This window comes from Calonectris borealis, chromosome 2 (genome assembly GCF_964195595.1).
Source record: "Calonectris borealis chromosome 2, bCalBor7.hap1.2, whole genome shotgun sequence".
NCBI lineage: Eukaryota > Metazoa > Chordata > Aves > Procellariiformes > Procellariidae > Calonectris > Calonectris borealis.
Window position 1 is genome coordinate 7,885,603 of NC_134313.1, and position 72,089 is coordinate 7,957,691.

A 72,089-nucleotide genomic window follows, 5' to 3' on the forward strand; every position below is an offset into this window, starting at 1 on the left:
GTAGTAGGAAGAAAAGTCCTTTTATCAAAGCTGCCTAAAATGCTTTGGATGAACTCCTTGTCAGCTCAACACAGAAGTAATTTAACATTTATTACTACAGAATAATTGAGTATTTCTTTTTAGACTTTCCCCAAAACTAGTTCTGGAGTCAGACTGGAGGTCAGCAGAAATGGAAGACCATGGAGAATTTGTCTCCCTGATTTGTTAATTCTAGGGAGCAAGAAAGAAGGGAATTGACTTGCTAAAAGGGACTATTCATTTTTCTTTAAATGGCCAAACAAAACCCCCAGACCAAAAACCCCAAGCAAAAGCAAACAAACTGAACTTACAGATGATGCTTATGTTAGTTTTAATCCCTGGAGTGCCATTTTCTGCCACTTAATTGTCAGTTATAGCAACTACCATGCAAGCATGCAAAGCATAATTCATGTTATCCTGATTTTAATTGATGCCTACAAGAAATTATTACTTTAACTAATTGTAGTTGCTCTCTGCTGGGAAGAAAGGATTGGGGGAGAAGGAGGGAAAAGGATGGAGGGTGGAATGACAAGGTACTTCTAAAAATGAATGCTTCATAGATTATTAATTTCTTCTAAAAATACTCTGAAATCTTTAGTTGCTGCAAAAGGCTTTCGTTAGAGCAGGAATAAATCAGTACGAAACTTACAGGGCAAGTTTGCATTAAAACACTGTCTAAAGTTGGGCTGGTTAGGACATGTTATACTGTTTTTTTTTTTATTTTTCACTAAAATACTTTTTCCTAGATAATAAAACACTTCATGGAGATCTATTTATAGAATCACCGAATCGTTGAGGTTGGAAGGTACCTCTGGAGGTCATCTGGTCCAACCTCCTTGCTCAAGGAGGACCATCTAGAGCCAGTTGTCCAGTATTATCTTCTAAAAACTATTAAAGGGAAGAGTTCTGAAGTCTATCACAAGATTTTCCATCATTTCCGGAGATATAAAAATAAATATATTCTTTTAAAAAGAGCTGTTTTATCGACTGTTCTCACATAATTATATTCTGCCTTAACATTCAGAAGTTTTTTTTCCACTCCAGTGTAAAATATTAGAAGGAATGGACAAGTGGAAAGGAACAAACAATCAGTGAAAAAAAAAGTTGAGATGAATTACATTTATCCTTCATCGTTTATCCTCTGGGATGATGAAGTAAAAAATGCCTACCTGAGGTTCTGATGAGCAACAGAGAATTTATTAATTTTAAACAAAAATTGTTCTACATTTATCATTCTTTGGGAATAAGATCTTTCATCTGGTAAAATACAACAGAATAGGGAAAGAACTCTTCATAATCTTAGTAACGATAATATTTGTCATAACACCTGTGGGCAGGCTGTTTTGAAAAGGCCAGAACATCCTAATCTCTGCACAAGCATTGAAACTGTTACATATATGTAAGACATTTCATGTCGTGCTCATAACATGTCACCGAAATAAAATTACCGCATCTCTCAATCTCTCTTTAAGAATTAATTTCTGTTTAAAATCTGCCATTTTCCCTAACAATGCCATTTTATGGCTGCAAGCTCTACACTCCTAATTTTTCTTTGATCATCTTTTCTTGTCTCTGGTGGGAATCAGTTTTACATTCCCTTTAAATGTCTCTTAGGCACAAGTTACATAGCAGTAAAAAAAGGCAAAGCAATCTGAGGCTGTACATGCAACAGCTTCAATCTTAGCAGAGTCAGCGTTCTTTGCCTGTATCATTGCATTTTACTCTGCAGAAGGACACCGATACTTTAAGAAACCTGTAGGCTCTGGGCTCTGCCTTTTAATGAATTTTAAGAAATTTCTGATGGAATTAGTTAAATTTGCCTTTTCTGCCTTTAGGACAATATAACTGCACGCACAGCTGCTAGTGCTTTCAGAGGAAACTACCAATACATCTAATGGAAGATCTTTCCCCGCTTCATGTCATTTGTACTCAAAAACCTGTACCGAATTATTCAGCAGAGATGTCTTATTTCATGGCTTTTCCACCACATCATACAAATATGGCTCTAAATTTTTGACAAGGAAATCAGAAATTGTGGCGTGAGTGATGTACACAGGAGAGGAGCGGAAAACAGAGGTGTTCACTTAGGGATGCATCTCCGCTTCCCCAAGGAGCCCTGCAACCTCTTGCTGTGCACCTGTGACCACCGCCAAAGCCTATCGTCATCTCCCCGCTGCATGCAGCAGCATTCGTCTAGAGGTCTCCCAGGCTGGTCTTCTGCCCAAGGAGCAGTGATGCTCTTGCAAATGAAGGGTGCTCCTGGACGATTCCCCTCCCAGAGACAGCCATGTAAACCCAAGCCTCCAGTTCAGTACAGACCTGCTGAGCTTTGCTGTGATCTGATGGGGACCCCATCAGTTGCAGTCAGAGATGAGGACCAGAGCTGGACTGCTGTGGGAAGGGAGTGGCTGGGGAGGAGCAGGGGAAGTGAAGGAGATGAGGTCAACTTAAATAAGGAATCTACTTGGACATGCATTACCTATGCAGTTTTTATGTAGTAGTTCAATAACAAGTTCGATGCACTCTTGCACAGATTGCCAATCACATATCATAATAAGGGAGGTGCAGTTCCTGCCTTTTGATTTTCCTCGGTCTACCAAAAAGGCTTAGGAATTAGTGGAACCCAGATCTTCAAAGCTATCACAACATGATGGTATGCAATCACTTTCTCATATACAGCCAAAAACTATCAATTTGCTTTCTGAGAGAAGTGAACGTAACAGAACTGCATGACTCAGTATAACCTCCTATTAACTGCTGACCTATAGACACATTTTCTCTGTGAGGTTTAGCTCTTCCTTCTGACTGACAGATTCAGACACACCTTCTCAAACTGATCACTGGCTGCTCATTCCTTGCATTATTCACCAAACTGTGATTAACAGCTGCATTTTACTGCCATGCTTTATTTCCTCCTTGCAACCATCAGGCCAGAAGAATAACAAAGGGAATTGAATTTCACTTAGTAAATTAAAAGAATGGGGGAAAAAAGGATACACAAGGCACAATGCAAACCTTCTTGTCACCACTATTGAAATCCCAAGTCCTAAGAGTTGAAGATGAGAAGATTGTCTTCTGACATATACTTCTATAGTGACATACATAAAGGTTACTTCATGACTTTGCAGCACTTTGTTGCTTTTCTATTGACCCACTCCACCTATCTGCCAATTGAAAATGAGAGGCATCATCTACATTTCCCGAGCAGCAGAGATAATTTTTTCTTTCCATTTGGCCACTTCTGATTTTTGTCCTCCCCTATGCTCTGAAGAAAAGGGAGTCCCGCATGTGGTCTGAAGACAACTTGCACTTTCATTCTGTTCTTCTGGTGTCGTTTGGGGTGAAATGTAAGATCAAATTGCAGTATGGGACAATCACCATAACTAGAATGCTTAGCTAAAGATTACACCCGCAGGTGCCTTCTTGACCAAGCAAATCATCCTTTCATAAAGAACACGCAGGGAGAGGAAACTTTTTTTAGCATTTGAGTAGCACAAACAGCTCTTGACAAGCTGAGCAAAAATGTGGATATACAAATCATAAATGTCCAATCTTTTTTCCCAGATCAAAGTATTTAGAAATGCACAACAATATTAATTACAATTTGGAAGAAAGTATACACTAGATACAGAGGAAGAGAAATGTTCAGTAAGAATAATTCACATATCTATTTTCTGGTTTTTTGTTGTTGTTGTTTTGGGGGACAAAAAACCACCACAGCTTCCTGAATAATTTTTTACCTACATGTTCAATGATTTTTTTTTTTTTTTTATTTCATGGTATCACAAAATAATGTCATCTATCATTGCTGGCATACTACAATACAGCATAAAATATTTGAAGTTTTTGAGTTTAGCTTGGTAAAATATTTAAGGGTATCGTTAGTAGTGACTGAAACAGCTTATCTGATAATCCACTTCTTTCCTGTTTCCTGTAGTGAAATGCTTGAACATCTAGATTAAAGAGTCTTCTACTTGTGGTATAATTAAAGAATCTGTATTAAAATGTTGAATATTTTGATAAAAAACCTCACATATGAGGACACTGATTCATCAAAGGAAATAAGATATTTCAATCTTTACTAATAGCTGTTGCCCTTTATGATTTGGAAAATAGGTAATATAGTTATTTCAACAAGCACGTAGTCACTTCCAGAAGTCAGCTACATTAAGTCAGCTACATTAATATATAGAACAGCATTAGATCACTTACCATGAAAAGATGTGAATGTGATTGAAATACACAAACTAAAAATCAATCCATCAAGATGTTTTAGAATTTCAAAAATAGTTTCCCCACTTTATTATTCATGAAACTTAAAAGATATTTGGCTTCACTCTAACGTAGAATGAAAATAAAGGATAAAATGTCAAAAATTCCTAGACATTCAGAACTTTTGGCTTGGAACTTTTCTGTTCTTTCCTTGGATCCTTTCGTACTGGCTTCTGTTTAAATACAAGGGAGAAGTTTTCTGCCAAGTTAAGCAAACTGATGGACTCTCGTTTTCTTCTTGGAATTGACCTTGTTAATTGTGGCAGGACCTCTGTTGTCACTCTTGGTCTTGGTCCTGGCACTGCTTCCTTTCTCCTGCAGCAATAATTTTTGATTATTTTGTTTTCCCTGACTGCCTGGTTTTGACTCAACACTCACCATCCCATCATCTAAACAGAAAGAGATTCTGATAGGGACTTCACACTGCTGTCTTTCATGGGAGACCACACAAACAGAAAAGCAGCTGGCACATGTACATAACTCTGTTGGCCTCATCAACAAACAGCACTTGAAAATCCAGCCCAGAAGGTTCTGCACTCTCCCCTTTGGCTATTTGATTCCTCTCTGACAGAAAATGATCAAGCGAAATTGTGTATATTTTCTTTGTCTTCCTGGGAGCGGAGTCAAGTCCAGAGGGAAATTATAGTCTTATGATTGTGAACAGGAAAAGTGGTTAACATATGGCCCTTACGTTATGGGGTCACCAGAGGGTACTTTGTTGCAAGCTCCTCTCAGAGTATGATAAGCTGAAGGAACCATAGCACTTTTTCATGGCTGCTGACATGAAAATATAGATTTCTTCATGTACCGATATGGGTGAGAGAAACATCACCTTTGTAAGACGATAACCAATTGCAGAAAAAGCACATTGGTATGTATTAGTTGATACGTATCGTATATTCCCTGAAGTAGCCTATGCTGGAAGCAATCTTTTAAGCCATCCAGCTTTGCTCTGTGCAGAAACAGAAACGTTAATTCATACCTTTGTGTAGTCTAACGTTAGATGATGCAAACAAAATGAGGGGCTGTAAATAATCTTCTTTCACTGCTGGGGAACTTCTCCTTGCACTCAGCCTCCGTATGCTGAATTTAATGTTGTAGTTATTTGGATCGCTTTTAAAACAGACAAACAAAAATTCTGCTCAAAAAGCATAGTCTTTTCAAGACACACTATTAGATCACTTTAGGAATTTTGGCTGCAAGACAGATGGGAAGTAACAAGGAAAGTTTGGGGCTTTTTTCTTTGTTTTCTTTTTGGTGGGTTTTGGTGGGGGTTTTTTGACTATTCAAAGTTCAACCAGATTGGATTTCAAAGAAAATTCCCACACAGTTTCTTAACATTTTTCTCACATTTTCCTTTTTTCTCCACTCACCCAAAGAAAAGCTCATAAGCCCAAACAGAGAAACAAACAGAGTGCAGTGTTGGAAAGTTTTATCAAAAACATGGAATAAGAATCCTAAGAATAGGAATAGGATACGGTAGGATTATTATGTTAAAAAACTGGAGAGGCTCCAGCAGAGGATTACCAGGATACTCGGGAGCCCAGGGCTCAGTACCTGCAGGGTGAGGTTCAGGGAGCTCAGTCTATGAATCTCATGAAAAGATGGTTAAGGGACAATGTAAGCTCTGCTTTCAGCTACATGAAGAAAAACTAGAGGTGATGGAGCCAAACTGCCCTCCACAGTGGCATGAGATGTAACAAGAGGCAACAGCCTGGCATGGGAGATTCAGACTGGACACTAAGATAAACCACATCACTAGGAGGGCAGTTCAACACAAGAACAGATGATAGCAGAGCTGTAGACCCTCCATCTATGGAGGTTTTCACATCTTGACATGTCAAGCCCAGCTGGCGTGATCCTGATGTTGACAATAGTCCTGCTCCAAGCAGACAGCTGGACTACATGGATCCAGAGGTTCCTTCCAACCAACATTGCTATGATTCCACTGTAACATACCATGAAAAATACCATAGAAAAGGAAGATTTCATAAATTACATGGGGATTTCTTTCATATCTGATGAAAAAAAAATACATCAATTTTTGAACCACAGACACACACACACACACACACACACAAAATGTCTTCATCCTATTTTCCAGTGATTTATGATGAAAATTTGATAAACAACATTATACAGCGGAAGATGCAAAAAGCAAAATGCAATGATTCAGACTACAATTCTCAAACAACAGTATTATTATTTCCTTTAAAAACAACCATCTTTTCATAAGGCTCCTCACCCTCTAAGAAATACTTGCCACATGAGTGATATTGTTGCATTGGATACAAATGCAACCATCTGGAGAAAATGTCTCAGGGAACCAGCTATTGAACCAGCAAGAAGGCTTTCTTTGGGCTACTCTGTTCTGGCTGAGAAAATAGTAAGTCCCTTTAATAGGAACTCTACTAAATGGAATTTGGATTCCCATCTTGCTGTTGTATACAAGATAAAAAGGTACTCTCCATCTTTCCACACCCCCAGGACACTCTTTCACTTGGTATAATAATTGTTACGATGCATCTGTAACGACTACAGCTGGGCAACATTTTCCTAACAAACCAGAAATAATTTGCAAAGCTTTCAGCAATCTTGGGCCAACTTCTGGCTGTTTTTCAGTCAACCTGAGTCCATATTCTGGGCACATTCGTATGCCAGATCTTGGCTGAAACTTGTCCAGGAATGCTTATGCCAGGAAGGGTTTTTCAATGTCACCAAAGTCACACCAGCCAGTTAACTTTGATGGTTACAAAGACTTAGCAAAGCGAAATTTAGTAGTTTCAGATGAGATGTATTTTTGAGCCGTTTCAGAACGGAGCTAAGATCCAAGACTCTTGAGTATGAACCTGCAGAATATAAACTAAAAATAATAATAAAATGTCCTTCAAACCCTCTGGCACAGAAATCCTCTGTTTCACATTGCCTCAGCTGGATTTTCTTTGCTCGTATTTAATTAGGTCTATATTTTTCAAAGGACTGTTAGAGGTAACTTTTTGCTTTTGCTTTCCTTTTCATAGTAAATAAGTTTAAGCCCACAAATTCAAGACTGTCACCTGAGACAAGTGCAGTTAGCTATGAAATGGAGGAGAAAACTCCAAGTGTAACAGAATGGTCCCTTTGCCTGACATGTCTCCTTCGATTTTCATAAGTGCTTTACTTAGCTATCTGTACACAGCTGTCTAGGAAGCAAGACTGTAAACAAGCCTCAGAGAGCCCAGCAACTGTAATACAATTTCAGCCCTTCTTTCTTCAAAATCTGTATTTTTTATATATATATGTGTGTGTGTGTAAATATATATATATACCTGTGTGTGTTCAAATATATATATCCATATGTATATATATGGAGAGAGAAAGGGAGAGGCAGAAGAGAGGAAAGACATGTATTATGAAGACTTAAGTCTATCTTTGACAATAAAATAGACTATGGACTTGGAATAAAAGCAAACAAAAACAAACGTAAGGAAAAATTCCAAATTTTGAATAAAGTTGTATCAGCTGTTCAGATGATATGCATTCAGAGATTTCAGTTGAATTAGCTAATAAATGCACAGAACCACTGACAGCTATTTGAAAATGTTATGAAGAAGTTCCAGAGATTTAGACATGGTATCAATCTTCCAGCATTTGGCCCTGGTAATTACTGCTTTGTAAAAGTCTAATTTCCAACCCTTCTACACAACAGAATGAGTTTCAAGAAAAAAAAAAAAAAACAGACAAGCAAAAATAAAACCCCAACCATGTAGAGGGTATCAGATCTATGAGTAATAAGCTCTGTGAGTTTATAGAAAAACAAATCATAGCAGCCAAACTTGATTGCTTTTCTTGAGAAATCAGTGAATGAAATTAAAACCCAACAATAACAGAACAGAGAACATACCTGGATTACAGTAAAACACTGGTTACGGCATCACAGATATTAAAGTCATTTTGAATATAAAAATTGTCAGATAGAGCAGAAACAGGCTATGGGGCCACAGAAGATAATGATAGTGGAGCAGAAAGTTTGTGGGATGCATCTAAAACCGCACAGGAATCAGCAGCAGGCTGAGTCTTATCAGCCTCCCCAGTGGTGACTTGACGAAAGGAGGTGAGCAGCATGTAGGAGATATTTGTGGCAAGGGATGCTACAAGCACATGTGGGGTAAAAATTCTAGCAGAAAGGTATACTCAGCAGCTATATAGGCTGACAGCAAATAATTAACCTATGTCCATGTTACAAAAATACAAGGCAATATGCTGCTGTGGCATGAGCAAACACGGCATCACACTGGGAGTGATAACACCTGAGCATTAATCTTAGCTCTGCTGCAGATTTTAGGTATGATGCTGGGCCAGGCCTCTTAATTTTTTTGAGTCGCTCCTTTTTCTCCAGCTGTTGGCTGTTTAATAATGCAAGCTCTAAATTCTTCATAACAGGAAACATTCCCATTCAGCATTTGTACAGCACCTAGCACATCGGGACAAGATCTAGACCACAGCCTCTGTCAACTCTTGTCTATGCAAAAGCATGGCACCAATGCAAACAGCCAAAATTTACTTACAGCTGGTCTAGCAAGAGGATGAATTATTGTATGACTGAACACGCCACCATATGTTCCATGAATGAATATCCACAGTTTCCCTCCACCTTCTCCATGTAGTATTAATCATTTGTGAAGCAGCATTTATTCATCATTCATTTAAATAAGGAACAGAAAATGGATTTTGCCTACTAGAGGAAAATGCATTTCCTTCTTTCCCATGTATTTGCAAGTATTTGCCAAGAAACAGATAAAATTCCAAGGGGGATGGGATATTTATGCAAAAAAAAAATTATATTATCCAGTGTTAGAATGCTAATGCTAACAGGAAAATGTGGAGAGGATATTAAACTTCATGCATCAAGGATTGTTGCATTCTCTTTCACTGAAAGCTGAATTAGTTTACATTTCACACAGGGTAAGAGCTCAGTTTCCTGAGAGCAGGTAATTCATTGAAATTTCAAGGTGTATATTACCGTGTGGTAGCATGCTCATCTTGCCTTACCTCTCCACCAGAGGATCAGCTTACCCTGCCTCCTGCATAGTCTTTCTCCCTAGACCATCTTGGTATCAACCACAGTCATCAACAGGATTCAAGACTCAGAGGGTCTCTGAGTTCAGTCTTTGTACTCCAAACAGACTCTTATCCAATAATCTCCATGAGATCATAAAACAGCAGAGACACTTGGAAATACATGCAAAAGTAAACAGCAAGATACCATTTAAAGAAATAAGTTTTACAGACTAACATGAACTCCTTGAGCCCAAAGCAGAATAAATACAGACAGTACCTCTATTAGCTGCAAATGAATAAACAGTATTTATAAAATGGGTAATTTAGATCTGATTAATGTTTATAAATGTGTTTACATAAGAATTGGATATTAACCTATAGCTTTAAAGGGTTTAATTAGCCTTGGAATATTGTCTCAGTGTACAATGAAAAATAACTAATTCACAAAGGAAAATGCAAAGAAAATCTGCAAGCACAAATTAGGTCAATTAATTAAGCAATTTACATAAATTTGAATGGTTATTTTCAGGGCATTTTTGACATTTCGCACTTCCTATTCCCATCACACCAGCAAAAATACTTTTCTGTCACCCTATTTATATGATACATCAATCATCTCATGGGATCACAGAATACCAGCACACACTGCAGTATAACAGCTTCTACACACAAGCTTTCTGAACCGTGCAGAATCTAGCATCCCATTTCCAGCTGTACTATCTTATCACCAGCAGATGCATTTACAGGCTGTTATAGCTTCATTCTTACCTCCAAATGGAGAAAAGAATATGAAATATGGCTTCATCTCCATTACGTTTTTACATCCCGAATACCAAACAGATGGTAACAATTACAGATGGGAGTACATTTCTCACACAAGACACCAAATGCTGCATAGCTCACCAACTGAAATCTGGAACGAGTCACTTAATGCATTTAATTTATCCAGATCTAAATTGGTGGAAAAGGGAAGAGGAATTTGGCCTAACAGTTACATATTCCCATGGTTACCCTGGGAATACTGCAGCAGCAACCTCCTCTTAATACAGCTGTGTCCACACAGGTTCTTTGGCTTCTTTCTATTATCCTTGTAACAACCAAGGCAAATTTACTAACTCAGATGTAAGAGGAAAGTAATTCGCTTCAGAATGGAGATCCTTCTGTGGCAATTCCTGTATATACTTATTTCCCAGACTAGTGCCTAGCAGGAGTAAGAGGCTGTAACACAGTCTGGATTGCTCTCTACTGGCTGAGCTGCGTCGATCCACCAGACCGAAGTCATGATTCAAGAGTTGACCGTGTGCTGAGAGTGCTGCTTCCCAGCATCACCGAAACTTCAGGTCACTGGTGTGTCGTCAGGTCAGGACCAGAAGCCAAAGCTGAAACTGCTGAAACAGCCTCCTCTTTCCTTTGGTCTACAATTCCACAACTCTCTCAAGCGTATATTCCTCTGGTTCATGTCTGCTTTGAGAAGAATAATGTGGGACCTTTATCCAAGGCTGCCAAATAAACTCAGTGCCACAAATTTATATTTTGCTATAATGCAATATTGCACCTACTCTGACATATTTTTTACAATACATTTTACAGTACATTTCATGGACAGTACTACTGAGTACTAATTTACTGAGTCCTTCTATTTGGTTCCCCATCTGTTCAATGTAATCACAAGTGAATTTTTCAATGGTGTATTTATTTATTTATATAGTAATGCCTAGGCCACAACTTCAACTGATACAAATAGGCATTTGCTTAAGTGAAACCAATGAAATAAAACTGCCTTACACCAGTTGAGAACCAGGTTTTTGTACACAATACACGTCAAGTATTACCATGGAAATGAAAATATGAAATAAATGTAATTAAAAGAAACACTAAGGAAACTCTAAGAAATATTTTTGGTTTGCTTCATTTTGTATCACTTGGGGATATCTGAGATTTTAAAAAAGATCCATTTCAAAATCGATTTTAACATGAAAATCTCGAAACACATATGCGCCGAAAGCTGTAAAACTTTCAGGGGCTGAAAGAATGCATTTGAATTCTTTCACGATGTTTCATTTTATTTTTATTCGTTTTAATGACTACAATTCTTTGTCTATAGATCAACATATATTTCAGAATAAAAACAACTTTAACTCCAATAAGATCAAAAGCGTTCATTTAGAAAATGTCATTTTAATCCATTTCAACATTTGTCCCCTTGCTATTTTTGCCAGATTGAGCCTTTTCCTACAAGCATTTGTGATTGAACCATTCTAATATCATAGAGGAGATAAACAGACCCCTTTTTTTAACTTATTTCTTCTGTTACATATGATTGCAAAATTCTTATAAACAACATAGCAAGTAAGCTTTCCTTCACTTAATGCCTTGCCAGCCCATTTTGCCTTCTTAATGTTGCTAAGTACCACTAAGTCTCTCAGATATATTATTTTAATTGTTAAAAAATAGCAGCAGCAGAAGTTACTTCCCCAACTTCCACACACTGCTGGTTTCTCTACAGAGGCTGCTTGTTCAGCACCCACAGTGTTTCCATCTGTCTCAGGCTCAGCCGAGTCATCTAGAAAGCAACACGTCCAAAAAACTTAAAAGGAAAAATGTATTAAGAAAAGAAGACATTTTTAAGACAACCAACAGCTGGTAAAACGTCAGAGAAGATCTATGAGATCAGGACACACACTTTTCCCATACTTTGTCTTTTCCTCCTGAAGTGCTTGGGGCTGAGTGTATTTTGGGTAAAACTGCCCAGTGAAACCTATTTTATCACACCATGGATCACTGAAATCAGAATTTCCTCCTCTCAACATTTTTGTCATCAAGCAGAAATCCTTGTGACCTGATTGGAATTGCTAGTGATAAACGTGAAAAAAAGAACCCCCTTGCAGTACTGTCATCAATTTGGCTGCGAAACTGTTTACCAGGGGTGCAAGTGTCTTGTTGAACCCAGGATTTCCTCACACTTTGGGTTAGTGCTTGAAGCAGTAACTTTATGATCATGGTAAGGGTGCTTATTCTAATCTTTTTCCATCTTTTTCCATGAGAAACTTGGAAGATTTTGTTATATTCCTGACAGGGGAACAACAACAACAAAATCCAAAATGTTTTACAAGATGGTAATACCATGACCTTCCCAGCTGTAATTCAATGTACAATCTAATCTGAGGCATTTAAAAGCTGCAATAAGTGTTATAAAGTTTATGACCCTCTGGGAATTACTCCTTGACTCCTGAGAGGAAACAAAATTGAAAGGGATGCCTGGTGCGCTAAAATTCAACTGCACTGTGGAGAGCAATGCAGAGTCCAAGCTCTCCTTTTCAGATGAAGGCAACACTTTTATCTGTTGCTCTGTTTGCAGCAAAAATAGCTGACGTGCTATGATAGAGGGTTAAGATTTAAAGGACATATGGGCTTTCTGGAGAAGTTAGTCAAGAAAGACAGTTTAAAATTGTCTAACATATCTGCCTATATCTTTGGCCATTCTTATGCCCTTAAAGCTCATGCTAGTCATTTATTGAAGTGTGGAAGATCAATATGCCACAGCATCTTGCAATATATGAGCTGCATTCTGGCACAAATGACTTAAAAAGCCCACAGATCTTTCTACAAAAGTGAACGCAACCCCTGTGCTGTGTTGTGACAGAAGGTGTAGTCCTCATTCCCCCAAACCCATCACCGCTGTGGTACTTGCTCTCCTTCCATATTCTCTCCTCTCCCAAAATAACTGGAATCAACACTTACTAAGCTGGTATTTTTCAGAAATATGTGCCATGCTTGCAATGTACTATTCTTGCTCCTGGGCACCTAACGGCTGCTCCGTTCCCTGGCTATGAATTTAACCAACATGTCTGTTAGCAAAGGTGTAAACTACTGCACCTGCTTATGCTGGAAATTATATCGGCTCATTCCTAAGCACTGACGTTTGGGGGTAAAAATACTTCCAGGCAAGGATATGGAGCCTTATATAGAATTTGGCAAAAGTGATTTTGGTCTGTAAAGGGTTTAAGTGCACGTACTACCAAGTTTTCCTTCAGATTCTCTGCAGACTCTCCAGCTATGTCTTAACTGATAAATCAGAGACAGGGCACAAATCTCAACACTGTCCTGAGCTTGTCACTACAGATTAATTACTAGCACAGTCCTTGGCATGGGTTTTGCCCAGGCCAAGCAGCATTCTCTCAGGCAAAGCTCAGGTACGTTTGGGGATTTTTCTCAATAGGCTGTATGGATGAGGCAACACTGTTTTGAAGGGGGAGAGAATTAATTTTATGAATATGAATGGAGCTATGTCACTTGCCTTCAGAGCCAGAAAGCAAGCCTTTTCCCATATGATTTGCTCTTTTAGACAAAAATATCCTCAGTGTAGTGAAGAAAACATAGCTTGAGATTATACTGGCCGCTGGAGAGTGTTGGAGGGTTGTGTAGGGCCAGGGCACACAAATCTGATACAAACTCACTCATTCTGGCACTTGGGAGGGTTCGTGCAATGAACTGTGCCCAAAACTGCAACGGCTTTTTGTTTTAGTGAGTTGATTCACTCCAAAAGAAAACTCAGAAGTGAATTAATATTTATGCAATCTGGAGAATCAGCTGGTCCCAGATGTGGGATTGCACTGGTGAGATATTTATTTAGCAATAAAGATTCAGCAGATCCTCAGCTGTTATAAATTTGTTCCATTACTATAAAAAGTATCAGCTATCTCCAAGGGCAATGAACCAACACAGAGGCAGCAGGGCCATTATGTGAGAAGGTGACAGGGATTACTCCTGGCCTTTCCCCATAAAAAAGTGAGACGGGATTTGGTAAATGCATGAAGCCTTCTAAACCCAGGAATAAGCCCACAAGAAAAACAGAAGAAGGAGCCCTGAGCCAAACACAGATGATGAAAACTGGAGGTGGCAGCAGCATAAAGCAGAACAGCAGAGTTTACCAGTAATCCTACCTAACTCCACCAGATTGCCTCTGGTAGAGTCATGGCTCAAATGAAATCGAAGATGACTACATTGACTGAGGGTTTGAGCCAAGGTCCTTTCTCTCACACAGCTTTGTATAGAGTTGAGAGAAACTGATGAAATCTATAAAAAATAAGGTAAGCTCTTTTTTTGTTTTCATGCTAAAATTCTTTGATAAAAGGAACTCCTCAAGGGTGTTTCAATACTTTATCCTGAACAGTGGCTAAGCATGAAACGGACGCTATTGGACTAACAGCTTCTGGGTGAGTGTACAGAGGTAATGGAATAGCATCCAAATGCATTGAGAAGGAAAAAAAATTGCTGAGATAAGTGAGTTTGGGGTGATTTATGAGTGAATTTCTGGGTTTTCAGCAGGACTAGAGAGTTTCATAAAGGTCTATATGAAGGTGTGATAATGCTTTCATCTATTTATAATGCAAATTAGAGAAACAAGTATTGAAAGAAGAAGAAAGATACGTTTCTTAATTAGAAATTTATGGAAGTTTTTCCCACAATGAAAAGACAGAGTTATTTTTACCTGGGAGGTATTTGTAATAGTGCAGGGACACAGTGCTCTCTCGTATATGACTTTGTTGTAATTAAACCACCTTTGTTACAAGCAGCTACATCAGATGACCTCTAAAATATGAAAACAATCACTCTTTACCAGCATTTTCTAAGTCTCAGCCTTGGCAGACAGACTCATCAGCCTCAGATGCTACTCTAGCCATCTCCCGTGCCTTAATCACTTCAATCTCTGCTGGAATTGTAAGCCTGAGAGCAACGGAATGCCTCCTAGCTGGTGGCAGCCAGACTGACTTTGTGAAGTCTGGGAGAAGACAAGAAGATGGTTAAGCTTGTGAGCTCGAATTAAATGGCTGACAGTGAAACCTGCTAACACTGCTCCTTAGAAAAGCATGGGAGGTTTTTGGATAGTAGCTAGACCTGACAGCTTCTTACAGATTTGCTGTTTGTCCTTGGAAAGAAAGAAGAAAAAAAAAAACAAAACCCAAACCCCACAACAGTAGCTTTTCCAAGAAGTGCTTAGTTTGTTTAGTTACTAGCTTTTATTTTGTATTAAAGAATCTTTAAAAACTCCTCATGAGGGATATTATTAAACATCTTTTGGTAATGCTGTCTGAGTACTGAGATTTCCAAAGGTATTTGGCAAGGTCCAAAACAAACAGGTTTGATGAATTTGAATTGCTGTGGGATAAGAGGGAACATTTTGACTCTGAGCCTTCCTGAGCCAGAGATGATGTTTTTGTTTTTAATAGCTTTGATAAGCTTTTCTTACCTTAATTTTTTCACTTATTTTTTGGGCACATGCAAGCTTTTGGCTTCTACAGCGTCAATTTTAACAGATGATCTATTTGCAATAGAAGATGCAATGAACTATCATTTCCTATTTATCTTCTCCAGGCCAGTCATGACCATATAGAAGTCATAACCTCTGCTGTTCAAGCATCTCTTTGCAAAATCGTTCTTCTCCTTTTCTCCTAGAATCTGCAGCTGGCCACTTTCAGAGAAATGATACTGGGCTACAAGGACCTATAATGTGACCAAAAGAGTGGGGTTTATGTTCACACGTAGCACAGAACGGTTAACTCTATCTATACTAGTGCTGAACTGTAAATACTGATATCAGAAAAGGGTTATCCTGCAGGTTATGGCACCAATTCCTGTAGCAAAGGGGGAAACCTCACAATGAGGTTGGTTACTGATTATCTTGGTTGTAGATACCCTGTGTGGAAGTTACGCTGCAATCTGCAGCTACAAAGGCCTCACAAAAGGGGTGTCAATAGCCTTTTGGAGAGCCAGGGTCAGGTTCTCTGCTAATATAAGCCAACAGTGTGGCATCAAAATTTAAACCAGAGGAATTCCCGTTTCATTTTACACCATGGGGCTAATTTGAAGCTTATGAAATCTCCACTGAAGTTAATAAAAATCATCTCTCTGAAGCGTTTGTTCATCATTCATTGCTTAACGTTGCTTTTTGGGGTTTAACCCACAAGGGAAGATCACAGGTCACTGCTTGGCTGAAGTTAAAGGTCATTCTGCTTTCTTCGTATTGTGTCTTTGTTGGGATTCCTCTGCTGGATTTTCTGCCATTTATTATTAAGTGTTTAACTGCAGCATAATCTATTGATTAACCCTTATTATTAACCTATAATCTATTGATTAACGCTTATTATTAACCCTTAGCTGGGAAACTGCTGATAACACTCCTTGGCTTCTAAGTATTGTTGGCTCTATTAACTTTCAGACCAACTGACCAGCCAGGCGATTAGCTGAGCTAGCTGTAAATCCTAGCTGATATCCTTAAATGCAATGTGTTTTCTAGCACTAATTTAGCCTTGTTTTTACAAGAGGGTAATGTATACAGACTCACTTTGAGATCTGCTTCCACACATGAACTTTAAGGGTTCTTTGTCAGATCCCTGCAAAGTTTCTGATGAACCCAAGTAGGAGCTGAAGCCATGAGCCACGTGTGTACGAAGTTTAAATGTTTTTCACAGTTTGACACTGGAGGCAATCTCACTAGATTTCTAAGCAAAGCACAAGAAACAGACTGAAAATAAGAATGTCAAAATCACTCGCTCCTGCATCAGCCTTCTCTGACATTTGATAGTGTTGAAGCCTCATAAATAAAAGAAGGGTGACATTCCCAGTATTCTATTTTAATGGGGATCTCTTTTGTAAGTAAGTCACACATTTAAAAGCATGTTTCCCCTTTGTAAACAAAACTAGAGTCTCTGCTTCAGTATCTTTCATTTTTGCCTCCCAATGAAAGATTTCCTGATTTTTCCTTAACACCCATTCTGAAGAAGAGTTCAGATTCGTTAAAGATAAAAATGAAAGGGCAAATGAAAGAGGAAGGAGAAAAAGAAGATGATGTGAGCAAGGCCATATGTACATATAATTTTATTTGCTTGAACCTGGAACAACCACAGTGCTCCTGTCCTAAAACTACAGGAGATTTATCTAGGTTATCTGCCATGAGCAACCACTAGACTATCAAAGCTGTATTGCACATCTGCAGTACTTTCTAATTCAACATTGCCTAAACAGCACTGCACATCCATAACACTTTCTCCTTTTGCATGTTACATTTGCAGTTTAACGTGGAAATATTTATGTTGCAAACCTCAAATAAAAATATCTTAGGGATACTCTTTATAACAGGAAGACTGCACAGAAACTGGAGATTCATTTTCACTGCTGTTTGTGACACGTTTTTTCATCAGTGTTTCCAGGTGGTTATATAATTCTTTTTTAATTACAGAAATCTTCAAAACATTCCCAAAGCTTATTAGGTTTCCTTCTTCCATTCACAGCCGTAATGTATTTCAGAGCCACTTTGACATTCCCTTTGACATGTTTGACAGGAGACTGATATCATATTCCTGTTTTTTTCCATCCTCCTCATCTCATGATTAAAAATAGCATAATATTAAATAGGTCAGATGAGGTATGTTTTTATGCCAAGAAAATAAATCTTTTACCATGGATGGGCAAACACGTTTGACTAATAAAAAAAAATCATTGATACTGCAGTTAGAGAGCCTCTTTAGCATTCATTTGAAACAAACCTGAATTCTGAAGCCTTCAGGAAAGACTGTTTACAAAAAATTTACAAAAAATGGGAAAAGATCCTGTAAAAATAATTTTAAGCACCCTTATTTTAAATGCCTTATTTTTTTCATACTTATACTTATCTGTGTACATTATGCAAGATCAGTAATGAAGGGTTATTTCTAACAAATCCAACAAGGGGTAGCCAACAGGGTTTCAATCCATGACTAAAATCCATTAAGCAAATGGAAAATGATACTTTTTTTTTTTTTTAGCTTACTGCTATAGATCATGGGGAAAAAAAAGAAGACACTTTTGGGTTCAAAATCTTCTTCATGTCTGAAACAGAAATAGTAGAATTCAGGTCAAGCATAGGTTTAGAGTCTTCTTAATCAGATCAACAAACTGACATAAATATGGTTGGTACTGCATCAGAAAGCACGGTAGAGTGACACACAGAGAAAATGGGATATTCTCAGAACTTCTAACCACAAGCAAACTTAAACATAAAATGCTAGCTCTTTAGAACCAAAACTTTTCTGTAAAATATATCAAGAATGTAATCAGGTGATATGTTCATTTGTGGGGGAAAGAGTGTATGTGTCTTTTTTTAACCTATAGACAATATGTAAAGGCATTAATATAAAATTGAAGACTTACATTCAAGCCCTTTCCTGAGGAATACCAGGGGTGCTTCATATTAAAAGTAAGGCTCTAACACCATCCTGGAAGAAAAAATCCCTCCTTACTCTTCCATATAATATGTTAAGAATCTTCAATTTATCCCAGTGAGGAACAGACATTTCATGAAATCTGAAAAAAATCAATCATACACTGGGAAAATCAGCTCCTATGCACTTCCACCAATAACTTGCAGCATTAGATCATAGACCCAGGGGAATAATTTCATGAGCTAGTAGAAGTAAAAAGCTGTTAGCCTCTAGTGAGCCACCAGTGAACTGGGGCATAAAACAAGCTTTGCCAATGTGTATATTGTAAGAATTTGCGTGTATTCTTTTTATCTCTGATTCGGAAGTGTCAGAAATCGGGGGTGGGGAGTGGGAAGGGGGAAGGGAGTAGTTATTCTCATGAGATTTCTACTGCAAAGTAGAGTGAGAAAGTGTGCAATTAACAGTGTGCATTTGCCTCTTTTTTTCTGAAGGATTGTAGTTGGGGGGAAAAACCACACAAGAAAAACAAAAAAACCCAAAAACATGAAAAACAAGACCCTAATGACATCCTAAACTAAATTTTAATCACTGGGAAAACGAAGACTATTCAAACTCCATATAAAGTTTGCATGTTAACCATAGTCACAATGAAAGTGCTTGTTTCCACCCTAACAGCAAACATTCAATATTCCATTATAAGAGTTAAGGGTCATCCCTAAAAATGGGACACACGGTATTTCTAATCATGCTTCATTAGTTGTGGACTCTGCTGAATTAAGACCTAAGTAACTTGGACATACTTTGCTTATCTTTTGATCTGTCTAATTATCCCCACCTCATTAACAGAAATAATATGTCTACCAAAGTAATGACAGTTTTCTACCTCTTGGCAGTTGAAAGGAAAGTGTTTGGGAGTAACGGTATCAAATAAGCGCTCACCCGTGCTAACGACTTTCTGTGGTTTATATGTAAAACGTAACACCAACAGAATACCATTTTATCTGACAAGGAAAAAGTAATGAAAAATTGCTTTCTATTGATTTTCTCCCCAAAGTGATAAAGGCATACCTCCAATAAGTACGTCACAACTTTATTGTTAATTTGAGTCTAGAAGAGCATCTTTCATCTAATGCTGTTAATTAAATGCAAAATGAACTATTTAAAACAATTCCTATTTTTAAAAAAAGCCTCATTCTGTATGGTTCTTTGTCAGTTCCTGTACAGATTCACGAAAGGAACTACAGCATCTCAAAGTTTTCATATTCATTTTCAGGAAACAAAGATGACAAATAAATTCTGGTCTCATTCTGGTCCTTGGATCAACATTGCACTCCCAAGACTGAAAGAGGAATGAAACCATTTTATAACTAGAATCAGATGGATCCGATTAAAACAAAAAACAGTAAATGCCAGTAAGAGTCATTGACTGTTGGATTTCTAAAAGGAAAAAAGAGAATTTTGGAGTTATTTAGTGTGTCTTAGCTATGTCTGTGGCAAATTTTGGTACTTACCTGTGATGCACGACTAATAACCTGAGGTTCCTTGGCTAGTCACTGGAGAAACAGACATAGAATCATAGAATCATAGAATGGTTTGGGTTGGAAGGGACTTTTAAAAATCATCTAGTCCAACCCCCCTGCCATAGTCAGGGACATCTTCAATTAGATCAGGTTGCTCAGAGACCCATCCAAACTGACCTTGAACACTTCCAATGGTGGGGCATCCACAGCTTCTCTGGGCAATTTGTTGCAGTGTCTCACCAAACTTATTGTACAGAATTTCTTCCTTATGTCTAATCTAAATCTACCATCTTTCAGTTTAAAACCATTACCCCTTGTCCTGTCCCTACAGGCCCTGGTAAGAAGTCTCTCTCCATCTTTCTTGTAAGCTCCCTTTATATATTGGAAGGCCATAGTAAGGTCTCCCGGGAGCCTTCTCTTCTCTAGGCTAAAAAACCCCAGCTCCCTCAGCCTTTCTTCACAGGGGAGGTGTTCCAGCCTTCTGATGATTTTTGTGACCCTCTTCTGGACCCACTCTAGCAGATACACGTCTGTCTTGATCTGCAGTGCTTTCTTGAGAAGCGCGCAGTACTTAAGGTGGGGGGTCTCATGAGAGTGGAATAGATGGGCAGAATCACCTCCTTCGACCTGCTGGCCATGCTTCTTTTTATGCAGCCCAGGATACGATTGGCTTTCTGGGTTGCAAGAGAACATTGCCAGCTCATGTCCGATTTTTATCTACCAATATCCCCAAGTCCTTCTCTGCAGAGCTGCTCTCAATGCATTCATCTCCCAGCCTACACTGATACAGGTGATTGCCCTGATGCAGGTGCAGGACCTTGCACTTGGCCTTTTTGAACTTCATGAGATTCACATGGGTCCACTCCTCAAGCCTGTCAAGGTGCCTCTGGATGACATTCTTCCCAAGCGGATCAACTGCACCACTCAGCTTGATGTTATCAGCAAAGGTGCTGAGGGTGCACTCAATCCCACTGTTTATGTCATTGATGAAGATACTAAACACTACTGTGAGAGACTGAATTATAGAACATTTCTCTCAAAGATCGCTTGTCTAAGCGAAGAATCCTCTGAATACGATAAGAAGGGCTACGGCCACGGAGACCTCCGGTTTGCAGGGGCTGCGCTGTGTGCAGGACTGGGTTGGGGTCAACCGAAGGCTGCAAGAGACCCAGCGCCAGCTGGAGTCGCGAGGAGCGCGTGCGCATGTGCAGCCGCGTGCTAGCCGCGTGCTAGCTGCGTGAAGAGCGAGGCTGGAGCCGCGTGAAGCGTATGCACATGCACAGGAATGTAGCAACGTGCAAGGAAACTGCAGCCCTTGAGTGAGGATAAAAGGGGCTGCCAAGACAAGCCCTGGCGCGATCGCCCACCGCCAAAACCGAAACCCTGAGAGATTTGGACCCCGGCGCGACCGCCCACCCCCGGAACACTGAGAGATTGGACCCCTGGGATGCCGTGGATCCGTGGTGGTGACTAGTCTTGCAACTCTCCCGACTGCTTGCTTGATTTCTGTCTTTTATTCTGGTCTATCCTATCGCTACTAAGTTTTACTTTTGATAATAAAAGTTGTTTAGGACATTTAAATTGGCGGCATTTGACCTCGTTTGTGTCTTAATCTCGCTCTTGGGATCGTATCGAAACCTCCGCCAACATTGGATCAGGACAACTACCGGTCCCAAAACGGACCCCGAGGGACACCACTCGTCGCTGATCTCCATCCGGACATTGAGCTGCTGACTGCAGCTCTTTGGATGTGGCCATCCAGCCAATTCCTTATCTATCTAACAGTCCATCCATCAAATCTCCAATTTAGCAGCAAGAATGTTGTGGGGGCCCTATCAAAGGCCTTACAGAAGTCCAGGCAGATGACATGTGTAGCTCTTCCCTTGTCCACTGATGCAGTCACTCCATTGTACAAGACCACTAGATTAGTAAGGCACGATTTGCCCTTGGTGAAGCCATGTTGGCTGTCTCTAATCACCTCCCCGTCTTCCATATGTTTCAACACGTCTTCCAGGAGGATCTGTTCCATGATCTTACCAGGCACAGAGGTGAGGCTGACAGGTTGGTAATTCCCAGGCTGCTCCTTTTGACCCTTTTTAAAAATGGGCATGGTGTTTCCCTTTTTCCAGTCACTGGGGACTTCACCTGACTACCATAACTTTTGAAATATGATGGCAACTGGCTTAGCAACTACATCTGCTAGTTCTCTCAGGAGCCTGGGGTGCATCTCCTCAGGTCCCACCTCTCCCGAGAGTGTTTAAACTACAGACTTAGTGCTTTGATTTACCCCTGTCCAAGGGGAAAATTCAAAATGGCCACTTGCCCCAAACAGACTGAAAAGTATTTGTTTTTTAATAACTGAATAGTACACAAGGAAGTTAAAACCCATTTGATATATGGCATTTGTCAGGTTATTTATCTTAGCAAGTAAATCAATGTAGTAGTCAATCAATTAATGAGATACTGATATTATCAAATGTTATGATTGTTATCAAATATGTCATATTAATCATAAGAATCAGTTTCTACAACTATGAAACCTTTTAACAATAGCAATCAGTACCTAATGCTGATAATAGGAGTAATTAAAGGGATAGAGTTATAGATTTGAAAATCAATAGGACTCATCAGATTTCATAATACTAAATAAAAGTTAATCAAGTCAAATTCAATAGCTCATTTTTAGGAATTAAGATCATCTCATTTTACTAGACAAAGACTTAAGCAAAACTTTGCCCAAGCTGTTTTCTGACTCAGTGTGTCTCTAGTTCTTTCTAGTTTTGAATGCAGTGCAGCAAGAAGATACATTGTGTGTTACAAAGATTGAACGCCTGAAGAATATATTTTCTTTAGTTTCCAAGTAAAATGCCATCTGGAAAAAGCCTTAAACATTTGTTTTGCTTTGCTTTGTTTTCCAAAATCCAGGAGCATGGGAGAAGAGGTCAGTTGCTGAGGGGAGCTGCTCCGGAGCTGGCCTGATCTGCAGTGGAGCAGCAGATCTTCGTGAACAGGGGGTTTTCCTGCGGCAAGGAAATGCCAGGGGAGCGGAGAGACCTGCCGGGAGCCAGTAGCTCTCGCGGGAGATGCTGACGAGGCCTGAGCATTGCCAGAGCAACTGTGGCCACCCCCATACCTATAAAAAGCAGCCTGGGGAGCGACCAGGAATGCTGTGGAACAGAGTGAGCCCAGACAGAGCTCCCATGAAAACGTGCAACCATCCAGGTCTCAGGCTGCAGGGAGTGCCAGAGCCTTTCACTGGTAATGGATGGCAGTAATGAGAACAGCTGTGTGAGGTGTGACCAGGTGGACGATCTGCTCAGCCTGGTGACAGAGCTATGAGACGAAGTAGAAAGGTTAAGGAGCACCATGGAGTCTGCAAAAGAGAGAGACTGGTGGAACCATGCTCCCTGAGACAGAAATAGGAACAGCCACCCAAAAAAAACCAAGATCAAGGAGATACTGTATCCTGCCCCTGCTAGGCTGAAGGCAGTAGCTTAAATGTAAGGAGTGAATGGAGGCACGTCCACGCTTGGGGCGGCAGGTGAACCTCCTCCTTGCCCACCTCGCCTTTCCAGGTGCTTCTGTACAACAGGTATGAGGCTCTGGATGTGGAAGGCCAGTCAATGGATGATGTGGATGACAGTCCATGTACACCAGAGGTGGAAGGCAAAGGCGTGGATGGAGCTGAACTTGGCAAGGACTGCAAAGAATAATGTCCTGGTTTCATCTGGGATAGAGTTAAATTTCTTCCTAGTGCTGTGCTTTGGATTTAGTATGAGAAGAATGTTGATAACACACTGATGTTTTCAGTTGTTGCTAAGTACCCTGCTAGTCAAGGACATTCAACTTCCATGCTCTACCAAGCGCAGAAGAGGTTTGTGGGAGAGAGCATAGCCGGGACAGCTGTCCCAGCTGGCCAACGTCACATTCCGTACCATGTGATGTCATGCTCAGTATAGGAATGGTAGGCGTGTTCCAGGAAGTAGCGATCGCTACTTGGTTATCAGTCAGCGCGGGTGGTGAGCAGTTGCATTGTGCATCACTCATTTTGTATATTCTATCATTATCATTATTATTATTACTACTACTACTACTACTACTATTTTCCCTTCCTTTTCTGTTCTATTAAACTGTCTTTATCTCAACCCACGAGTTTTTCTCACTCTTACCCTTCCGATTCTCTCCCCGTCCCACTGGGGGGGGCAGGAGTGAGTGAGCAGCTGCATGGTGTTTGGCTGCCTGCCAGGTTCAACCACGACAAATAATAAGAAGGGCTTCTACAGGTACGTCAGCCAGAAAAGGAAGGTCAAAGACAATGTACCCCCCTGATGAACAAGACTGGCAAACTGGTAACACTGGAAAAAGAGAAGGCTGAGGTACTCAACAACTTTTTTGCCTCACTCTTCACTGGCAACCTCTCTTCCCACACCTCTCAAATGGATGGAACACAAGATAGGGACTTGGGGAGCAAAGTCCCTTGCACTGTAAGAGAAGATCAGGTTCATGACCACCTGAGGAACCTGAATATACAGAAGTCTATGAGACCTGACGAGATGAATCCCAGAGTCCTGAGAGAATTGGCTGATGTAGTTGCCGAGCCACTCTCCATGATATTTGAAAAGCCATGGCAGACAGGTGAAGGCCCTGGTGACTGGAAAAAGGGAAACATTGCACCCATTTTTAAAAAGGGTAGAAAGGAGGATCCTGGGAACTACCAACCTGTCAGCCGCACCTCTGTGCCTGGGAAGATCATGGAACAGATCCTCCTGCAAGCTATGCTAAGGTACATGGAGGACAGGGAGGTGATTAGATACAGCCAGCATGGCTTCACAAAGGGCAAGGCCTGACCAACCTAGTGGCCTTCTATGATGGAGTAACTACATCCATGGACAAGGGAAGAGCTACGGATGTCGTCTGATTGGACGTCTGTAAGGCCTTTGACATGGTCCCTCACAACATCCTTCTCTCTAAATTGGAGAGGTATGGATTTGATGGGTGGATTGTCAGGTGGTGAGGAGTCATAGAATCATAGAATCATACAGGTTGGAAAAGACCTCTAAGATATTTTAGTCCAACCATCAACTTAACACCACCATGCCCACTAAACCATGTCCCTAAGTGCCTCATCTACACATCTTTTAAATATCTCCAGGGATGGTGACTCAACCACTTCCCTGGGCAGCCTGTTCCAAGGCCTGACCACTCTTTCAGTAAAGAAATTTCTCCTAATGTCCAATCTAAACCTCCCTTGGCGCAACTTGAGGCCATTTCCTCTCGTCCTATCGCTTGTTACTTGGGAGAAGAGACCAACACCACCTCCTTTCAGGTAGTTGTAGAGCGCGATGAAGTCTCCCCTCAGCCTCCTCTTCTCCAGACTAAGCAACCCCAGTTCCCTCAGCCCCTCCTCATCAGACTTGTGCTCCAGGCCCTTCACCAGCTTCGTTGCCCTTCTCTGGACACGCTCCAGCACCTCCATGTCCTTCTTGTAGTGAGGGGCCCAAAACTGAACACAGGATTCGAGGTGCGGCCTCACCAGTGCTGAGTACAGGGGCACGATCACCTCCCCGCTCCTGCTGGCCACACTAGTTCTGATACAGGCCAGGATGCCGTTGGCCGCCTTGGCCACCTGGGCACGCTGCCGGCTCATGTTCAGCCGGCTGTCAACCTGCACCCCCAGGTCCTTTTCCTCTGGGCAGCTTTCCAGCCACTCTTCCCCAAGCCTGTAGCGTTGCCTGGGGTTGTTGTGGCCGAAGTGCAGGACCCAGCACTTGGCCTTGTTGAACCTCATGCAGTTGGCCTCAGCCCATCGATCCAGCCTGTCCAGGTCCCTCTGCAGAGCCTTCCTACCCTCCAGCAGATCAACACTCCCGCCCAACTTGGTGTCGTCTGCAAACTCACTGAGGGAGCACTCGATCCCCTCGTCCAGATCGTTGATAAAGATATTGAACAAGACCGGCCCCAGTACTGAGCCCTGGGGAACACTGCTCGTGACCGGCCGCCAACTGGATTTAGCTCCATTCACCACAACTCTCTGGGCTCGGCCGTCCAGCCAGTTTTTTACCCAGCGAAGAGTGCACCTGTCTAGGCCGTGAGCCGCCAGCTTCTCTAGGAGGATGCTGTGGGAGACAGTGTCAAAGGCTTTACTGAAGTCCAGGTAGACCACATCCACAGCCTTTCCCTCATCCACGAGGCAGGTCACCTGCTCATAGAAGGAGATCAGGTTGGTCAAGCAGGACCTGCCTTCCATGAACCCGTGCTGGCTGGGCCTGATCCCCTGGTTGTCCCGGACATGGCTCGTGAGCACCCTCAAAACCAACCGCTCCATGATCTTCCCCGGCACCGAGGTCAGGCTGACCGGCCTGTAGTTCCCCGGATCCTCCCTCCGGCCCTTCTTGTAGATGGGCGTCACATTGGCGAGCCTCCAGTCGTCCAGGACCTCCCCTGTTAACCAGGACTGCTGGCCTTCCGGCGACGGCTTTCAGCCGAGTGGAAACCATGGCTAGGTCCTCTTCTGTGAGGGTAATGACCACGAGTTGAGCGAGCCTCAGGAGCTGCGCTCTGCCCGCTCGCCTTCCCCGCACACCGTGCCGGCACGAACTGCCGCGCAAACTGCCACACCACGTCCTTCTGACGCGCCACGCCCTGTTTGCCCACCCCAGTCACCGCGCTCTGGGTCGCTCGCGCTCCCTGGGGGCTGCTCTTGTACCTGAGGGGGTTTGGCCACTGTCCCTCCTGGCCCCGCCCACGCTGAGTCAGAGCTGCCGCTCGTGAGGAGCTCGCTCCTCCGGCTCGGGGGAGGGGGGCTGGGGCACCCTCTTGCTCCCTGCGCTTTTGCCTTCGCAGTTTTTGCCGTGGTTTTGCCACTGTAGGAAGAGTCCCCCGGCTCGATCCTCCGCTCCGGAGCCCTTCGCCTCGGTGGCTTCGCTGAAATGGCGGGCTGAATCGGTTGGATGGACGCATCCAGAGAGTAGTGGTCAGCAGCTCAATGTCCAGATCGGTGACAAGTGGTGTCCCGCAGGGGTTCGTAATGGAACCGGTAGTGTTTAATATCTTCATCAACGACATAGACAGTGGGATCGAGTGCACCCTCAGCCAGTTTGCAGACGACACCAAGCTGAGTGGTGCAGGCAACATGCCTGAAGGACGGGATGCCATCCAGAGGGACCTGGACAAGCTCAAGAAGTGGGCCCATGTGAACCTCATGAGGTTCAACAAGGCCAAGTGCAAGGTCCTGCACCTGGGTCAGGGCAACCCCCAGTATCAATACAGGCTGGGGGATGAAGGGATTGAGAGCAGCCCTGCCAAGAAGGACTTGGGGCTACTGGTGGACAAAAAATGGGACATGAGCCGACAATGTGTGCTTGCAGCCCAGAAGGCCAACCGTATCCTGAGCTGCATCAAAAGAAGCGTGGCCAGCAGGTCGAGGGAGGTGATTCTGCCCCTCTGCTCTGCTCTGGTGAGACCCCACCTGCAGTGCTGCGTCCAGCTCTGGAGCCCTCAGCACAGGAAAGTCATGGACCTGTTCGAGCGGGTCCAGAGCAGGGCCACGAAAATGATCAAGGGGATGGAACACCTCTCCTATGAAGAAAGGCTGAGAGAGTTGGGGTTGTTCAGGCTGGAGAAGAGGAGGTTTCAGGGAGACCTTATTGCAGCCTTTCAGTACTTAAAGGGGGCCTATAAGAAAGATGGGGACAAATTTTTATCAGAGCCTGTTGCGATAGGACAAGGAGTAATGGTTTTAAACTAAAAGGGGGTAGGTTTAGACTACATATAAGGAAGAAACGTTTTACAATGAGGGTGGTGAAATGCTGGCACAGGTTGCCCAGAGAGGTGGTAGATGCCCCATCCCTGGAAACATTCAAGGTCAGGTTGGACGGGGCTCTGAGCAACCTGATCTAGTTGAAGATGTCCCTGCTCTCTGCAGGGGGGTTGGATTAGATGACCTTTAAAGGTCCCTTCTAACTCAAACTATTCTATGATTCTATGATTCTAAGAGATGTTTAGAAAAACATTGAACTACTCTAACAGCTTTACGGCTTAAATCTAAAACAAGCATAGGAAATTTTCAGTATTACACAAAAGGCAATGAAATTATATATACACAAGACTATAAGGAATTTGCATCCAATATATCCCTTCTGAGTTGTATGTTTCTGTATTCTGTAAGAGCTAATGATATGTTTAAAGTTGCTATTATGCACATTCATAAACAAGTGTATATATGTTTGCAAGTGTTTCTTTCCAGTTCATTACTTTCAGTTCTGATTTTTTTACCTTGATGTCCCCTCCTCATGGTGAATGGAAAAGATATTTTCTGCATGAAGCTGTAGAGATTCAAGGTGTTGTCTAGCCACTGTGAGCATTCAAGGCAGAGGAAACATAAAGAGTTCTTGGGCAAGGCACTGCAGTGCTGGATAATAAAGCTAACAGTAGAAGAATCTGGAGGTTGTTCACAACATAAAATCAAGAAACTTTATGTGTATAGATGAAAAAGAAATCAGACACACACCAAGTAAACCTTGATGTAAACCAAGTAAACCTTGAAGTAAACCTTGAAGTAAACCTTCAACTGCTCAGACTATAGGAGACAACTCTGACACATACTTAACTTCTCTAACAGCAAATGTGTGGAAAAAAAAAGTCTTATTTTTAGCTGATTCAAAACAAAAGTTCTAAAATCAATTCTGTAAAATAAAATATTCCATTTTGGACATACTGCATAGGAAAAACAGATATATTGACTTTCCCAGTGGAAAGGGAAGTAAACAAAGTAAAATAAATAATAAAATAAAATAACAAAAATCACCTGCAAAATTGGAATTTTCACAGAGAATATTTTAATTTTTGCTAAACTTTGTTTATTAGCACCTCACATTTTTCGATTATGACACTTACTTTCTGGTTGTCAAGAGAACTTAGAACCAAAAAAAAATGTAGATCAGTTGAACAGCTGAGAAGTCCATAGTGACCAGCCAAGCTTCTTAAACCCAAAGCTTGATTTATTTTGTTAGCAGGAGTAAAGCATTCAAATACCAGAACTATTAAAACAACACATAGCCTCCACAACTATCTGTCATATAAAAACTTCGGGATCAGTTCAGTTGCCTGAAAAAAAGGCATCCAGTGCTGATTAAGGAGGTCAAGAGTATCCAAAATATTCACAGACCAGTTGGGTATAACTGGAACAGATAGAGACCTGCACCTTTTTTGGACTGTCAATTGGAGATCAAGCAGCATACCCTCAATACAATACAACACAATACAATACAATACAATACAATACAATACAATATTGATTGTACCACAATATCACGTGCAAAACTGAAATGTCCACAGGTAATATTTTGATTCTTGCTGAATGGGTTTTTTTTAAAGTTTTTAAAGAACCTTAAATGTTCCCCTTCTGGAAAACACCCTTGAGTTGTCTCAGATGACCACAGATGCCAGTCACTAAATTGGTATCTATCTCTACATTACAACTGAAATAACTTACAGTTTCTTACACACTCATTTTGGTTCCCTACGTCTCTGTGTTTCTGTCTTAACCAGTCATCACCTCCATTACTTTTTCTCCCTCTCCTAGAAGACCTCTTGTAAAAGGGTATGCTCTGCTGCGTAAATAAATTACCCTCGGAAGGGGCTTTGGAGAGCTGAATCCTGGATGGGCACAGGCCTGTGGGGTTTCCTCCTGGCTGTTTCTTAACTCACTCCCTGCTTAATTGATACTGCTGGGGTCCTCTGTACAGAAAATAAAAAGAACTAATCTCCTTTGGTGATGAGAGTCAGTCTCCAAAAGCTGACTGTATAGGGAACCCTCTCAGGCAATGTAGACCTAAGTTTTAGGCATCTAAATGCCATTTTATCTATATTAATACCATAATACCAACTGTAATGTGCACTGGGTTACTGTGTTTTGAATATGTGAATACAGTTCTTTTTGTATTTTGGTAAATATATGTATCCAGTCCCTTTCAAAAGAATGTCTCTGAGAGATAGTCAGTGTCCTGTTTTGTGCACATCTTGGCTTTATTTCAATCTATTACAACCCTCCAGTTTTATCTTTTTTTTTTTTTCCTTCTTACGGATTTTTTCATGAGTTCTTAAAAGCCTCATAGTTACTCTTCAATAACTGGAAACAACTCAGAATTTCTAATTGCCTATTAAAGGAGATCAGAAATGCTTGTACTGCAAGGCAGTTCAGATTCAAAGGAGATTATGTTATTACATCTTTTTCTCTTTTTTTTTTTTTTTTGGATTGTTACTTTTGCAAATCGGCAGATTTCTTAGAATAACATGGCTATAATTGTGCATCTGTTTTTTTACTGGTAGTGACATTCATCTCGCACTAGCCAAGAATAACAGCACTCAACAGCAAGATGTGTATAGGAAGCGGTGACAGTGAACAGAACCTCAGATAATAAGCTGTGTCAGGTTTGTGTTGGTTCCACAAAGCTCATATGTTTCTCCATCACACTCCTGAGATTAGCAGGGATGGCTGAAGTCTAGGAGAAAACAAGGAAGCAGCAACAGCAGCAGTTTCAGAACGGGATGAGGAAGTGGCAGCAGTGGCAGCAGCTGTGGGCTGCAGTGGGTTCAGGAGAAAGAGAAAGCAGCAGCAAAGGAATGCATCCACAAAGACTTGCAACCCACCAACAGCCATGTTGTTCTTTCTGCACTCACATTAAGCCTATGTTTTCAAAAGGGAGGAGAGATTATTAAAGGCCGCTATCACACAGACACATCTTCAGAGGTGTTTCCTGATATCTGGAGGTTTCTCGTCCCAAAATTCTGGTGTCAAAATTGCTGACCCCTTTTGTATTGCACTCTGTAGGATAGTGTAACAGTATAGCTGACTCCATGGGCTTGAGGTAAACTGGCTATTTTACAGTACTGGTAACAAGAAGGAATCCTCACATCATCTGTTATGACATTGTTTTAGGAATATTTTCAGTGTTGATGTTGCATCTTGATAGCTGAGGGAGAAGTCTTTAACCAGAGCCTCATGAAGGCCAGACGATGGGTGAAAGCAAACTGTGTTATGTTCAGCCTAGGGACACTGATTTTGAGTGTTTCAAGTAAAGTAGCAGAGGATTTTGTAGGTACAACATGTACAACATCCAATGTATCTTCGTCTCTTTTGAGTGAGGTTTGCAGACTTACAGTACTGTGAAGGGCAGCCTTGGCTGCAGTGACCATGAAATGGTGGAGTTCAAGATCCTTAGGGCACCGAGGAAGGTGCACAGCAAGCTCACTACTCTGGACTTCAGGAGAGCAGACTTTGGCCTCTTCAGGGATCTCCTTGGTAGAGTGCCATGGGATAAAGCCCTGCAGGGAAGAGGGCCCCAAGAAAGCTGGCTAATATTCAAGGATCTTCTCCTCCAAGCTCAGGATTGATGCATCCCAACAAAGAGGAAGTCAGGCAAAAACGCCAGGAGGCCTGCATGGATGAACAAGGAGCACCTGGACATGCTCAAACCCAAAAAGGAAGCCTACAGAGGGTGGAAGCAAGGACAGGTAGCCTGGGAGGAATACAGAGAAATTGTCTGAGCAGCCAGGGCTCAGGTTAGGAAAGCTAAAGCCCTGAGAGAATTAAATCTGGCCAGGGACGTCAAGGGCAACAAGAAAAGCTTTTACAAGTACATCAGGGATAAAAGGAAGACTAGGGAAAATGTGGGCCCTCTCCAGAAGGAAATGGGACACCTGGTTACCTGGGATACGGAGAAGGCTGTGGTACTCAATGACTTTTTTGCCTCGGTCGTCACCAGCAAGTGCTCGAGCCTCACCGCCCAAGCTGCAGAAGGCAAAGGCAGGGACTGGGAGAATGAAGAGCCGCCCACTGGAGGAGAAGATCAGGTTCAAGACCATCTAAGGAACCTGAAAGTGCACAAGTCCATGAGACCCAAAGAGATCCATCCACGGGTCCTGAAGGAACTGGCAGATGAAGTTGCTAAGCCACTATCCATCGTATTTGAGAAGTCGTGGCCGTCTGGTGAAGTTCCCGCTGACTGGAAAAGCGGAAACACAACCCACATTTTTAAAAAGGGAAAAAAAGGAAGACCTGGGGAACTACAGGCCAGTCAGTCCCACATCTGTGCCTGGGAAGATCATGGAACAGATCCTCCTGGAAGCTACGCTAAGGCACATGGAAAACAGGGAGGTGATTCGAGACAGCCAGCATGGCTTCACCAAGGGCAAGTCCTGCCTGACCAACCTAGTGGCCTTCTACAATGGAGTGACTACATCAGTGGACAAGGGAAGAGCTACAGATGTCATCTATCTGGACCTCTGTAAGGTCTTTGACACAGTCCCCCACAACATCCTTCTCTCTAAACTGGAGAGATATAGATTTGATGAGTGGACTGTCTGGTGGGTGAGAAATTGGTTGGATGGACACATCCAGAGGGTAGTGGTCAGCAGCTCAACGTCCAGATGGAGATCTGTGACAAGTGGCATCCCGCAGGGATCCGTACTGTGACCAGTATTTTTAATATCTTCATCGATGACACAGACAGTGGGATTAAGTGCACCCTCAGCAAGTTTGCAGATGACACCAAGCTGAGTGGTGCCTGAAGGACGGGATGCCATCCAGAGGGACCTGGACAAGCTCGAGAAGTGGGCCCATGTGAACCTCATGAGGTTCAACAAGGCCAAGTGCAAGGTCCTGCACCTGGGTCGGGGCAACCCTCGGTATCAATACAGACTGGGGGATGAAGGGATTGAGAGCAGCCCTGCCGAGAAGGACTTGGGGGTACTGGTGGACGAAAAATGGGACATGAGCTGGCAATGTGTGCTCACAGCCCAGAAGGCCAACCGTATCCTGAGCTGCATCAAAAGAAGCGTGGCCAGCAGGTCGAGGGAGGTGATTCTGCCCCTCTGCTCTGCTCTGGTGAGACCCCACCTGCAGTACTGCATCCAGCTCTGGAGCCCTCAGCACAGGAAACTCATGGACCTGTTGGAGTGGGTCCAGAGGAGGGTCACAAAAATGATCAGGGGGGTGGAACTATGAGAACAGGCTGAGAGAGTTGGGGTTGTTCAGTCTGGAGAAGAGAAGGCTTCAGGGAGACCTTATTGCAGCCTTTCAGTACTTACAGGGGGCTTATAAGAAAGGTGGGGACAAATTTTTATCAGGGCCTGTTGCGACAGGACAAGGGGAAATGGTTTTAAACTAAAAGGGGGTAGATTTAGACTAGATATAAGGAAGAAATGTTTTACAATGAGGGTGGTGAAACCCTGGCACAAGTTGCCCAGAGAGGTGGTAGATGCCCCATCCCTGGAAACATTCAAGGTCAGGGTGGACGGGGCTCTGAGCAACCTGATCTAGTTGAAGATGTCCCTGCTCTCTGCAGGGGGGTTGGACTAGATGACCTTTAAAGGTCCCTTCCAACCCAAACCATTCTATGATTCTATGATTCTCTGAAATTCCGTATCCCTTGTTGCATTGCAATTACTGACAAAATTAGGGCTACAGATCTTCAGCCTCAGATTATGCTGTTTCTGATCCTTAAAACATTGAGCCAATTGCTGAGTAATGCAGGGAAACTTGTGTGTAAAAAAAAAAGGTCTAACTAAAATGGCTTTACAGACAGCATAAATTGTGTTGTCTGAGCACTTCAAAATATTTAATGGACTTTATCTTGACAACTTCACTGTGAAGCAGGGAAGTACTATTAAATTTTAAGGACAAAGACATAAGTACAGAAAGGCAAAGGATAGACATTAAAACTAAACCAACCAATCAAACACCCACAAAAAGAACCAAACAAAAAACCCAACTAAAATAATAGATCTCAGGCACTGATCTTTCTGGTCTGCTGCTCTGATTTTTGTATGCTATGCTTAATATGTATGTTTGGGTCATTTTGGAGAGTAAAATGATTTGGATAACTTACAGTCATGCTCTTTCTTGAATGTTATCTGAATTAAAAGAGAGTCCTAGCTCTTCTTGGCTTTAGGCACTAGATAGCTGATGTCTGATTCTGTACCTGTGTTGTGGTTTAACCCCAGTCAGCAACCAAGCACCACACAGCTGCTCGCTTACCCTCTCCTCCCTGGTAGGATGGGGTAGAAAACTGGAAAGGTAAAAGTGAGAAAACTCGTGGGTTGAGATAGGAACAATTTAATACTAGAAATAAAATAAAAATAATAATAACAACAACAACAACAACAACAACAACAATAATATTAATAAATTGTAATGAAGAGGAAAACAACAAGAGAGAGAGGGGAACAAAAACCAGGAAAGACAAGTGATGCAACCCTTCATCACCTGCCAACCAATGCCCAGCCAGTCCCCGAGCAGCGATTGCAGCCCCCCGGCCAATTCCCCCAGCTTTATACACTGAGCATGACGTCCTATGGTATGGAATACCCTGTTGGCCAGTTGGGTCAGCTGTCCTGGCTGTGCCCCCTCCCAGCTTCTTGTGCACCTGGCAGAGTGTGGGAAGCTGAAAAGTCCTTGACTGCCATAAACACTACTTAGCAACAACTAAAACATCAGTGTGTTATCAACATTATTCTCATACTAAATCCAAAACACAGCACTATACCAGCTACCAGGAAGAAAATTAACTCCATCCCAGCTGAAACCAGACTTGCATCACTACAAATACTAATCATACTCTCGGTCTTTGAAGAAGGAACTGTTTATTCTGCTTTTGTACAGACCGAACATAATGAAGTCCTACTCTTAATGACTCAGCTTTCTTGACCCTAAAAGTGTAGTAATAAAAGGACCTTCTGAACAATGTAACAGCTGTAGAAATAAGACAGAAGTATTTGTTATTAAAGAAAAAATGCACATGAACAGAGGAAATTTGTGGGTTAACTAAATCCCTAGTCCGTCCTGTCCAGGAAATGTTTCTGTGAAAGAGAAATGATAATTAAACACTGAGAAAGCAGAAGGTTAATCTGATAATTTTTCTTTTTTTCATCCTAAAGGTTTCATCCAGATTCCCAAGTCTAAATCCTTGTATTTTAAATCTGTTTCTTCTCACACTTATTTTGCATTCTAGCTTAAAATGTTTAATAATCTTCTTGCTTATTTGAACATCCATTTATTACAAGGTTTTGGTTGTTTATTTTTGACATACAAAATACTTGGGTTTGATTGCACATATTTAAATATCTTTACATGCATAATTAAGATTTTAGCTAATATTCACACCTATGAAATTCAGTGATGCATATGCTTATACACAAGGAGGAAAAAGCATTCTTGAGGGAAAAGAAAAAATTAAGTAAGTAACATTAGCTATTATGGTGCATGAAAGTTACTGAAGTGCCCTGGTACCTTTTGAGGAACCTTTTTTCTGAATATTATTGAAGGACCATGCCCAACATATATCTCAGCTATTGAGCAACCTGTGTCAGTGCAGAGTCTCATTGATTTTAGGAGTTTTTGTTACTGGATCCAGGTGCAGAATTGGAGCCAAAGTCAGAATAGAGAGAACATTGATCCGCGATGGTATGGTGATTCCTGTGTTTCTGTGCTATTGAATCACATCACGTTTGAAAGTCATTGAATTAAAATGAATATGCCTGCAAATAAATGTGAGGCTTTTGTAAACCGCAGCACAATGTATGTCAAATTACTCTCTGAATGATTCAGCCAAAATTTCTAAATGACTCGGTCACACAATCCATATAGTTTATAATTAAAAGTATGCAGGTGCATGAATATGGGTGCATTTTTCTCAGATGTGCTTCAGAGACCTTTAAAAGCCTCAGACATTACTAGAGATGTGCCGAATTAACCATAAATAATTTAGGTAGCCTGAGAACCTCTGCATCTGCAGAGAATCTGCATGTACTGTTATTAGCTTTCCTTCTACCCACTGCAATTATTTTTGAAACAGCTCCTTGCTATTTAAATGTACAGCAGGTATTTGAAAGAAAAGCTCTTACCAAAAAAAAAAAAATCTAGATGTGCTAGGTTGAGTTTCTCCAAGATATGTCAATACATTATTTTGGGGTCACAGACTGATGTTATGTGACTCTAAATGTCAAACATGAGAAAAAAATAATTTTTTTCTCAGCTTTGGATAGGCAGTTCTGTTCTTATACACAATATTCTATCTAAATTCTTGATTGCTTTATAGAAGATCATGCCCCTAATAAAAGTGCTTCTCCTTCTGCATTTTTGACATTGTTCTATTTCTTTTTCTTTTCTCCCCTTCAGTAAAACTGATTCATGTAGCACATTCGGTTCTCATATGTATTTAGTTATCCTAGAAGTACAATAACTGCAGGGAATTAGTTAAAATTAAAAAGTGCTAGTAAAACAGAGCAAGTTATTATAAATACAAAAGAAAAAAAAATTAAATCTTGAAAGAGAAGCTGACTATTTTGAGCTGAGTTCAGCTGTATGATCTATAGTCTCTTGAGTAGAGACGGGTGAAGTGTTTTTTGACCTAAATATTTCCGCTGAAAAATACAGAATCGTATCAATCACATAAGCCATCTAAAAGTGACATAAAATAATGCTTTTTATTTCAAGATTTTTAAAACAACAATAACATTTTCGTCTGAAATTATTTTTGCAAATGCACTTGTGAAAGCAATTTGAGACAAAAAATTACTTTTGTTCTTTCACAACTCTGGAAATAAAATGCATTTTTATTCGATGATAAAAAAATCCCTACTTTTGAGAAAAGCAACATAGTTTGTTCAGTCCAAAACATTTTTTTCCAGAGCTGACACAAAACCAAGAGTTAATTATTTGCTCAGCTCTACTCCTGAGTTTAAACAAGATCCCTAAGGGCTTTGTATAGCCCAGATATCTTTTTGTCTCCTTTTGTCTTTCCAGTGAAGAATGACATTTTTCTTAACTTATTGGGCTGTTATATATTTCAGGAGAGGAAGATAATCTTGAGATGATACTCTGCAGTAGACTGCCGGTGATCTTTGCTCAAGTCCCAAGGTGGTCTTAAGGTGGTATTGCATGTTTGTAGTTGTACAATACCCACCAAAATACAGCTTGTTCACTTGAATTATTGCACATCAGCTGAGGGTTGCTGCCTTTCACAGGTCAGGTCAACCAGCTGAGGTTGACAGGCCCACTCACAAACTGGTTTTTCAATGATGTGGCAAAGGAGTCCCTGCTGTGAGGATGAATACGTACTCTGGCTGACTTCAAAGCACAAATAGAATGACACACTGCAGCCCCTAAGGAATAATTTTATTATCAACAGCTATACACTGCATCAAAATATGTTTACTATAAGTAAGCAAAACTGCAGTTAAAAGAGATTTGATCACTGTAGGGAAGACTAGGTTCCTGTGTTGCTTAATGATGTTTTGGGCCTCACTTTCCACTGTTTATTTCTCTCTGTCTCCAAAACCTGTCACCACTCTGTTTAAACTCTTATGTACTCTCCAGAACTAGTTTATTTTATCCAGTCAGGTTGGGGGGTTGCATGTCTGTCACAGGCCTCATGTCACATTCACTCCTACTTGTTGTGGTCTTCATAACTGCATCTGCCCACTTCATGTTGTCATTACGTTAGGTGCAAGGCGAGTGATAAATCTTTATAAAAAGGCCAGCTTTTCCTCAGTTCTTTGCTTGCCAACTTATTAGGCTAGGTGGTTCTTAAACTCTCTGATACCATTGGAACACTGATTTCCATTGACTCTGTAAAGCCCATTTATGAATCATGATATGTTGCAAAAAACTTCTAGGAATATCCACTGAACTGCCAGGATGCTACAAGGGTTGGTGACTCCGTGGGAGTCAGGATCTGCAGGGGATCCTGGGGGGACTAGGATGGATGGGGGGGCAGCCAGGGACAGACCCCAGCCCAGAGCATGAGGCACCTCTATGGGGATGTTGCAGCTACACAGAACAACAAAGAAATGCCATTTTATACCAGTTGAGAAGACCTGGTAATCTCTTTCCAAAGTCCTAGATAAATAGGAAAAGGTCAAAAAGTTACTTCTTTGGAAGAAACTGTTCTGTTCCCCCGACAAAAATCTTTTCTGGAAGCTAAACCCATGAATCCGCTTAATCTAGGCAAAATAAACTGTTCCCCATTTTTCTCTATACTATAAAGTAGTTTTCATAGGATGTGTTCTAGTCAGTATCTCTCAGACTGTTTCCCTTCACTACATAATAATCAATACTGTGATAAGTTTTTTAAACTTTTACACTTGCTCAACAGTTTTTTTTTATATAAGCTTAATTGCACGTGTGTATAAACAAATACACATTTCCAAAAATATATATTTATCTTTGAAAGCTTCAAGGTTTTGCAACATTATAAAGAAAATATAAAACATTATGAGTGAGATTTTATATGAGGGAATACATGACTTATCTGGAAAAGAAAGAAAAAAACCAAATGAATTATGGAACACAGAAGCCTTTAAGAAAAGGAAAGAGGCTACTGAATATGGAAATTTTCAAGTTTCTAACTTGCAGCATCTTTATTTTGGTGAGCATTAATAGCAAAATTGCACTGGCAATATAAATCCCAACAGAACTTGCAAACCTTGAATCAGAATTAATTTCCTTTTGTCTTTGCTGTAATAATGAGTATATATGGAAATAAATCTCATATTTCTTCATTCCTGTTTTCTTGAAGTCTTTGAAGATTAGTGAGGAGGGAATTTTAGCTAGGTGGCAGAGGTAATAACATGTGCAGCTCTGTGGATCTAGGTTGCAGATTAGCTATTTCTGTTATAGGGACGCATGCTGTAGGCAGGACTCCACTGACTCACAGTAAGGGAGTTTTCCGATTCCGAAGTTATTACAGGCTGGACAAAGCATGTGCAAACACAAATGCTAAGTCACTTGCCAAAGGTCACAGAACAAGTCAATGGCAAAGCTCACTAAAGAACTCTTTTCACACCTAGGCAAAGGTCCTAACCTGACTGTGCTGATTTTCAACATCCCTTTTTGGAGGATTGTTGCTTCCTTGATTTGAATGAAGCTATTCACATGGGGAATCCTAATCCAATTAGGATTAGGCTCGGAGCCCAGACCCGAATGCTATTTAGTGGCTTGCTGGTAACGAACTGCTGGGCCCGTTACGAATGTACAGTCCTTTCTATGCTGAATGGAACCTGTCTGTACATTGTACATGTTTTTCTCGTATGTTTGAGTGACACAAACACAATCGGCTCCCCTCAATGGTGGACATAAATGTTAGCAAAATCATAATAATATTACTACTATTACTGTGTTGACATTTTCCTGGCATTCTACAGATAGCTTGGGGAGGTGGGCAAAGGAACTAATAAGCTTGAACTATACTGAAGCTTGAATAAATCATTCTCTCAAATTAGGTTGTACTCAAACCCAACTGTTTTTCCTCCTCCATTTCTGTGGAAAACAGGAGGCTTAAATAATTTCAATATTCCACTTGCCTCCTTTCTGGGTACAGAATTTCAATATAATTTTTGAAAAGAGGATTAAAAACTATAAAAATAAACTCTTCTCCCACAGTTATGTACAACCTAAGAGGAAAATGAAGACATTAACCTGAGTATAGGCCTTTTGCACAGGAAAAACTAACAGGAACCACATTAGTGTTATAATCACTGTCAAAGCATAAGATTTAAGGTGAGGAAGAAAAGAACTTGAATTTTAAAGAACTTTTCTGAAAGGGCTTACATTTTCCCAAGTAATATCTCCCATTAATTTAACATGTTCGTTGTTTTCCTACCCACAGCCATCAAATTATTCTTCCTTTTTCTCATATAGTGCTGATACCTACTGATGGATTAGATTGTTTACAAAGTCTGCAGCTCAACAGATTTTGAAAACTGCTGCAATTCAGAAGTTAATAGCTGGTTCTCTTGAAAGTGGAAGGTCAGAATTAAAACTCTGTGTACCATGAGGCTGTCACTGTGAGTATGGGTTTGCAAATGATCTCTGAGGCACAAACACAATATACAACAGCAGAATTTATTACATAACTTTTAAACACTTAGGAATATGTTTGAGATTAACTTTGATATGTAAGACACTTAAAAAATGGAGCATTTTGGAGACCATTTTGACAAATGATACTTCCTCCAACAATTGACCAGCAATGGAAGCTGTGTCACTTCTAAGTGCATCTAAATTGCCTAGTACTATTAAGAAGTCATTTAAGCTTCAGCAGTGTTTTGTCTGATTCTGAAACCGAGCACTTAAAATGTATGCCTTGTCCAAACACATAATGAAAACATTATTTTTTACTTTCTTTTTAAGCCAATCTTCCTCCACAAACACATACACATCCCAAGCTGAAAAGAAAAAAAGCAGCAAATGATGATGACGTGTTCTATCAAATGCATGAGTGAAATAGGATCTATCACTGTGTCAGTCTGGGTATAAGAGCTTTCTTCTAGGACTCAAGGGGATATTAAAATAAGAAAGCCTTTTTTATCACTTTATGTGATTCATGATTTAGAAGCAACATCCATGAGTTTTGTAAGCCAAGGAAAAGCTTAGGTAGATACACAGTAATAGAGAATAACAGAAAAGGATTTTTGATTAAACAAACCACTCAAATGGACATAATAATTTAGACGTTTCTACAGTAAAATGAGTGGGAGAACGCTTCTGTGGAAGTTACTGAGTATAATTTACAAAGTCATGCAGACTATTGTAATTTGTTTCTCTTATATCCTTATATATTTGTGCAGCGCCTAGAACTGGTAAGAGTCATAGAATCATAGAATCATAGAATCATTAAGGTTGGAAAAGACCTCTAAGATCATCGTGTCCAACCGTCAACCCAACACCACCATGCCCACTACACCATGTCCCTAAGGGCCTCATCTACACGTCTTTTAAATACCTCCAGGGATGGTGACTCCACCACTTCCCTGGGCAGCCTGTTCCAAGGCCTGACCACTCTTTCAGTAAAGAAATTTTTCCTAATGTTCAATCTAAACCTCCCTTGGCACAACTTGAGGCCATTTCCTCTTGTCCTATCGCTAGTTACTTGGGAGAAGAGACCAACACCCACCTCGCTACAACCTCCTTTCAGGTAGTTGTAGAGCGCGATGAGGTCTCCCCTCAGCCTCCTCTTCTCCAGGCTAAACAACCCCAGTTCCCTCAGCCGCTCCTCATAAGACTTGTGCTCCAGGCCCTTCACCAGTTTCGTTGCCCTCCTCTGGACGCGCTCCAGCACCTCCATGTCCTTCTTGTAGTGAGGGGCCCAAAACTGAACACAGTATTCGAGGTGCGGCCTCACCAGTGCCGAGTACAGGGGCACGATCACCTCCCTATTCCTGCTGGCCACACTATTTCTGATACAGGCCAGGATGCCGTTGGCCTTCTTGGCCACCTGAGCACACTGCCGGCTCATGTTCAGCCGGCTGTCAACCAGTACCCCCAGGTCCTTTTCCTCTGGGCAGCTTTCCAGCCACTCTTCCCCAAGCCTGTAGCGTTGCCTGGGGTTGTTGTGGCCGAAGTGCAGGACCCGGCACTTGGCTTTGTTGAATCTCATACAGTTGGCCTCGGCCCATCGATCCAGCCTGTCCAGGTCCCTCTGCAGAGCCTTCCTACCCTCGAGCAGATCAACACTCCCGCCCAACTTGGTGTCGTCTGCAAACTTACTGAGGGAGCACTCGATCCCCTCGTCCAGATCATTGATGAAGATATTGAACAGGACCGGCCCCAAAACTGAGCCCTGGGGAACACCGCTCGTGACCGGCCGCCAACTGGATTTAACTCCGTTCACCACAACTCTCTGGGCTCGGCCGTCCAGCCAGTTTTTTACCCAGCGAAGAGTGTACCTGTCTAGGCCGTGAGCCGCCAGCTTCTCTAGGAGAATGCTGTGGGAGACAGTGTCAAAGGCCTTACTGAAGTCCAAGTAGACCACATCCACTGCCTTTCCCTCATCCACTAGGTGGGTCACCTGGTCATAGAAGGAGATCAGGTTGGTCAAGCAGGACCTGCCTTCCATGAACCCGTGCTGGCTGGGCCTGATCCCCTGGTTGTCCCGGACATGGCTCGTGAGCACCCTCAAAACCAACCGCTCCATGATCTTCCCCGGCACCGAGGTCAGGCTGACCGGCCTGTAGTTCCCCGGATCCTCCTTCCGGCCCTTCTTGTAGATGGGAGTCACATTGGCGAGCCTCCAGTCGTCCGGGACTTCCCCAGTTAACCAGGACTGCTGGTAAATGATGGAGAGCGGCTCGGCAAGCTCCTCCGCCAGCTCCCTCAGGACCCTCGGGTGGATCCCATCCGGCCCCATAGACTTGTGAACATCCAGGTGGCATAGCAGGTCATGAACTTCATCCTCTTGAATTATGGGGGGTTTATCCTGCTTGTCGTCCCTGTCTTCCAGCTCAGGGGGCTGAGTACCCTGAGGATAACCATTCTGACTACTAAAGACTGAGGCAAAGAAGGCGTTGAGTACCTCAGCCTTTTCCTCATCCTCGGTGGCAACGTTCCCCCCCGCATCCAATAGAGGATGGAGATTCTCCTTGGCTCTCCTTTTGTCATTAACATACTTATAAAAGCATTTTTTGTTGTCTCTCACGACAGTGGCCAGGTGGAGTTCTAGCTGGGCTTTTGCCGTTCTAATTTCCTCTCTGCACGACCTAACGCGATCCCTGTACTCTTCCTGAGTTGCCTGACCCTTCCTCCACAAGTGATAAACTCTCCTTTTTTCCCTGAGTCCCAGCCAGAGCTCCCCGTTCAGCCAGGCCGGTCGCCTTCCCCGCCCGTACTTCTTGCGGCACATGGGGACAGCCCGCTCCTGCGCCTTTAAGACTTCCTTCTTGAAGAACGTCCAGCCTTCCTGGACCCCTTTGCCCTTCAGGACCGTCTCCCAAGGGATCCTCTCGACCAGTGTCCTGAGCAGGCCAAAGTCCGCCCGCCGGAAGTCCATGGTAGCGGTTTTGCTGGCCCCCCTCTTTACTTCACCAAGTATCGAAAATTCTACCATTTCATGGTCGCTAAGCCCAAGCCGGCCTCCGACCACCACATCTCCCACCAGCCCTTCTCTGTTCGTGAACAGCAGGTCAAGCGAGGCATCTCCCCTGGTGGGCTCGCTTACCAGCTGCGTCAGGAAGTTATCCTCCACACACTCCAGGAACCTCCTCGACTGTTTCCTCTCTGCCGTGTGGTATTTCCAGCAGACATCCGGAAAGTTGAAGTCCCCCACAAGAACAAGGGCTAGCGACTGGGAGACTTCTGCCAGCCTCTGGTAGAATATTTCATCTGCCTCCTCTTCCTGGCCAGGTGGTCTATAACAGACCCCCAGCAGGATATCTGCCTTGTTGGCCTTCCCCCTCATCCTTACCCACAAGCACTCGACCTCGTCATCACTATCATCGAGCTCTAGACAGTCGAAGCATTCCCTAACATACAGGGCTACTCCACCGCCTCTCCTTCCTCGCCTGTTCCTTCTGAAAAGCTTATAGCCGTCCATTGCAGCACTCCAATCGTGCGACTCATCCCACCACGTTTCCGTGATGGCGACTAAGTCATAGCTACCCCGCTGCACAATGGCTTCCAGCTCCTCCTGTTTGCCGCCCATGCTGCGTGCATTGGTATAGATGCACTTGAGCTGGGCTGCCGATTTCTCCCCCGACAATGGCGTGCGGACCCTAGGCTCTTCTCTAGAGAGCCTGGTTTTATCCCCGTCCCCCTTCAAATCTAGTTTAAAGCCCTCTCGATGAGCCCGGCCAACTCACACGCGAGAATCCTTTTCCCCCTGCGAGACAGCTGAACTCCGTCCGTCGCCAGCAGGCCCGGTGCCATGTAAACCTCCCCGTGGTCAAAGAAGCCAAAATTCTGTCGATGGCACCAGCCCCTGAGCCACGTGTTGATCCGATGAGTTTTCCTGTTCCTTTCGGTGTTCCGCCCCGCCACTAAAGGGATCGAGGAAAAAACTACCTGTGCTCCCGATCCTCCTACCAGTCGCCCCAACGCCCTGAAGTCCCTTTTGATCCCTTCGGGACTTCTCCCTGCAACCTCCTCACTGCCAGCCTGTATAACCAGTAGCGGGTAGTAATCGGAGGCCTGCACGAGACTAGGGAGTTTCCTAGTAATGTCCTTCACCCGGGCCCCAGGGAGGCAGCAGACTTCCCTGTGGGATGGGTCCGGCCGACAAATTGGGCCCTCGGTCCCCCTCAGAAGGGAGTCACCAATGACAATTACCCTCCTTTTTTTCTTAGCGGAGGCAGTCGTAATTTGTGGGGCTGGCTGCCTCTCCTCGGGCAACCCCCTGGATGGGCCTTCATCTTCGTCCTCGTTCGTCTGGCCCTCAAGTTCCAGAGCCCCATATCTGTTGTGTAGGGGCAGCTGGGAAGGTTGAGGCGAGGAAGGCCGGCCGGGGGTTCGCCTGGCGCCCCGAGCAGGGACCTGTGTCCATTCCCCTCCGTCGCCTGGGTCTCCTCCTTCTGCCTGGTGGCAAGAGGGCAGGGGTTCCTCCGCTTCTTGCGGCGCCTCCGTGTGCTGCCCTTGCCTCAGGGATGGCAGGGTGCGGCTCCACCAATCTATCTCCCTCTCGCACTCCCTGATGCTCCTTAGCCTCTCCACTTCCTCCTTCAGCTCTGCCACCAGGCTGAGCAGATCATCCACCTGGTCGCAACGCACGCAGGCGTCGTCTCTGCTGCCCTCCTGTACCAGGGACAGCCTCAGGCACTCCCTGCAGCCGGAGGCCTGGACAGATGTGTGTTTGCGTAGGGGCTCCGTCTGGGTCGCCACGTTTCTCCTGGCGATGGCTTTCGGCCGAGTGGATACCATGGCCAGGTCCTCTTCTGGGAGGGCAACGACCACGAGCTGAGCTGGCCTCTGGAGCCTGGAGGGGGGCTGCGCCCTGCTCGCACGCCCTGCCCTGTGCCAACTGCCGCGCAAACTGCCGCGCCACGCCCTTCTGACGCGCCACGCCCTGTTTGCCCGCCCTGTTCGCCGCGCTCCGGGTCGCTCGCGCTCCCTGGGGGCTGCTCTTGTACCTGAGGGGGTTCGGCTGCCGTCCCTCCTGGCCCCGCCCACGCTGAGTCAGAGCTGCCGCTCGTCAGGAGCTCGCTCCGCCGGCTCGGCTCCGGCTCGCTCGGCTCGGCTCGCTCCGCCGGCTCGGCTCAGTCAAAGCACTGATGGGAATCAAATACAAATCCTATGTTCAGTAGTCAATGGAAATGGAGCTTTTTTCCTCTGATCAATCTTTTAGCCATTTTCTCCACCTCTTCCAATGTAAATGCATGGGTAAAAGTATAGACAGTTACAACACAGCCACTGCCCAGTCTCACAACAGTGCACTAAACAATTAAGAAGTTGCTGACAGCATAAGTGTTTATAAGTAGCAGCTCAACAAATGTAAAAAAAGTCTGAAGGACAGTCTATCCTTAAGAAAAGATGGGGATAATAATGTGCTGGGTAAATGTAAATCTTATGATGATTTCCATTACATTGCCTCAAACTCCACCTTTCAAATGTGTCTTCGTACACTGAGGTGGAAGAAGACTTACTTGTTTGTGCAAAACTAATTACTTTTTTCTTAATGTCCTTCTTAAAATTCCCTTTTGTTCTTACAGAAAATAGATAAATAAATAACAAGTTGCTGTTGTGCTGAGATCACTGCTCAGCATGCCAAGAAATAATCCTGGCTTTCTCAGGCTCTCCGTTCTGTCTGTATTGATGAGACTTGCATTTAGATTATGAGATTTCTTAGCCAGAGAAGGCCTTCTTTGTTCAAATTTTTTATGGTCCCCACTCCAATGGGAACCTTATTCCACAGCATGGGCTTCTGGGCAGTACAGAACTTGAAATGTATGTCATAAGGAAAGTGGTGAATAAGCACTCACTTCAATAAGTACTTCATAAGTGAGTGAACCCTCATGCATTGATGATAACTTGAAGAACAGTAGGAATGTTCAGAAAGTAGTACGATGGCACGCAAATTGGCACGGCAGCAGCTGTGTTCTCAAGATTGAAGACTTTGTCATTAGAAATCTACAGCTATGAAGGTACAACTCCAGAACTACCTTTGGTTTAACATATGCAACCACTGAAGGCACAAGAAATCAAAAAAAATTTGCATTCCTTCAGTCGAGAGAGGAAGATAGAAAAGAAAATTTTCCTTCCCACACAGAGGTCCAGAACTCAGCCACGATTTAATATTCAAATCAATTATAGTTCCTCACATCCTTATCTCAGGAATTAAATGCATTGTTATATGCTTTGCTGGATCAAAATCTTTGCCTTTGAGATGCTAGAATAGTAAAAAAAAAGACACTGCCTAAACTCAGCAGCAGATAAGTAACTTGCTCTTGTTTTCCTGACCAGCAGGTTGTGGCCTTTCAATATGCCTTTTCTAGTAGTCTTCTTGACAGCATACCTCCTTAAGGAAAGACTTATAATACAAAATATAAATTTTGAAAATCTGTGGAAAAGAAAAGGTATTTTAATAATCCAGTCTCTTAAGCTACAAGAGCTCGTTGATGTATATCTGAAAACATTGTTTTTAACAATAATATCTGATGAAATGCAATCCAGTTTGAAACAAAAACATTGTTTATAGTGAATTATAGTGAACCTGAGAACCTATCCCTAATTATCCTTTGAAATAAAAACTAGATGTTGTACTGTAAAGAGGACTGCATATTAAATGAAGACTTATTGCTGTATTGTTGGACAGTAATTTTATCTATGTCCAACTTACTCATTTAGTAGATAAATTTAGAACTGGATTCTTTCCAGAAGGTTTCAGGACCCGATCAGCTCTAAAGTTGATCAGAGCAATGAATACAGTAAGACAATATGCTTTCACTACAGTAATAAGTGAAATTCAGCACTGACATGCAAACAGGTTCAACTGAGTGTCCCTTACTTCAGCTTCATTAGAGTTCAGCTTACTAATCAATAACTGAGTCAGCCATTGCTGCAGGCAGTCTGAGGAGATGAAAGTGAGAAAAAATACTGTTCTTGGAAGTATCATTTCCAGGGGATATTAGCTCAAGGGTTCACAGTTACATGCCACCAAAGCACTGACTCAGCCGCTGATCTAAAATGTCATTGGGAGAATTTATCCCTTGGAGCAATTGGAAATTTCCAACTATCTACAGGCATTGTTCTGGTCAGAGTTTTAAATTCAAAAATGCTCACTGTGGACAGGTATATGAGAAATACTGGATTCAGATAAATCAATAACTTATCTAAGAATCCATCTGTACTGTAGGCATGTGATTGTGAATCATTCAGATTCATCCCGCAAAAGAAAATAGAAAATTGTATCAGTCCCATATATACACCATTAGAGTCAGCTGATTGGTCAATCATCCCCTAAATTACAAAAAATTGTCTGGCATTTGACAGTTTCTGCTATTGTGAAACAAACTGGGTAAGCAAAAAAGAAAACATAATTTGGTTTTGTGTTTATTTATTAATTTGTTTCCTTTAGTTTGTCATTTCAACACACTTGCAGGCAATCATAAAATTTGGGTAGCAGTTTAAAATAACCTAATTACATTTTTAAAAACTTTCACAAAAGGGTCTACTGAGCTTGCTTACTCTTTTTTAGAACTAGCAGATGTTTAAAGTACTTACCTGAGAGCCTGAACTAGTAGCTTTGAAGTGGCAATCATGGAATCAGCAATTCTGCTCTGCGGTTTTGACTGCTGTTCATTACTGTATGACTTCTGGCATTCTTCCCTGCACTCTGCCTGTATTGCAGCCTCATCCTGCTTTTGCAAGGGTCGTACTGTTTGATGTGTTGCAAAAAGTTGCGTTCCTGCAAATCTGCAAGAATATTCACAGCTTTTTAGTGAAGAAATGAAGCAAACTACCAAAATAGAAAGAAGAAAACTGGGAGTAACACCTTGAGTCTTCCTAATGTTTCCAAGATGAGAGCCTTACGCATCTATTTCATGTTGTTTTTTAAAGAAGTGTTGCTTGTGCAATTATACAGCTTTTGTGCATATTTGTGTATGTTTACCCTAAATATCTCTTGAACACAGTTTTCATGTCCAACCAAAACAACCTTTGACAAAGGTCTCAAATATAGTTCCTTAAGTGAACCTTAGGTTTTCTTAAGTAGCAACTAATAGGTGCTTCACAGAGAAGAGAGGCTATTAACACATCTTCCCATTCCACGATATCATATGAAAGGATGTGACACAAACTCAGGCTTTGTTAGATGTCAAAAAATCCACTCTGGAGAGAGATGTTATGAATTCCACCACTGTGACATGAAAACCCCTCTGACCTCATGATGAGTCAGCCATTGGTGAGTCCAATAGCACTACCCATTCCCAAGAGAACAAGGCTTCAGTATTCCTGTGCTCCACGAAACAATTAGTTTGTAGATGCAGAGGCTTGTCTCACTGCTTTTGGCCGCAAAGCACAATGCAGAGGAACCCTGCCCAGAAAACTGCTCTAATACTCTTTTTCAGAAGCACAAACATGCCTAATTTGAACGTCTTCATCAAAAATAAAAGGGTCTATTGAGACAGCTTTGGAAGATAGTTAACTATCATAATTTAAGCAACAGGGAGACCATTTATTTTAAATTGGAGTTATTTTTAAATGAAGGTTGAACATTTATGATGTTTGTGGTATAACTCCAGAAATGTCAGGGTGCTATGGGGGCTGGCAGTTCCCTGGGGCCAGGGGCCACGGGCCATGGAGGCTCCCAGGGTGGCAGGGACGGTCCCAACACCCCAACAGGAATAGGGCAGAGCAGGGGGCACCGAGGGCAGCGCCAGACCTGGGGTCCGGCACCTCCCTGGGGATGGGGACGGGCTGAGGCCACGACAGAACATTGGCCTATTGATGGGACTGGCCTGGTGGGTTCCATGGCCAGTCGGGGCAGGGTTCTGGCAGAGCTGGAGACCAGCGTCCTACGGTGTCACTAAGGCAGGGACTGAGAGCCCAGGGGGGCTGAAATGGGCTCCAGGGCCATGGACAGAGATGGGGAAGAAGAGAGGCCCTAGGTGCAACCTGTAAGTGCCCTCAGAGCCCTGACAAAAAATCCATAGAGACTAGACTTCGTGCTAGTCATTGCAATATTTGTTTGTAATCCATACGTGGACTAACACTATGGAGTGCCGCAATCTTTCATATGATTACCCTACAATACCATTGAAGGGTATAGAAATGATATTACTGTATTTTATAGACAGAAACCTGAGAGACAGAGCCATTCCAGAAGATCATGAGAGGAAAGAGATTTTAATCACTATGTTCCCTGCCATAAAGAAATAGCCAACCATGAGATTATTGTTTTGGGCTGAGACAAACTGCTGTGGTGCTGTTGACAGGCTGAGGATTGTAGAGCTAACATTCATCAGCACCTACTACAGCACTGACTCCATTAAGATGATGGGAAAACACTTGTTGCAGCACAGCTTTTTTGGAGGGAAGAAGTCTGCAGGGCTTTTGTGCTCACCGTTCTTTAATACTGCAAAATATGTGAGATTGTGCTTATTTCATATACATTCCAGTTCTATTTCAAAGTGGTCGAGTCGTTTTGAGTTTTGTGGGGTAAAAGCACATGCCTAAACTGATACAGGTTTTATGGTCCTTCCCTCCTGAGGATGAGCTAGGGCACAAAATCAACTCAGACGCATGAGTTCTTTCCTGGATCTGGACCATATTTCTCAATTCTGGGAAGCACAGAGTCCATCATGCATTGAGTTATCTGTTAGATTGGGAAAAAATTGAGAGGAAATTATTAACCAGATGAAGCCAAATCAACCAAGGCATCATTACAGGATCAGGCTAAAAAGATAGGTTGCTCATTATACTTGGCCCAACTATTTGTCTTTGCTTGTTCTGTGGGTTATTTATTTTTTCCCTACAGGTCAATCATTGTCATCTGTCTGATTCTTATCACATGCCATGAATAAACAGAATAGTAGAAATCACACTTTAACACGACGGACTATTCCCCTTTTGCAATGTTCTTCCGTGTAGTGGCTGTTAGAGTTCAGCAATATGAGGAAACATAACACAGAATGCAACTGGGTTTTTTATTTTGTTTTCATAGTTAAAGAATGTTTTTTGAAATGGGTTTTCATTGTTTGTCTTGTTATCACTTAAAAAAAGACAGGACCACCTGCATATAGGTAAAGGGAAGGGAAATGAGTTTTTATATCTTCTATTTTAAGTACAAACATTGCTCTTTCTAGCCAAAATCTTCTAAGGGATTGATGGTATCCTGACTGTATTTTTTTTACTTCTCCTCAATTCAATTTACAGAAAATGTCCTAGTGCCACAAGCAACAGAGTAAATACAGTGAAGCATGGTATAACAGCATTAAGTTTCTCTCAGTTTGGTCACTTGCTAATGCTCCACCTGAGTATGAAATGAAGACTCCAGCGTCTCAACAATTCAGCCTTAGAATTTTGTGATTTGTCTGAAAGAAATTAAAAACCATCAGCAATGCTGGGACAGAGAATGATGGAAGAGGACTTGTTTGTATCATTTGTGGGATTAATCCAACGGAGAAATGAATATTCTTGGACAAGTATAAAAAGGTATGGCTTCTCATATAAACTTTTAGTATAATTGTAATGTGGAGCAGACACATGACATAACACCCCAGTAATCCAAGTCTCCCCATAATCTTGTCTGGCAGACCTGTAGGTCAGCCCCTATGTCCATACTTTGCTAGTATGAAAATCATATCATAAAAGAGGGAAGAGAGGAAAGGAGGTAGATGGCCAGCATTCACATATCATTTTGCTAGAGAGCTGGGATATTAGTCAGGACACACAGTCCCTAGAGCTAGAAAGCATTCCTATTGTCATGGTATATACTTACCTTTGTCATCTAAAAGTAGCTTTTATACTGTGATGCAACTGTGATCTAAAAACAACTTAGTGATCTAAAATCACTTCTCAAAGTCTTTTCCTGCTTAGCTTGAGATTTTCTTCTGTGTCTGGAAAGTATGTCTCTGAACAAGCCCAGAGCTGTTTTGTTAATGATTAGATACATCTCACTTCTGCCTTAGTCCCATGGGAACCACGGTACCTAGGCATATTCTGGAAGGATTCTGCAATCTCCCCCTGAAGTGCATGTTGAGACATGGTATGAAAAGGGATCATGATAAAGCATTCAACTTCCTAGGTGACTTAGTAGCTGGGACACTCAGCCTGGGTTTTGGTCTTGGATCCAAAGATGACATCTACTTTCTGGCCCAAGAACTCTTTAATATGAACTGTGTAATACTGAAGTAACAAGATCCAAAACTCAGAATTTCCTGTACAGATCAATGGCCTTAGTACAAGGCACAAAGTGCTTCTGTGCCTTTTTGTGTGCTGCTTATTCTTTCACTCTGTACCTGTGAATGTAGCATGTCCTTTCTGCCAAGAGGTGTATCTGCAGCAAGAAGAGTAAAAAGAAATGAACTCTTTGAATGCTCAAGTTTTTCTGCTACTAAAATTGAGGACATACTTAACAATGTCTTTTGTGTAAATTTTCATTGGAATATGAACTAATATCACGCTAAGCTATGCTTTAGATAGATTCAAGACTTCTTAGAATCTTAATATATTTTTAGACTTTTTTTACACCAGATTACCTTAATTCATCCTGGAGTGGAAGGGAAGAAATTGAGATCCTCCCTGAGAAGAGATATTACCACGTTTCCCAACAATTTTATGAATAGCTAAGAATCTTCTACATTCACTAACAAAACAAGCACTAAAATATGTTTTCTTGTGTACATGAATTCAAATACATTGGGATTGCAGATGTTAGCGGGTTCTGCTTCTCTTGAGTCTTCTTTGCTCTCATACAGTGCATTTGATATGAAATAATAACAGAAGGATGCGTTTTATTTTTTAATAAAGACCAACTCATATTTCTGTTTTTCACTTCTCTTTTCAAACTTCTAAATTTTATTTGAAATCCTTCAGTGCTAGGTAAAGGGATCTAACTGTGCAATAGTAAGTTCTTAATTAGACATTTTGATGACATTAGAGATAGTCTTAAAAAGCTAACTTTGGGTATAATTTCTCCAATAGGACTGATCTCTGCCTTTTGAAAGTCCAATTAACTCTTGCTCATGTACCACATTGGATTTAGAGAAACTTGGCAACCTGAGAAACTTGGCACCTATTTACTTTTTTCCAGCTCCAATCTTCGAGTGCTCTACACACCGATATGAGGTGAGATGTTACTCGGTCAAGCTCCTGCATAAATTGTAGTAAAAAAGAAAACTGACTAGCAAATCTGCCACTAGGTGTGAAGACAAAAATGACTTTGCGGATCCACGTTCATTTGAAATCAGCACTTCCTTTTGCACCAGCCACTACCAGGTAACCACTTTACTTGGACTGCAGACTTAGGCTAAATTAGACCAATGCCTTAGTGTGAAATCTCCATGTCCCATTAGCCAGACTTCCTGAATCATAAAGTCCTGGTTGCTCCTAAATGAAAAGTCAGGGGTTTTATTTCATTGACTGCGTTTATGGCAATGAAACACAGTTACATCAGGAAAACCTCTGACCTTTTGCTGTATCTTTTTGAGAACTGCCCTGCTAATGACCATTCATATTAACTGGATATCTGAAAAACAGATGTTTCAGTACAATTCTTCATTCCCTGATGTTCAGTCACCCTGCTAATAGTACTTACTGCCACCCATCAAGAGATAATAAACTCAATATAGTGTAACAAGATTAAACTGAATATTTGACTAACATCAGTGTCTGTTCTCTGCCAATGCCAGATAACTCACCCGAACATTTTAAGAAGTTTTACTTTGTTGCCTTTGTTACAACACGCGTTGAACCTGACCCTCTTAAAACACCTACGATTTTATCTAGTGCTAATAAACCAATGTGTGAACATAGGAATTGAGGACTTGGTACTTACTCAGTTCTACCAGGCCTGCTCTCATGGCAGCAACCTTTCTTCGAAAACCAGGATAGACAGGGTAATAACTCCCAAGAGAACCTCCACATATTTCATCTCAGTTGTCAACATTTTTAGTCACTGCAAATCAGAGTAATTCAGTTGTAGAGATGATGTGAATCAGTTCAGTTAGCTTTTCGTTTTCACTGTTTGCTTTTGTCCCGTTCAAAAGCTGAAATTATGAGTACTAAATGTAAACTTATCATGCACCATAAAAGTTGTGGAGAAACACATCTTTCAAATACTATTTTTGATAAGATGTTCAACATATATTCCTATTTTTTCACGAGTTAGTTTGTTTTTAAACTTGAACAGCTTTAGGTGGATCCCAGACAAAAACCTGGAATCATGTTCTTTTTAGATCAGTTTCAGAAAATGTGTAGTACCTTCACCATGGTTAACAAAGTGTAGCTCCCTCTTTGTCCCTTTTTTCATCCCATGGAGATTTTGATCTAATGAGGCTGTTCTTTCATTTGAACACAAACTCATGTGTTCAAAACTAACAGGGGTGGGGGCTTTGCTGTCAAACCAGTTGAACATTTCAATGTTTTTGATTGATTGATGGTTTAACAGAAGGATAATCAAAGCTAACTGGTAATATAAACCCAAAGCTAACTAATATACATTACTTTAAGACTAAACTAAAATCTAAATTAAAATTCAGTTCCATCTACAAATATGGAAGCTATGGGTGTGATCCTGTGACTATAAGAGCCCTCATGTATGTACTGGAGTTTTACTGTAAGAACTACTATTGCTAAGGGTGGAAGAGGTAATTAACAATTGCCCTGACAAATTGCCTCCCTGAATATATAAATAGCACACTCTTTACAATATTAATTGAAGAAGGATCCAAGAATAGTAAATACACATTTTATTCTATAAATCAGTTTGACATACTATGGCTTACTTGAAACATATCCATCACTGATGATCAGAAAATTAATTAATATAAGAGAAAGGAAATGAGAAGAGAAGACATCCTGGAAGATTGTTCAGATTTCCAAAGCAGCTTATTAACAAAGATATATTCCTGTTGTCAAAACCCTTTTTTCAGCCATCTTTCTTCAGGGCTTGTGCATAGTACCTATGAATAGAACCTCAGCCATTTACAGGAGGGCTAAAGACATACGGCAAATCTCTTACCAGAACGTCTCTCTAACTTCACTGTGAGATTGCACGTATTTCCACAACTTTTTGAATCATAAATCTTTAGATCAGGAAAAGAACTTAAAGATCCTTAAAGGTTTATATAACACTCTACTGCTTCTGATATAGTGTGGGATACCTCTCATAAAGGGCTTTTCATGTGAGCCTAATTGAGGGAACATCCCTGCCAGCCAGGCCGGGGCGCCGGGGGGAAAACAGGTTTCCGAAAGGGCCATGGGCGGCACAGGCAGAGGAGGAGGAAGCCCAGGAGGGAGCAGCAGCAGAGGGAGCCCGAGGCCGGAGGAGGAGGAGGGCAGGAGGGGCTGCAGGCCCGGGGCAGGGATCCCCGGCAGCCCTGGAGAGAGCCCGCGGGAGCAGAGACCCGCCCTGCAGCCCGGGGAGGGCCCCAGGCCGCAGCAGGGGGATATTTCCTGCGGGAGCTGCGGCCGTGGGGAGCCCCGGCGGGAGCAGGTTGTCCCTGAAGGGCTGCAGCCCGGGAAGGGCCCGCGCTGGAGCAGGGAGACGGGGGAGGAGGGAGGAGCGGCCGAGAGGGGCTGGGGGGGACCGACCGCAACCCCCATCCCCACCGCCTGCGCCCCTCGTGGGGAGAGGGGTCGGGAGTGGAGGGGTGAAGGTGGGACTGGGGGAAAGGGAAGAGAAAAGGTGTTGTTTTAATGTTTGCCATTTGTTTCCCACTACTCAAATTATTAATTAAATTTTTATTATAATTAGCAATAAATTAAATTAATTTTACCCAGGTAAACCTGTTTTGCCCATGACAGTAACTGGTAAGTGATCTCATTGTCTTTATCTTGACCCATGAACTTTTCCATCTTATTTTCTCCCCCCATCCTGTTGAGGAGGGGGAGTGAGAGAGCAGCTGGGTGGGAATTTGGCCCTTAGCCAAGGTTAACCCTCTGTGGTCCTGTTGACTTTTAGATGCTGTGCAAGTTTAAGGCTTTTCATAGAGAAAGGGAAAAAGGCAGTTCCCAGTTTAAAGTGACACCTTCTGTGAAGGTTATTTATTTTACCACTCGGACTGTCTGATACTCATGGGCTTACCTAGGGTGGCTCAGATTTATGAACTACAGTCTTTAAGTCTGTTTGTAGATTCGGCCTTGTGCCAGTCAATAAATAACATTAAGAGCTCGATGAAGAGCCTTCATGACTGCCAGAATCCCTCTGTTTCTGTGCTCAACAACTTCAGATCAGGTTCTCATGCTGAGTTATAACTCTTAGCAAGTAATCTGTTGCCTTCTTCATCAGGTCCTGGATTGGTTTACACTGCAGACCCATACGAAGCACATTGCAATCTCTTTTTGAACAACTACATCATGTGGATCTCAGCAGCACCTGTAGCATCTGAAATTATCAAAACCTGTTACCAGAAGGAAGTGAAAAAAGTTGTGCTGACCATCTCCAAATGTGACTAAAAGCATCTGCATAATTAACAGATTCCATTAATCTGTAAACAGTAATTATTACCCACTCATATAACAGAACGTTAATTGCAAGAATGAATGTTAATGTAATATATAATTAATCTAACAGGATTCTAAAACCACGTACACTAGGAAAGTGAGAATAAGTCATTCATGCCTTTAATAATCTGTGTACATTTGGGTTGTTTTCAGTGAGACAGACACATAGATTATAAGACCCAGAAGAACCCTCCATTTTCTCTAGTCTCTTCAGAAACAAGCTGTATATTTGGGTTAATGTGGGAAAAGAAATTACTTGCCTACAGCAGAATATGACATGCAGAGGTATAATGCCAATATCAGATCCTGTTGCTAGTCAACAAAACCTCTGTTTACATCACTTGAGGATGCAACCAGTATTTAAACCACTACAACTAAAACTTTTTGTTCATTTTGACAAATTTTAGCTGCAGAAAAAGTAGCTATCTAGCATAAACTGGGTTGTGAAAGAGGTATAGCCATGATAAAACAGTGAGGCTCTAATCGTGATGGGCTGTGTACAGAGACACAACACAGATCTCAGGGGTTTTTTATAGAAAATTCCTATACCTGTCAACAGGAATTGTGTGGATGTATCTACAGCATGATATGGCCCTATTTTGATTAGAAAGAGCAAGATTATAAACAGAAACATTAAAGCAAAGTTTGAACCATTTTATTGTGGAGAAAGAATGATCATACCAGCCCTGCGTAAGGAACAATTACAAGGCCAAGAGTCTTTTGCTTGTGTCGTGGTTTAACCCCAGCCAGCAACTAAGCCCCACCCAGCCGCTCGCTCACTCCCCCCCCAGTGGGATGAGGGAGAGAATCGGAAAAGTGAGAAAACTTGTGGGTTGAGATAAAGACAGTTTAATAGGTAAAGCAAAAGCCGCGCACGCGAGCGAAGCAAAACAAGGAATTCATTCACTCCTTCCCATCGGCAGGCAGGTGTTCAGCCATCTCCAGGAAAGCAGGGCTCCACACTATACCAACTACTAGGAAGAAAATTAACACTATCCCAGCCGAAACCGAGCTCAAAACCGAGCGCCCAACATAGAATCATAGAATCATAGAATCATTAAGGTTGGAAAAGACCTCTAAGATCATCGTGTCCAACCGTAAACCCAACACACCATGTCCACTAAACTATGTCCCTAAGGGCCTCATCTACACGTCTTTTAAATACCTCCAGGGATGGTGACTCAACCACTGCCCTGGGCAGCCTGTTCCAAGGCCTGACCACTCTTTCAGTAAAGAAATTTCTCCTAATGTCCAATCTAAACCTCCCTTGGCGCAACTTGAGGCCATTTCCTCTCGTCCTATCGCTTGTTACTTGGGAGAAGAGACCAACACCCACCTCGCTACAACCTCCTTCCAGGTGGTTGTAGAGCGCGATGAGGTCTCCCCTCAGCCTCCTCTTCTCCAGGCTAAACAACCCCAGTTCCCTCAGCCGCTCCTCATCAGACTTGTGCTCCAGGCCCTTCACCAGCTTCGTTGCCCTCCTCTGGACACGCTCCAGCACCTCCATGTCCTTCTTGTAGTGAGGGGCCCAAAACTGAACACAGGATTCGAGGTGCGGCCTCACCAGTGCCGAGTACAGGGGCACGATCACCTCCCTGCTCCTGCTGGCCACACTAGTTCTGATACAGGCCAGGATGCCGTTGGCCTTCTTGGCCACCTGAGCACACTGCCGGCTCATGTTCAGCCGGCTGTCAACCAGCACCCCCAGGTCCTTCTCCTCTGGGCAGCTTTCCAGCCACTCTTCCCCAAGCCTGTAGCGTTGCCTGGGGTTGTTGTGGCCGAAGTGCAGGACCCAGCCCTTGGCCTTGTTGAACCTCATACAGTTGGCCTCAGCCCATCGATCCAGCCTGTCCAGGTCCCTCTGCAGAGCCTTCCTACCCTCGAGCAGATCAACACTCCCGCCCAACTTGGTGTCGTCTGCAAACTTACTGAGGGAGCACTCGATCCCCTCGTTCAGATCGTTGATAAAGATATTGAACAGGACCGGCCCCAGTACTGAGCCCTGGGGAACACCGCTCGTGACCGGCCACCAACTGGATTTAACTCCGTTCACCGCAACTCTCTGGGCCCAGCCGTCCAGCCAGTTTTTTACCCAGCGAAGAGTGCACCTGTCTAGGCCGTGAGCCGCCAGCTTCTCTAGCAGAATGCTGTGGGAGACAGTGTCAAAGGCTTTACTGAAGTCCAGGTAGACCACATCCACAGCCTTTCCCTCATCCACCAGGCGGGTCACCTGGTCATAGAAGGAGATCAGGTTGGTCAAGCAGGACCTGCCTTCCATGAAAATGTGCTGGCTGGGCCTGATCCCCTGGTTGTCCCAGACATGGCTCGTGAGCACCCTCAAAACCAACCGCTCCATGATCTTCCCCGGCACCGAGGTCAGGCTGACCGGCCTGTAATTCCCCGGATCCTCCTTCCGGCCCTTCTTATAGATCGGCGTCACATTGGCAAACCTCCAGTCGTCCAGGACTTCCCCAGTTAACCAGGACTGCTGGTAAATGATGGAGAGCTGCTGGGCAAGCTCCTCCGCCAGCTCCCTCAGTACCCTTGGGTGGATCCCATCTGGCCCCATAGACTTGTGAACGTCCAGGTGGCGTAGCAGGTCATTAACTTCTTCCTCTTGAATTATGGGGGGTTTATCCTGCTCGTCGTCCTTGTCTTCCATGGCTCAAAACCGAGCGCCCAACATGGGGCTTGAAGGGTTCGAGACAACGACAGCTTTGCTTGGAATGTGCTAGATTGAATTTATAGCTTTTATTACGGTTTATAGGGCTGCAGGCTCCTGCGCTTGCCATGGGACTTGCTTGTCTTACTGCGTATTAGAGTCCTGTGCTCGTTAGCGGCTGCTTTTTGCTTTCGCTGCTCGCTGTGCTGCTGCGCTGCTGATCACCTCACTGTGCTGTGCCTGGGGAGGTTCTGATAACAGCAATGGGGATGTGCCTGGGCTGGCAGATGGCCAGGGCATCACTGCTGTTTCTGTGCTGCTGTGTTGGACAGGCTGGAACTCCAGTGTGAACTCCAGTCGAAGGGACTGTGACCTGTGGATGAGTCCATGTGGGAGCTGGAGACCCCAAAGCGTCTGTGGCCGTGGATAAGCCCATGCCCAAGCAGGTACATCTCGAAGCATCTGTGGCCATGGTTATGTCTGTGCCGCAGCAGGTATACCTCTGAAGGGATTGTGGCCCAAGGATAAGTCCACGCTGGAGAAGGTACACCTCGAAGCATCTGTGGCTGTGGATAAATCCATGCTGCAGCAGGTACACCTTGAAGCATCAGTGGCTGTGCATGAGGTCATGCTGGAGCACCTCAAATCGTGTGGCCATGGATAAGCCCACAACAGAGCAGGTACATCCCCGGAGGGACTGCAGCCATGGGTAAGGCCATGTGGGAGCAGGTTTACTTCTGAGGGGACTGTGGCTGTGGGTAAGGCCACGCTGGAGCAGGTGTACCTTGAAGCGACTGTGGCTGTGGGTAAGTCTATGCCGCAGCAGGTATACCCCTGGAGAGACTGTGGCTCCTAGATAAGGCTCCACTTGGAGCAGGTACACCCCTAAGGGGCTGCAGTCTGTGGATAAGTCCTTGCCCTGGAGCAGGGGCAAGGGGAGGAGTCCATTGCAATGTTAAACCTGATGGTCTGGTCCAAAGGGACCAGGGGTGGAGATTGTAATGGAAATACCTTTAAATTGTTGTAACCTGGGATTTGAGTTGCATGTTATAGGAATTACTATAGCAGGAACCACCTGAGCCAATGGAGGACAAGCCGTACAAGAAGCAGTGCGAGTGCAGCAGTGACCCCACCTGAGCTGGCTTTGGTGCCCAGTAACTCCGCATAACAGACCACCTCTCCTGTCCTGAGTGAGCACCATAAGAGATGGAGCCCGAAGTCATGGACTAAATGAACTCAATGGACATTTTGTGGACATTTCGCAGACATTTCACAGGGGTGGTCCATAGATTAAGGGAATATGTGTTTTATATCAAAGGATGGGAAGGGTCGTAGTGGGTAATGAGAATGTATTGGATAGTATAGGACCTGAGCATGACGTAAATGGTATGGAATAAGGGGTGGATACTGTCCTGGTTTTGGCTCGGATAGAGTTAATTTTCTTCCTAGCAGCTGGCATAGTGCTGTATTTTGGATTTAGTATGAGAATAATGTTGATAACACTGCTGTTTTAGTTGTTGCTAAGTAGTGTTTATGCTAGTCAAGGACTTTTCAGCTTCCCACGCTTTGCCAGGTGCACAAGAAGCTGGGAGGAAGCACAGCCAGGACAGTTGACCCAAACTGGCCAACGGGGTATTCCATACTGTATGACGTCATGCTCAGCATATAAAGCTGGGGGAAGAAGAAGGAAGGGGGGGCGTTCGGAGTGATGGCGTTTGTCTTTCCAAGCGACCATTACATGTGATGGAGCCCTGCTTTCCTGATGGCTGAACACCTGCCTGCCGATGGGAAGTGGTGAATGAATTCCTTGTTTTGCTTTGCTTGCATGCATGGCTTTTGCTTTCCCTATTAAACTGTCTTTATCTCAACGCATGAGTTTTCTCACTTTTACCCTTCTGATTCTCTCCCCCATCCCACCAGGGGGGAGTGAGTGAGCGGCTGTGTGGGGCTGCGCTGCTGGGGTTAAACCACGACAGCTTGGAAAACAACAGCTGGAAGCAAGCACAGAGAAAATGCAATAGAGGTCTGTAAAATCAGATCTGGCATGGAGAAGGTGAATAGGGAAAAAATGGAAAATTTAGGGAAGACAAATTTCAGCATTAATGGATTTCTAAGATAAGGAACTTTTTGACAGGGATTAGACAAATTAATGAGACAAATATCTATCACGGGTTATTAAATATGAAGAAAATTCTTCTGGTTAAGTAAGCCACCAATCATGGTGCTTGGAAAATATTCTAGAAACTGTTGCCATTCTTGTCCTATTCTTGTACCTTTTTCTTACACCACTCACTAGTGGTCAGTGCTACAAACTCAATATGAGGCTATATGAGACCTTAATCAAACCCAGAACCATTTCTTACTGGGAAAAAGAAAAAAAGCTTTTTTTGTTATCAGTAACATAGAGCATCTCCTCTATATGCATCATAACAAAAACAATCATTCTGTTGTTTTCAGTGAGCATTGCAATAGATCATATTAACACTAAAATCCTCTTGACTACTGAAATCTATCCTAGTTTACCTTTCTTTTTAAGAACTGTTGCCTGTTAGTACTAATAGTTATGATGCAAAATGCAAAACCAGAGAGACTTCTGCATTTGAGCAGGAAAGATTTCTTAATTAGTTTTTTTTCTGTTTCCAGTTTTTAAAAGTTGCTTGATTCCTAACAAGCCTTATATAGAAATGTATCTGGAATATTCTCAGAGATTATTGTCAGAGTGAGCAAAGGTCAGGCAAAAGAAGTGCACTATTAAGTCTTTGAGGAGATGACAACAGTGTTCAGCAGATATAGGCTGATTAAATTATGCTAATCTACCTTTACTTATAAGCATACAATTCCCCCTGATGGGTTTTGAATAAAGTGCATTTTAAACAGGATAAACAGCAAAGCTTCTCTTTCCATAGGGAAGCTTCTAGCAATGAGTTCTTACTGAATTGTGTGGACACCTCTGTGTAAATATGCATGTATGTTCATGTAGGGATGTACACAACATTGATCCCACGTGGTGAGAACAGAGTATTGTCTGCACGGCCAGAATCACACCAGGACGTATGGCACACACTAGAGAATAAAACTTTTTTAACATTCTTATCCACACCCATTAAATATACATACTCATTTACACACATTCACACACTGCTTTGACTTCTCCCTTTTTAGTATTGCAAAGGGCTGTGAGATAGAGAAATAGTGATTATATCCATTTTAACCAGAAATAAAAAGGATTTTCCATTACCAGCCAAGCCAGAAGGAGATGCTCCCAAATTCCAGGTCCCGATTGGCAGGTCCTGCTTCTCCTGATTTCTGGAAACACATTCTCAGAGTGGCTGAAAAAGCCAGTCATTGACATTGAAGGAGATAGTCCACCCGCTTAATCTCATTTCTTAGTAGTCTCTTTGATGTAGTTTAATTTTCAATTAAATGCCAGCATAAGCAGAATCAACATTTTGATTTATGCATTTTAATAGATAAAAAGCCTTGTATCTTTGAAAGCTCTGTGACTGTTTTATTACATTTTTTAGTTAGTCCAATGAGAAAAATCCTCTACAATTCTACTTGTCACATTATTCTTTTGAAACTATCAAAATCTTTTATATAGCTAGCAATATAAAACAAACATAGTTCATATTAAAATCAATACTCATTGACTTTTCAATGCAAAACAGTTTCTACCTCAAGAGTTTTGGTTTACTTTATTTTTTGTGTTGTATCATGAAACATCACTTTAGCTAGCAATCCATATCTTTACTAATAACACTTATCCAGCACATTTTCACTTCAATTTATTTAGTGCTGATCATCCAAACATAAGAAAACACTTTGCAAACAGTGTCTAACTAAAAAATGAAGAATGTCAGTAAAAATAACACCTTTCTTCATAGTTTTTCTCCTTGTGTGTTTTCAGAGCCAGGTCTGCTAAATAGACTGGCAGTTGCGTGTTTTTCTTATTTTTACAGACATTTTTCTTGCAGAAGTCACACAAGGGTGTGAAGGTATCACTGCAGGATCTTTACTACTACAGTGACTCTAGCTTTACTCTGTGCTTCTAATCTGAATCTCCAGGTCTGCTGGGGAAAAAAAAAAAAAAGAAAAAGAAATACACACCAGAAACCCAGAATGAGCTCAGGACCTGTTTTATGAGACATTACAGAACTATAGTGTGAGGATGGGATTCATCTCCTAGCTTTATAGATGAAAGTGCTGAAGTAATAAACAGTTATTCTTACTACTGCTACTGAGGATGACAAAACTCTCACAAAGGCTCTTGTCCTGGTTTCAGCTGGGATAGAGTTAATTTTCTTCCTAGTAGCTGGTATAGTGCTGTGTTTTGGATTTAGTGTGAGAATAATGTGATAACACACTGATGTTTTAGTTGTTGCTAAGTAGTGTTCATGCTAGTCGAGGACTTTTCAGCTTCCCACGCTCTGCCAGATGCGCAAGAAGCTGGGAGGGAGCATAGCCAGGACAGCTGACCCAAACTGGCCAACGGGGTATTCCATACCATATGACATCATGCTCAGTATATAAGCTGGGGGGAGTGGGCCAGGGGGCAGCGATTGCTGCTCAGGGACTGGCTGGGCATCGGTTGGTGGGTGGTAGGCAATTGCATCATGCATCACTTGCTTTATATATTCTATTCTATTATTATTATTATTATTATTATTATTATTATTATTATTATTATTATTACTACTTTTTTACTTTGTTTCAATTATTAAACTGTTCTTATCTCAACCCACGAGTTTTCTTACTTTTACTCTCCCAGAGGTGGAGGGAGTGAGTGAGCAGCTGTGTGGTGTTTAGTTGCTGGCTAGGGTTAAACCACAACAGCCCTTTAAGTAGGTAATATTATAACATTCCTGTGAAAATAACTCATAATTACTGGTAGAGAGACATGTACTGTTAAGAATTGATTTCTATTATTTACCATAGTTAAATGGCACTGCAGGTCCTAGAAAAACTAATATTTTCCTAAAATGTCAGTGTATCGAGATCTCTGTCTTACTTCCTCATATTTTACTTTCTGATATATCTTCATCTGTTCACATTTGCATTATCTTTTATTATGTTATAAAATGTAGAAGAAATTGAAAAAGACAATACATGAAATATTTTGGTTGCTGGACAAGATTTTGTTTCAGGTTTGTATGTAATAAACATTGTTTTTTCCAAAGTTAGTATCAATGTTTATTGTCCTTTAAGGTAATTAATAATTTTGTTTTCATCTTAGATCAATATTCATAATGGTAAGTCAATATATCATGACAAAATATTTGAACTTTATGTGTATGGCTTCCAAATACAGTTTATAGTCTCTGTAAGGTAGTGTTCAGTGCAGTAATGGATAGCACACACAAAATTTAGAGTTGTCTGTACAGTTTGGAAAATCCAGAAATGGCCAGTGTGTAGCGAAACTTCACAGGTCTTTTCCATTCCATCTTGTCCATGTCTTCTCCTCGTGACCCAAGCCAGGTTTCGCTGATAACCCTGCTTGTTCTCTTTCTCACTTGCAGGTCTTTGGTTTTAGTATTTTTTTTCTACTTATCATGAATTCCCTATAGCTCAGTTCATCTCCAGAAGAACTTAGAAACTTCACTTTCTCGCTCTCATCTGCCTACTTGTTAACTTCCTCTTTTGACCCATTCCACAATCTTTTATAGGTGAACATTAACTCTGTAAGGTTTTATTCACCATTTGTTAAAAATAATTATTCAATTCCCTCAATTCTTTTCTATTTTCATTTTAAATTTCAGTGCATGGAGCTGTCTTCCACTTAATGTTTGTCTAGGAACCAACACAGTGGAACTCACCTTTTTTAATTGGATCCTCTAATTGGATCCTACTGTAGCACAAGCAGTAACTAGGCCTGTAAGTCATAGCTTTTGAGGTATTTTATGATCTCTTTTACCAAGGTGACAATAACTAAAGAAATATTTACTCTCCGTGTCTTTCTTCCTTCCTCCTGCATATAGAACACTTCAAAGATTCTTGATCTACTGTTTCTGTAAGGGAACAAAACACAACAATACGTGCTGGTATTTGTACTAGTGATTAGTACTGAATGTCTGTTGTATTGAGCCCTCAACAAGTGTAAATATAACCCATGCCTGAGAAAAGACTAGCAACAAAATGCTTCACACTCCAAACTGGAGGGCAGATAGAATCAAGCAGAATAAGAAAAATAATAGTGGTTTTCAGGACTGAACCACGAAGTATCAGCAATCAAAGGATAAATATTCTTCTAAGGGGAGGTAGAAATCAAACACCATACTCTTTCAAAAGGAAACACAATATTTTCCTTGATGGAAAGCCCAAGTTAATGAAAATGGGCTTTACTGGTTATGACGATGAAGGTGAAAACTGCCATTAAGGTTTCCTGCACTTGAGAAGAACATGGGTCAGGAAGAAGAAAAGATGCACAAGCACTGGCTAGTAAATGCCAAGCTCACAATCACTACGAGCCAAGCCCCTGAAATCATAAGGCTCTGCTAAAACTTTTTGGTTTGCTTCTTTTTTTCTTTAATTCAGTTTCTCTTCTTTCTCCAGGCACAAAAGCCTGCAAACTAGTTTGCAAGAGCACTTGGATCTCCAGCATATGACACAAGGAATTTTGCTATGACTTTTTCTTTGTTTCTGCAGGTCTTAAGCAGCTTTAAAGATGACTACACCTCGGAATATTTCCTCACACCACAAATTCAATATTTTCGTACAGTGTATAGATAATGCCATTTCAAAGGCAAGTCTTAACTAGGATGCTTGAGAATGATTTAATGAAACATCTTTTTTTCTACTTTGAAATCATGGGTTTATTGCAATGGAGCGAGTTTACAAGGTTAAAGTATTGATGAAACTCATGTTAGAAAATATTTCTTGGGCTGCAAAATTTCTGCACAACACAGCAGAGATATGTCAACCTCTGAAAAACTCAGTGAGGAGACCAGTCAGGCAGACTGCAGGGGACGAGAAAGCAGAGCAGAAACTGTCACTAGATTGCCATCCAAAATGAATTCCCGCAACTGTACACTGGTGGAAGGGCCTCCCACTTCCACTTCCACCTCACCCACACTTTGAAATAAAGCTCCTCTTACCAAGACACTTATCAAGTGGTAATTTTTCTCACAGCTTAAGAAGGCCTCCATATTCTTCTTTTTACTACTCTTAACTAATTTATCTGGTTTTCACATGATTCCTGTAGTTTACATGCTAGGATTTCTGGAGCATCCACTCCAGAAATTCATGCATTTAATAGGCCTCCTGTGTTATATCTGCTAGAGCCATGGATATATATTGTGGATACCCTAAAACATCCTAAGTGGCAATAGGTGTCTGTATGTGGGCAACAGAGCTGAATCTCTTGAGCACAAATACAGTTCAGAGGATCATTCAGCTGACTTGCCAAGTAAGTGTTAAATTTAGAACAATTTTCTCTCTAGTCTCAAAGTACTCAAAATTCCATTGATTCAAACGAGAAATTAGGTACTGGTTGCATATGAAGACACCTGTATTCACCTGTCTTAACCTAGAGCTGAAGTCCCAACTTAAACTTCAGATCTTATGGAAACATTACGCCCAACTCTCTTTGAGTAGATGACAAATATTGTGCAATTTTAGGATGTAGTGAATAAGCTTCATTACTATGAAGGTGACGATCTGCAGTACTGCTCTTGGACAAATAAATAGATCTATTCAGCTTTGAGAACAGTATGCTGTATAGGGGATCCTAAACTATGTGCAGTCAAAGTATGAGCTTGCAAATCCACTAGCAAAGCAAAGTATTATTTCACATAATTCAGCGAAGTTCTTCTCATTAGATATTTCCAACAAACAAACAAACAAACAAACAAACAAACAAACAAACAACAAAATAAAAAATAGTTAAGAATTTTACACAATTTGGTAGCCAGCACAGCAGGTATCTATATGATATTAGCAGGAACTTAACTAGCTGTACAGACCACCGCTATACCTAGTGGAGAGAGATGGATGTTTTCACTGGCAAGACATTTGGCCCATTTTAAGCCCCTACTTTAGGAAAAAAATCTTTCTTAAAAGTGTCTTTTACAATCTGTTTTCCTGTAATGACCAACAAAGGATTATAGACAACTAACTCAAGGCATATATTTTTAATGCTCAACAAGGTAATATTGTCTCCACATAAGCGTTTGGTGCCATTTTGAGCACTGTGGGGTAAACTCCATCTGGGGCTGGGGAAGACTGTGGCTCTCCTAAGTTCTGTGTAGCATTTGCCACCTGAGAGCGGATGTCTTCAGTACCCCAGAGCATCTCTAATGATCCTAAATGTCCATTTTTAAGCAACTTGATTTACCCTAGTGAAGTCTATCTCAGTCAGATGAATGTCACCTCTCTTTTGCTTAACCCACATGGAGTAGCTGTTTATCATTCAGACTTGTGTTACTTTAACCCTTTTTCTACCTTGCACCTGGAACAAAACAGGACTGCAAGACAGGAATGGGAAAAAACCCAAACTACTTCAGATCATTTACTATACAAAAAGTATCAGTGAAAAACATAATCCTGGAACAGAAGACGACAAAAAGAATTTCAGTTTGGTCCACCAAAATAGTTCATTCAATCTGAATGGAACTAATTTTTTTTTTTTAAATCCTTAGTAGAGTCAGCTTACAGCTTTACATTTTAAAAATCAAATATATGCAAATTTATGCTAAATTATATACTATAATCAAAATTGATGCTATTTTCTTATATTTTCAAGAAATAGAAATTATCCCTTACATGATTGTTTTGATTGCTACATTAGTTGCCTGTTGAAAGAGAAAAACTGAAAAAAGGCCATAATTAATAGACTATATATTTCCTGCTATTCAAAGGTATAAAATTATTATATTCAAAACCTTGTTGTGGGCAAAAGGAAACATACCTTATATGTAAAGTCAAGAATGTCTTATTAGTGTAATTGAAATCTTAACAGCCTACTCAAAGAATTGTTACTAGTCTAGACCAAAGTAAACAGGAAAAAATACATATTACATTTTATACACTTTCAGTGGTGCTTTACACCTTTTTTCTTCTGTGATCTGCTACTCCATACTCGTATTGAACTTACTGTATGTGAAGTGTCTTATCTATACCAGATATTTGCTCTGTTTGCTTATTGCTACCCCTAAAACCAGTTTTCCCTCCTCCCTGGTCTGCATTTCTCTAACTGACCATTGCTGAGTTGTTTACAACCTTGGGATTTTCAGCATCATGTTGCATCTCCTTCCTTTTGCCTGCAGTCTTCCGCAGTGCACCCTGTGTCCCCACTTCTGAGGACTCTGCTATCATCCCATGACAATATGCTAGGGTCATAAATAGCTGACGCTACACAGAACAAATACTTTTTACCACCATCTATGTGAAAATTATGGTTGTACCACACAATTATACAAAAATAAGCAAAATTAAAATAAATTAGGCAATAGCTATCTGGTCATTAGAAATTGCTGCTACAGCTAAAGAAGCTTAAATAAAGCTCCAGGCAGGGCAGATCAAGGTGAAACAAAAACTGACAAGTCTTGAGATCTTGCAGAGTTAATTTAAAGCCCGTGGTCTCTTACTGACAATAACAAAATAGTATTTACTGATCTGCAGGGCTACAGAAAGAAGGCATGATGGCATTTGTTAATGTTGGTTAATGTTGTTTAGTACATATACCATGAGATTGGTAGTCCGGATATTTTAATTCCATTCTTTACTCTTTCCAGATGCATCATGTCTTTTATCTTTCCATAGCTCAGCTTACAGTCCTAAGAAATGGAACAATATTGCATTTTTTGCAGATATCACAAAGATAATTAAGTAATACTCCAGAAAGATTTCAAGATCCTCTGAAGAGTCTTTATCTTGTGAAGTGCAGAACACCATAGCTTTATTGCAACATTTGAACACACATTTAGCTTGAACTGCTGGGACTTCTCATATATTTAAAGCTGAACACAAGAATCAGTGTACTCAAGGAAAAGAGTCAGAATACAAAGCACCCAGCAGGATTGAACTCAGAAAGGTAACTAGACAGGGATAAAGTATTATTGGGTTTGTTTTTTTCTCCCCCCAAGTCTTGTCAGGCAGCCATGAAAACCAAAGTGCGCTGTGACTCTGACGCCCTGGCTACTTTATTCTGTGAGGAGCATCAGTGAGACAAATTCTGTATGCCTCGTTCCTCTGGAGCAATGTTAAGATGTGTCCCAGTGAAATCATTAGGCTTGCACCACTACAGAAAATACCCTTTAACATTAGCATCACTATCAGAACGTAGATCTTTCTTCCTTTTTCTTTTTCTTATTTTTTTCTTTTGTCCTTTTTCTTTTTTTACATGTTTTTTCTTTTTTCTTTTTCTTTTTTTTCTCATTCTCCTTCTCCCTCCCCCTCTCCCCCTCCTTTCTTTCCCTTTCCTTTCTCTTTCCTTTTCCTTTTCCCTTTCCCTTTTCCCTTTCCCTTTCCCCTTTCCCTTTCCCTTTCCCTTTCCCTTTCCCTTTCCCTTTCCCTTTCCCTTTCCCTATTATTATTCAAGCTTTCCTCAAGTAAAACTCACATTGAACTCAGAGTGGGAAAAACAACCACAAGAACCCCAGGTACCAAACAGAACTTGTCACAAAACAAGAATACCAGAAAGATGCAAGGAAATTCTTGGGATTTTCTCCATTGATGGCTTTCAGCAAAGATAATTCAGGCATTTGCCCAGGCAGGGCATACTGTCAGAGATGTAGAACTGCTACCATGAGGAACATCCCTACTTTGCTCATACTACAGCTCAGGACTGACTGTTTGGCTGCTGTTGTGAGGCAATGGAGGAATGATGATGAGTGGGAAAATCAGTCCTGAAGTTCTGGAAGGACAGTGGCTCGTCCTGCAACACAGTGTCCATGAGTGACGTTTTGCTCTAACATATTTTCCAAAGGAACTGGTGCTAGGGGAAAAAAAAAAACAAAACAGACCAGAACATAGTTGTTCTTGGTTGTCACCAGCATACATTCCCCATTTTCGAGCAAGAAAGGCTCTGTTCTGCTTACTGAGCACAGCTGATTTAGGGGAACATAAACGTACACAGTGCATCTGACTTGAGAGTCCTAGTGGACACCACCATGCCCTCCAACTAACACTAATCCACTAGGAAATTAGACAACATAAGTGCTTAAAAATGTGCCTAATCTTTTTACACACAAGATCATAGTCACGGCACAGACACCCCAGGAGATGTGTTACCAATTCAAGTGCATAAACAATGCGCTGCAGAGCCATTATCTGCCTATATAGGTTGCTGAGCTGTTAGAGATTTAAAGTGTCAAAAGCAATTGCGTGGATCTGTGATGTGTGGAGATTTTTCAACATAATCTGTATTGTTACATTGATTAAACTATTTCAGTTATCTGAGTCATCAGACCACAATTCCAAGTCATTGATTCATTGCACAAGGATGAAGGAAACAAGGTAAGGATTTGTGTTCACTGGTTTTATCCCCTTATCACTTCAATTGAATTAATATCTTATTTTTACATTTGTAAGACACAAAGACTTTTACTTTTCACACAAATGTAGAGAGAAGGAGCTGGTTATTTAATGGCTGAAGATCTTTATTCAGCTCAAAAACATGGAACTGCAAAATTTCAAGTACTCTTGGGGCAAGCTGCTCTGTCTCCATTTGCTAGGAAGAAAGGAGTGAATTTAATTACTACATTATTTTATATCTGATTCCTGAATCCTTCTGCTGATCAGTGGAATCAGAAAACTGAAAAAAAATCTCATATCTGATGTGTTTTCAGTGATTGGACAGAACTTTAATATAACAGCAGAGATGTAGTGAAAAGAAAAAAAAAGAAGAGCAAAGCTTATTGGAATGAGAAATTTGATGATATTCTAAGTTTTGACGGAAAAACATAGGTAATGTGTACCTAAGTGAAGTAGTGCAATTGAGTGTAACAGTTTAGAACAATCTAGGGGGAAATTGAGATATTTTTAATCTTTTTTCTTCCTTTTTTATGTCTATCTACAATCTAAGACCCCAGAGTTAGAGGGAATGATTACAACATGCAGAAACAGGGCTCCAATCTATTGCCTTTGAAGTCTCTGGCAAAATTCCCATTAATTGATAAAACCACAGGCGCTAAGACAGCTTGGTGTTTGGTCTGACCTGCTGAGAGCTAGGATTTCACAGGTTCAACTTTGTAAGGAGATGAGCCAATATAATCAGGTCATCAAATACCTGCTTTCAACAGAAGTAATAAAAAGATAAAATTCTTGAATAAAACAGTGGCAATTTACACCACAAAGAATACAGCTTTACCTACCCGTTAAGTTCAAATCTGGGTTAGGTGTGTAAATCCTTTCTTTCAAAAAGTTAAGGAAGTATGAATTTCATCTTCAAAGGATGGACAAAGTAGGCTGCCCAAACTCATTTCTCATAGCTTCATCTTTTCAGAAAAACACAGCCTAATCACTGGACTATGTGTATGAGAGTGGGGAGAGCACTGTCAAATAGAAGCCTTATATTTTGCAGAGACATGGTGCCTGGCGGTTAAGGAAATGGTGCAGGAAGTGAGAAACTTGGCTCCAGTCCCCACACCGTTTCCTTCTATATTTAAGACAGTGAAAAGGTATACTCTTGTTCCGTGCTGGATCCTGAATACACAGTTACTTGTGCCTCTTCGCATTGCACAGCAATTAAGTTAAAAAGGCCATGCCTCCTTGGCTCAGCCAGCTACATAGTTTCTTTATCTTCGTTATGTGATAGGTATTTTTGCTTGCAGGGTTTCAAAATCTATGCCTCATCCTTCTGCTGTACTGGTTAGTCTACGCTTTGGTGGTTAGAGGGGTAGAAAACCTCCACTCCGGGCTGGGAGGCAGATACAGTTCTGCTGCTTTCTGAACAAGTCTGCTGGCCTCACGCAAACAGTGAGTTGTCACCTCCTTCTCTGACTCCATTTCCAAACACCCTCTTTGAGCCTGCTGTTTGACCTGCACACTTCTGATACAGAAAGCCACAGGTTCTTCACAATCTGTGGCAGCTACAGATGGCCTTACCACTCTCACTGGAGCACTTTGGAACCAACTCTCATGTTAAAGTATGGATGAAAATTTGCGTTGCAAAGTAGAGAAACTGATTAAAGTTCAGGTTTTTGTAGTCCTAGAAAAGTAGCCTAAATCCTGCCACAGTCCTGCCTAACACAAAAAACAAGCTATACAAACTTAACATTCAGATACAACAGCTGTGGGGAAATCTAATTGTAAAAAAAAAGGGTGATTTCCCACCGACCTGGACTGTTAAAACAGGAAATGCTGAAAGTACCATCCAACACCGTCATGCAGTTTCACCAGCAAAGACAGCACAATTGGAGAGCTCTAGCAACTAATTATTCACCAGCTATTGACAAACCAAGGACAATATTCTTGCTGGAAAACTAACAAGAGACCTAGAAAATTTTCAATTGCTTTTTGGCCCGAAGAAAGACGGAAAATGTTCTTCAGAAATTATTTTTTACAAATTACTTCCTCAGTTCTATTTTGAATCTTTACTCTCCAGAAAGAAAACTATGCCTTTTAAGGTTTACACTCTGCTGTACACATTCTTTATGTTTACCAGACTTTGTATGATTCACTGCTTAGTTACTGCAGTATTTAAATTTGTGGCTGCCTGTTCTCTTGGCATCTTACATAGAGTAAGACATATAAAGATAATCTGAGATGATGACCATATTTCAAATACGGGAGGTAGCAAAGAAAGAGGAAAGGTTAACTGACATACATAATTTTTTTTCTTCGTGTTTTCCTGTCTTCTGTCAGTGCCAACAGATGGAATTACTGTCTTTTTGTGGCTCTCAACTCTCTTACCATCATTGCTATGCAGCCTTAGGTGTTTTTCATCAATGCCTGACTGTATGTAGCTTCATATGTACTTCTAGATCTTAAAGCGCATCCTTCAGCCAACA